The following is a 51,556-nucleotide window of genomic DNA, read 5'->3' on the forward strand; positions in this document are numbered from 1 at the left end:
TAGTAGTAGTAGTAGTATCTGAAGAAGTGTGCATGCACACGAAAGCTCATACCAAGAACTGACTTAGTTGGTCTTTAAGGTGCTACTGGAAGGAATTTTTTTTGTTTTTAATAATAGTAGTAGTTATTATTACAGGTATAGCCCACCCTTCCCACGAGGCACTAAGCCCCGCTGACCCCGGAGCGGCCTGCCTCGCAGGACCGACCGACTGCCTTGAGTTGCGAGCGCGGCTTTCCCCCTTAGCGGGAGCCCCGCCCCCAGAGGCGCTGGGCGACGGAGGCCTCCCATTCCCGACATGCACCGCCCGTTCCATAGGGATCGCCATCCCGTCCGCTGTGGGCCGACCCCCTCGCCGCCCAGCCAGTGGACTCCAGGCCTGCCCGTCACGCTCTTGCCCCGCCCCTGCCGCTCCTCGCCTATAAGTGTCTCCCGCAGCCGCACGAACCTCAGCCGCTGCCGCCGTCGCCGCCACCGCCGGGCTTCGGTTTCCTGTGTTTGCAGAGCGCGGGGTGGGCGCGAGAAAGCGGGTGGCAGCAGCAGCAGCACCGACGACGACGACCCGCCCTCTCCTTCCAGCTTTTGGTAAGAGGTCGGGGCCCGGGGCCTAAGTCTTAACGGTGCGCGCGCGTATATGTAGCAATGTATAGAGGCGTTATGCGCCCCCCTCCCCTTAAATCTGGGTTGCCAGTTGTGGGGGGCGAGGGGGCGAATGGAGGGGGCGAGTCAGCGAGACCACAAGGGTCGTCGCTTTGCTTTGCCGGAGGTCGAGGTGGTCTCTCCTCTTGCCCGAAGCCCGCCAGCCGCTTCGCCTTTTGCGGTGGCTGCAACAACCTTGTGGTTTTCCTGTTGTGCACCGCCCTGAGATCTACGCATCAAAGGGCGGAGCACAAATTTAATCCAGAATAATAATAATGACAACATGCACAGCAGGAGTTTCTACCAATGCGGGTCACGTGCGCACACCCCCAGCCCACACACATCAATGCATCATCCCCAGGTTGTTGGGGGTTATATTGGATTTCTGTAGGTATGCACAACCTGATCCTACTCAGGCGCTCTGGAACCCATTTGTTTCCGTGGATTGAGGCTCTCGTGCATATACTCCTCCCCCCAAAAAAACCCCCCCACACAAATCACTTGCATTACAGTTTTGTACTCGTAAGTCCAACTGAGCAACAAGTTTTTGGTAATGTTTTGCTCAGAGGAACCCCACTGAAATTAGTTAACTCCCGATTATAATAATAATTTATTATTTATACTCCGCCCATCTGGCTGGGTTTCCCTAGCCACACTGGTCGGCTTCCAACAGAATATTAAAATGCAATAGGCTGTTAAACATTAAAAGTCCAGTTGCACCAGGAAGTGATCTGACCATGGCTAGAGTGCGGTGCTTGATAACTCCAAGGTCGTGGGTTCAGTTCCCCATAGAGGCTGCCTGCATCTTCCTGCAATGCTGGATTAGATGACCCTCGAGGTTCCTTCCAACTCTACAATTCTCATAGCTGTCAACCTTCCCTTTTTTGCAGGAAATTCCCTTATTCCAGCGCCATTTCCCACTGCTATCCTGGATTGTTGGATATCTACGCTGATCCCTTATTTTTGAGGCCTCTGATCCCTTATTTTCAAATCTGAAAGTTGACAGCTATTACAATTCTAGGATTCTAAGTTAGGTCCATTAATCTCATTTGGTGAGTTCTGAGTGAAACTTAGCAGAATAGCACCCTGGAGGAACTCTGATTACACCCCTCTGTGTGCTTTGGGGTGAGGCAGTTGGTTGTATATCTTTTCCAACCAGCCATGCTATTTGCATTTTAAGATGTGGGAGGACTTTAGGTAATGCCTTTTCCTGGAACTCAGTCATGTTTCTCTGCTATTGTAACCCTAGTCATGTTGAGTCCTGAGTGGGGGAGGAGTTGGTTTGGTATTCAGCTTCGTACCTTTTGCAATAGGTGATAAGAGAGTTTACAGAGATAAATTTAAAATTCCACAAGTGTAAATATTTAGCTGTAGGCTTGCTTTTGAAAGTTGTTTGCAAACAGGAACCAATAATAGGCAGTGAAGAACTTGTAATGTATACCGTATTTTCCCTTGTATAAGACCCCTATTTTGGGGGACTCCAAATTAAGGAAATGGGGGGAGATTGCCCAGAGTTGTTAAGCTTTTTTGGGGGGGTTCAGGGGCGCCGACTTATAAAAAATATTGGGGGGGGGGCCATACCGGGGTCCTGCCCCGGGAAGTTTTCTAAATTTTAGATGAAAATTAGTGAGTTTTAAAGTTTTTTAAAAGTATTTTAGAGTCATATGATCAACATTAGAACCCCGAAAACTCGACTCTCTATAACTCCACACTCCGGGAAACTCGACAAGCCTGAAACACTTTTTGGCTTTGAAAAAAGAAACAAAACATAAACACGCACGGTATTTTCGTAAAAAGCTAATTTAATTTACAGTAACAATTATGCTTATAGACTATTACAGAGCAGTGAATATATAGCTCTGAAAAGACTGAAATGATATTTAAATAAATCCTAAACTATCATTAAAAGAATAAAACATAAAATATTGCTGTCGCACAGTAATAGCACTTTGATTAATAAGTGAAATAGCTAATTTAAGCTTACTTTGAATAAGGCTGAGGGTTCATTAAATAAAAATAATATCTCAAAGTTAATGCTTTAATACAGTTAATAAAGTTAATACAGTATGCCTAATACTGTATGTAAATACTGTAATACTGTATGTAAATAACGGGCTTTAATTGGGTCTTACACCCTAAAAATATTTAAGTATTTGAAAATAACAATTACAGTACTATAGTAATATAGAAATACAGTACTGAACTAGTACTAATATTTCAAAACTGAAAATTTAACATTCTGTATGTATTTAATTCTCTATTTTATAAAGATTTTTAATATCTGACAGTGAGTTTGGAGTAGCCCAATGCAAAAATCCTGAGGATCCATGTGGATCCATGCTTTGTAACCACGTTTTTGCACCACTGTGACCCTAGGCAACAGTGGGTGCGTGATTTTTTTGGTGCAAGATGTAGCCATGGACATGCTATGTGATCTGATGGTGAATTTGGGGTGACCCAATGCAAAAATCCTGAGGATCCATGTGGATCCGTGCTTTCTAACCACGTTTTTGCACCACTGTGACCCTAGGCAACAGTGGGTGCGTGATTTTTTGGGTGCAAGATGTAGCCATGGACATGTAATGTGATCTGATGGTGAATTTGGGGTGACCCAATGCAAAAATCCTGAGGATCCATGTGGATCCGTGCTTTGTCACCACGTTTTTGCACCATTGTGACCCTAGGCAACGGTGGGTGCGTGATTTTTTTGGTGCAAGATGTAGCCATGAACATGCTATGTGATCTGATGGTGAATTTGGGGTGAGCCAATGCAAAAATCCTGAGGATCCATGTGGATCCGTGCTTTGTCACCACGTTTTTGCACCATTGCAGCTCCAGGCAACAGTGGGTGCGTGATTTTTTTGGTACAGACTGTAGCCATGGACATGTAATGTGATCTGATGGTGAATTTGGGGTGACCCAATGCAAAAATCCTGAGGATCCATGTGGATCCGTGCTTTGTCACCACGTTTTAAATGGGGAGGGAAGGAAAAACACAGAAGGGACAAGAAGCACAAGAGGGGTGTGCGGAGAAGCAGCTGGCTAAGAATGCAGGGAAGGAGTTTAACGGGGTGGGGGGGAGGAAAGGAAGGCAAAAGTCCCGGTCCCCCCAAGCCAGCCCTCTCTCTCTTTCTCCCACCTGCGAGTCCCTAGAGCACGGAGAGGAGGAGGTGGTGGGCTGGAGCCTGCACGCAGTGTGACTAGGAAAGAATTAGAAGGAAGGACTCGATCCTTTCCTTAACCCTCTGCTTGCCAGGAGGGCAGGGGATTCCCTGCTCTTTGTTGAGTTTGAGCAAACGCAGCAACAGAAGCAGGTGGGCAGTAAGACCCTGAGGCAGAATGCAGGAAAGCAGCAGCTTCCGCCTTCCCTCCGCCCGATCTTATTTTTGCCTGATTTTTGCCTATTTTTGCCCCTGCGCTCCGGAGTCAGCTCCAGGGACCACACATTCGCTCAATAACACGCACAGACATTTCCCCTTACTTTTTAGGAGAAAAAATCTGCGTGTTATAGAGCGAAATTTACGGTAATAATTTTCTTAAATTATTGGGGGGGCTGAGCCCCCCCAAACGAATTTTTGAGGGGGCTCGGGCCCCCTCAGGCCTCATGGAGTCGGCGCCTATGGGGGGGTTGCCAAAAAACACCTGACCGCCTGCTGCCAATCGCACACCTCGACCGCCAGATTGCTGCAGCAACAGCCAATCGCAAGCAGCCCTTGCCGCAGGCATCAGTCACCCGCCCAATTGCCACTCAAAATCTCCTGCTTGCAGCTGCTACCAATCGCTCATCCCCCCTATGCTCATCCATGTATTAGAGACCCACAATTTTTAACACTTTGTACTGGTGCAGTTGGTGCGCTTGAACTGTCGATGCCATGGGTCCTAGTGAAACTGCCAGTAGGTTCAGGGAAGTCTAAAGCAGGAACTACCGTATTTTTCGCTCTATAACACGCACCTGACCATAACACGCACATCGTTTTTAGAGGAGGAAAACAAGGGAAAAAACATTCTGAATGAAACAGTGGATGTATCATTTTTGGGCTTCATGCTGTGGCCACAGACATGTGATCTGATGGTGAATTTGGGGTGACCCAATGCAAAAATCCTGAGAATTCCTGTGGATCCTTTTGCACCATTGCAGCCCCAGGCAACAGTGGGTGCGTGATTTTTTGGGTGCAGGCTGTAGCCATGGACATGCTATGCGATCTGATGGTGAATTTGGGGTGACCCAATGCAAAGATCCTGAGAATCCCTGTGGATCCATGCTTTGTAACCACGTTTTTGCACCATTGCAGCCCCAGGCAACAGTGGGTGCGTGATTTTTTTGGTGCAGGCTGTAGCCATGGACATGCTATGTGATCTGATGGTGAATTTGGGGTGACCCAATGCAAAGATCCTGAGAATCCCTGTGGATCCATGCTTTGTAACCACATTTTTGCACCATTGCAGCCCCAGGCAACAGTGGGTGCGTGATTTGGGGGGGGCAGGCTGTAGCCATGGACATGCTATGTGATCTGATGGTGAATTTGGGGTGACCCAATGCAAAGATCATGTGGATCCATGCTTTGTAACCACATTTTAAGTGGGGAGCGAAGGAAAAAGAAAGAAGGGACATGAGAGGGGTGTGCAGAGAAGCAGCTGGCTAAGAATGCAGGAGAGGGATTTAACGGGAGGGAGGAAAGAAAGGCAAAAGTTTCCCCCCACCCAAGCCAGCCATCTCTCTCTCTCTCTCTCTCCCTCCCCCTCCCCCTCCCCCTCCCCCTGCTCTTTGTTCCCTTTCAGCAAACACAGCAAGGAAACAGAGGAGGGTGGGCAGTAAGACCCTGAGGCAGAATGCAGGAAAGCAGCCGCTTCCTCTTTTCAGGTTTCGCTTCTCCGTGCAGCGTGCAGTGCCGCGATTTGATTTTTGCCTGATTTTTTGGCTCCAGGGACCACACATTCGCTCTATAACACGCACAGACATTTCCCCTTCCTTTTTAGGAGAAAAAATCTGCGTGTTATAGAGGGGAAAATACGGTAATTCTGCCTTGTGTTGAGAGAATTCATAAGGAATTACTTTCCCACAAACCAGCCATCCGGTAACCTGTTTTTTTATAAATTTGTCAAAAGCCATCAGTCATGATGACAAAATGGAACTTTTTGTTTACAGGCTGGGTATTTCCCCTTTGTGCAGACATATTATTGGCTGCTGAAGACAAACAACCGAAATAGTTATTAACATTGTGCCTGGTCCCTGCTGGGAAATTTCGCTAGTCATTGAGGGAGACTAGATGGACTTTATTCCAGTTCGGTGAGGCAATTTTGATTTTTGTTAAGCAGTACCGTTCTCCACACTTCGAAAAAACCCCCAAAATTGTATAGGTTTTTTAAACAAATGCAAATACAATAACCATTAAACACTTATCCAGCAGTACAGCTAACAGTGTTTGTTCTATCCATTGTCTCTAGACCAGTGGTTCCCAACCTTTTTGGGGGGCATGCCCCACCTAAGCTTCTCTAAAATCCTGATTCCCCCCCCCCCCCCGTGACATATAATTCTTATTATTCAAAAAGTGAACTCCTATTCACATGTAGAAAGGCCATTAACTTGGTCTAAACAAGCTTCCAAATTGCCCCCCTTAAAAATTAAAATGCCCCCCTGTGGGGCGTGTGCCCCACGTTGGGAACCATGGCTCTAGTCATACACTTACACATTCAACATTCAAACATATTACCTAACGCAACCTCCAGCCATGCTGGAAATCCAGTAACATTTGGAGGATCACAGGTTCCCCATCTTTCTTTTAATTAATGATGTAACAAATTGTCCTGCAACATGCAAGTGGTGCAGAACTTAATATAGACACTATCTCCGAGTCTCCCTCTGCTACTCCTCAGAGGTGTGCGTGAAACTGAGTTGCGGTGAGGTTAGCGCACACCCTGAAACATAAGGCTGGCTTTGGAAGGCTGTGTGTTTGTGACGACATTTGTCAATTACTTGGCTGAACTGGCTCCTCTTGTAAATCGCTTAACCAAGGGTGTAGCATGTAGTGGTGTAAGAAGCATTATTTTGTCCTGCCGTTCAGGAGTTTCAACACGAGTAAAGTGGTATCCTTTTCTAGTATTTGTATAGTTCTGAAGCTGTATGAAGGGGAAGCTTGGTTGAGATGAAAGGTGACAAAGCAATCATCCCCCCCAAACACAGCTTGTTATCTAATGCAAACCTTTCCCTGTGAAGTCTATGGCTTCGCAGACGAGCCCCTGACTGTGTCTACTGTGGGAAACAGGGTGTTGGACTAGATTGGCTTTTGGTCTGATGTGGCAGGGCTGTTTGGTTGTTATGATCAAAAGGGAGTGCCGGTTGTTTGTTGTAGGGTGAACCTTCAGTAACATGCAGTTGCCTCCCATGGTTCAACAGGCCTAGCCAGCCCCTTGTGTGGGCTGAGTGTGTGCCTGAAGAATACAATCCTTCCATGACACCCACAGAGGCTTCTCCAGTGGCAGTGCAGAAAACATTACTGTAATATTTAGAATGAAGGAAACCAACCTTAATATTCTTTTAAAAAATACTTCAAAATTCATTTTGCGATTTATTTATTTTTAACATTGATTCCAAATATTGTTACACTGTGGTGTATTATCATAGAATCCTAGAGTTGGAAGGGACCCAAGGGTCATCTAGTACAACTCCATGCAATGCAGGAATCTCAGCTAAAGCATCCATGACAGATGACCATCCAATCTTTGCTTAAAAACCTCCCAAGGAAGGAGAGTCCCATCACCTCTCGTGGGAGTCTGTTCCACTGTGGAACAGCTCTTACTGTCTGATTGTTTTGTCGAAAGTTTAGTCTGAATATCCTTTCTTGTAACTTGTATATTCTATTACAGTTTAACACCATGCATGGGAGACTGGCCGGGCTACTACATATGTGAAATAAATAAAAATGGCCTATACTATCTTAATAAAATATTTATCAGGAGGCTTCGTCAGAACCAACTGATCTTGGTGTGTGTGGTTTTTTAAAAAAAAGATATATGAAAAAGAAGGGGGGAGGCGAACTTTAGTGAAATTTCTTTTTGGCAATGTTTAACATTCCATATGTTTGATTGAAATTCTGTTGTACTTTATCAAGGAAAGACAATGGAATTCAAACCAAAGGTGATTGGCTTTTGGTGATTTCTATTTAAAATTTGCCAGGTGCTTAGTTTTGCTGCTGTTCTCTGATCAAGTCTGGGATCTGATAATGTCGCTGTTATCACCAGTTGTGCCCACATTACAGGATGGTTAGTTTAGTCTTCGTTTCAAATCTGACCTCATTGCTATCAGATAAGTTGTCCCAGTCTAAGAACTGGGTTACCACCATATTGCACAGAAAGGAGAAAACGAACATTTACTCATGGGTATGGTATAATTAGGTTGAGATGAAAGTGAAAAATGGGGTGTCCCCCCCCCACACACTGATAAGATGAGGGGGGGAAAAGTGCTTTCTTAATTCTCACACATTCCCCAGCCCTGCAGAAAATCACTCCCCACTGCTACAAAAAGGGAGAGTTAGGCTGAGCAAACGTTAGGCTGAGGGTAGACAACCTCCAGATGTTGTTGCACTCCAACTCCCATTAGGCCCAGCCTTTATGGCAATTGATCAGGAATGATAGGCATTGTTGTCCAACAAAACCTTGAGTGCATTAGGTTGGCTGTCCCTGTGTTAGCACTTTCGGACTGCTAAATAGCGTCGACCTCTTCATATTTTGTTATAAGACGGGGGACGGGGGGAGGAAGGAAATGGCTATGCAGGAAGTTTTCCCGCATAAGAACAACTCAAAATGCAAACAGCAGCCTTTGCCTAAATAACAAGATATTTTGGACTACCACCGTACTGCCTTGGGCTCATGGGAGTTGTCATCACAGACCTCTGGAGGTTGGCAAAGGCTGCACCACAGCCTTGTATTGATCTCCTTTGCTGAAATGACCCAGGTGCAAAAGATTTGTAGACAGAAGGAAAATTATTAACTACTTGATAGTGTGTTCACTGCTTCTAACAGTTGTGCACATTCCTATATGCTGGCTGAAAACAAGGACCAAGTCCAAAGAACTGCTCAGCTCTTTTTGCTACTGCAAAATACTTTTTTTTTAAATGGGGCAATTTTTGGCTAGCTTTGGTAATCAAGCCACAAACTCCTGGTTGCCATCTTCTCCTCTTGGTGGTTTGGCAACTGTGGAGATGGCACTTCCCAGTCTTCATAGCCCAGTAGAGGCCAGGAATGGGAAATACAGTGGTGCCCCGCAAGACGGAAAACCCGCTAGACGAAAGGGTTTTCCGTTTTGGAGGTGCTTCGCAAAACGAATTTCCTATGGGCTTGCTTTGCAAGACGAAAATGTCTTGCGAGTTCCTGCGGGTTTTTTCCCCTCCCCCCCCTTTTTCTAAGCCGCTAAACCGCTTATCCGCTAAGCCGCTAATAGCGCTAATCCGCTAAGCCATCAATGGGCTTGCTTCGCAAGACGAAAAAACCGCTAGACGAAGAGACTCGCGGAACGGATTAATTTTGTCTTGTGAGGCACCACTGTAAAGGGGACAGAGGGATATGACTGTTATTCAGTTGTTTCTGCTCCCTCCAAAAAGAAGTGGGAGCTTAGGAACACTTCAAGAAGTCTACTTCTACTTCTTATTCCAAATGAGGTGGGGGACGACATCATGTGGTTAATGTCCTTGGATTTCTTATCACCTTTCTTCGTTCAGATTGTGTAATCCTTAAAAAGGAGGTAAAAGATCTTACGTAAACTTTAGCCAAATTGACCTTTTCTTCCTGTTGTGATTCTTTTCTGATGATTCAGGCATAACGTGACTTGGCTGAGGTAATTTATTATAAGCATTAATTGTGTATCCAGGCCAACCAGCTTAAACAGATAACACTTCTTAACAGTTCTAGCTGTGTTGTGTGGCTTCTTCCCCCACCCCCATGGGTGTAGCTGGGGGGGAAGTTGCTGCCCCTAAATCAATAAAAAACTGAGGTTCTGCCCCCCTAACAAAAGCCTGCCCCTCCTAACATAAATTCTGGCTACGCCCATGTCCCCCCCCATACATTTGCACACATGCGAGTGCCCACACAGAGTTTAACACGTCCTAGTATCTGTACTTTCATATCATGAGCAGTAGCAAGTTATTGGGAGAACTGTTGTTTGGTAATGGCCTCATATGTGCTACACTTTTAAAGCAGTATCATACCACTTCAAACTCTCATGGCTTCCACCAAAGAATCCAGGGAATGATAGTTTAAGGGTGCTGAGAGTTGTGAGGGGAACAGGGGGTTGCCTAACAACTCTCAGCACCCTTTACAAGCTACAGTTCCCAGGATTCTTTGGGGGGAAGTGATTAATGTTTAAAGTGGTATCATACTGCAGCTCAAACTTGTGCAGAAGAGGGCAGGCAAGATGATCAAGGGTCTGGAAACCAAGGCTTATGAAGAACAAGGTTGAAAGTGTTGGGTTTGTTTAGCTTGGATAAGAGGAGATATGATATCCATCTTCAAATATCTCAAGGGCTGTCACATGGAAGATGGAGCAAGCTTGTTTTCTCCTCCGGAGGGTAGGACTCGAACCAGTGGATTCAGGTTACAAGAAAGGAGATTCTGGCTAAATATCAGGAAACACTTTCTGACAGGAAGAGCTGTTCAGCAGCGGAACAGTCTCCCTCTGGAGGTTGTGGACTCTGCTTCCTTGGAGGTTTTTAAGCAGAGCTTGGATGGTCATCTGCCATGGATGCTTTCTTTGAGATTTCTGCATTGCAGGGGGTTGGACTAGATGACCCTTGGGCTCCCTTCAACTCTTCAATTCTATGATTCTTAAATCTATAGTACACATGGGGCCTAAACTATGGACTAGGAAGTTCCTGGTTTTAATTACTCACCTACTGTGAACACAATAGGTGGCCTTAAGGAAGCGACTCTCTCTGTCCTCCATCCACAAAATGGGGCACAACACTGGTTTTACTCCACAGGGTTGTTGTAAGGATTACAGTATAACTAGAAGCTACATGTGAAGTGCTTTAAGGCACTATATAAATGTTTAAGTATTACAATAATTTTTTATAATTATAATAATAATAAAAAATAATAAATTATTTATACCCCACCCTTCTGGCTGGGTTTCCCCAGCCACTATTGAACTATTATTGTAAAGTAATGGAACTGATGCTATTTATCTGTTGGATCTAATTGGCTCCAGATAGACTCTAAGTGTCTTTAAATATTAAAAAGAGAAACCTGTGCCAAAAGTACTATTAATGGTCTGCCTAAATATAAATAAGTGACTGTACTGAACTGAAGTAAACTTCAGGGCAGGCTTCCTTGTAGCATAACAGGGTGTGTGTGCCTGGTGAGTTTGCCCGCCGTCGTCTTTTGTCTTCGTCAGAATGATAAGCCATTGAGTCCCAGAGACTCCTCAGGCCTCTCCACACACCAGAAAAGACCCTCTTTCCCCTTTGTACCACCAACTGCTCACAAAGGGAAGGAGGAAGCAATGCTAACTAGGCAGTGCCTGGCTATATTCTTATCCTAGCTGCACGCTGTGGTGATGGGCAAGGATTCCTAGGTCCTACTAGGCCACTGGGTGGCCACCTTGTCCATTGGGCTACGTGAACATGCTCACTAAGCTCAGATTAAGGAGCTAAGAGTTTCCTGCCAGGCTGCACATCATCCTAGAGGCCCATGCTCCTGTCTCCTTCCATGCTCACCACAGACCATTGTCTTTGCCCATCCTAAAGGTAAAGGGACCCCTGACCATTAGGTCCAGTCGTGGCTGACTCTGGGGTTGCGGCGCTCATCTTGCTTTACTGGCCGAGGGAGCCAGCGTACAGCTTCCGGGTCATGTGGCCAGCATGACTAAGCCGCTTCTGGCGAACCAGAGCAGCGCACAGAAACGCCGTTTACCTTCCCGCCGGAGCAGTACCTATTTACTTGCACTTTGACGTGCTTTCGAACTGCTAGGTTGGCAGGAGCTGGGAACGAGCAACCCGTCGCGAGGGTTCGGACCGCCGACCTTCTGATCGGCAAGTCCTAGGCTCTGTGGTTTAACCCACAGCACCACCCGCGTCACTTTTGCCCATCCTACACAGGCTTTATTCAGATGCAAGTCCCAGTGAGTCGCTCTCTCAATGAGCGTGAGTATGATTGCATCTTTGGGAAGACACACCCTTCCTCCTCTAGCTTGGAGCTGCCCTACTTCTATAACAGTGTTTGTATAACTAAATTGTGATAATTATGTTGTCCACTGTCAATTATTCCAACAAGGGATAAAGACAATTGAAGAGGAATTGGGCAATGTGGTGTTCTTACCCTGGGGGTTCCTCACTCGGTTGCACCAGACTAATTTTCATGGAAGACAGCTTGCCTGCTGCTATTGATCTTCCTGTTCAATGTGAAGAAGCTGTGAGTGGGTGTCTCGATGCATTCCAGGGCACGTTCTGTTTCTAGGATGGGGGTGGCTAGACACACTCACACAGGAGGACTGGATAGCAGCTAACCACAGACATGAGCATCCCAGAATCCCTTGCAACAATTAAGGGTTTCCTTGTTAGGCAAATCAACGATGGCACTGGTTACCTAAAAGATCTGAAAGAAGTACTGCCACTGGATGACAGAACCAGCAGCACAGGGAGAGTGTGAAGAAGAGGGTGTACGTAGATTCACAGGCCATTTCATTTAGAACGGGTGAGCCTGCTGGGGGAGGCCTTGCAGCTCAGAATCGGGAAAACTGGATGATGGCATCTAGACCTACATGGGAATCGTGAATCCACACTCTTGAATTTTCTGTTCCTTATGGAGCTTATGCTCCCAGAGCATTTAATTTATTTCTAAAATCATTTATAGGGCATATTTTGGGATGTAACTCAAACAAGTCAGCTTTAAAAATACAGGAAAAACCTTGCGGAATCAGCTACTTCAGAAACATAGGCCAGTTACAGGAAATAAAAGTGACAAAATATCCTGAATGAATAGAAAAGCTATTCGCCTTTAAAATGGCTCTCTAACACTGTAAGACTTATTTATAAGAAGACAGACTGAAATAAATGATTTTTAAAAAATTAAAAGCTTGCAGCGGCCAAACATACGTACCACAATGCAGAGGGAGTGCTACAATTTGGGGCCATCACAGAAAAGTACCCCCCCCCCCGCGCAGTGCCACCATGAAGCATCTACTTAATATCATTATCTTGCTGCAATCACTAATGGTGGTATCTAATGCTAGTCCTATTTAGAAATCAATAAGGATGACTAAGACCCTTATCTGCATTGTACATTTAATGCATTCACTTTGAACATAACTTCCCCCAAATCATCTTGGGAACTGCAGTTAAGGGCGCTGAGAATTGTCACGAGACCCCTATTTCCCTTGCAGAGCTGCAATTCCCAGGGAAGAGGGACTGACTGTTAAACCACTCTGGGACTGTAGCTCTGTGAAGGAAATAGGAGTTTGCCTAACATCTCTCAGCACTCTTAACTACACTTCCTAGGATTCTTTGAGGGTAAGCCCTGACGGTTTAAAAGTAGTAATGATACTGCTTTAAATTTATATTGCAAATGGTGCCTAATTTCATTTCAGTGGGCCTACTTTGAGTAGAACTTAGATGAATGTCCCCCTAATCTTGTGACACGTGATCCTTATTGCACTACCTTCCTAGATTGGCAGCATCAGATTCACTTTTATTTGCCACAATGTGGTGAACAATATGTGAGAACAAGTCTTGTTCGGATTCCCTGCCATATCTTGGATTTGTGTGTCCTCATTTCCCCTGCCTTGAAAAGGAAGTTGCAGATTTGCTTCCTCTGCTAGACATTGTCTTGAGGGATGTGTTGGCAGGCGCAGAGCCATGATCTGTACCAGTGTTGTTGCGTTGGTTGCTAAAAGATCTGCAGTGCCATTTCTCTTCTGCTTTTTCTTAATTCTGAGGCAGACAGAACCATCCATTTCCTCCATCAGGTCAAAGGTCAAAGAAATGCAATTACACCAAATTCTAGGAAGTCTGTCTCCTGCTGGTTTTAACTGCTGGCAAGAGTGGTTTTACAACCCAGTGCATGTTTACTTGGAAATTCTTGGGTGGGTCTTAATTGTGAGCAAGCCTTCTTTAAACTGTGTTACCTTACCACACTAGCCCCAGTAAGAACTCAAACTGCCTCTGTTTTTACCTACACCAGAAAGAACATCCAGTGTCCCACTTCCTCTGGACTTTGAACTATAGTCTCTTAAAACTGGCTCTGCACAATAAAATTTAAAGGACATCCACGGATTGTGGCTCTTCTCCCTCACTCCTCCCCCAGTCTGACATTTTATTTGTGTCCCATAGTTCCTGTACTTCGTGAAGAAGGAAGAAAGAGCATGGCTTTGAAGATAGCGGTAGTGCTCAGCTTTGTCCTAGGAATCAGCACCTTTCCCCTGGAGGACCCTGAGGATGGAGGCAAGCATTGGGTTGTCATTGTCGCTGGTTCCAATTCCTGGTATAACTACAGACACCAGGTAAGAGTTGGCTGGACAAAGGGAGTTGTTGCATTGAACAGAGTTGAGTTCTCTATCCTGGCTCTTGCATGCATGAACACCAGTTGGTTTCTCTTACATAGCACACAGGTGGTGAACCTCTGGCCTGCCGGCTTTCGCACTTGGACCACCAGGTCATTTTGGCCAAACCACGCCTACTTCCCTTACACCTGATGTCATAGATGATGTCAGATGTGAGGTGTGTAAAGATGTACCTGGGCCATAGGGGGTTTGCAGGTGCTTCTGATCGGTGGCACCTAGAAAGTCCTGCTAGCACCAGACTTTGCTAACACAATCAGCTAATTGTGTATGTAAGCAAAAATGGGTCACCTGATGTTACTGTGAGATTGTGTGGTTGACAGGTGGGTGGCTCTGCCCGTCTGTGACACCTGGCCCATGAAGGGTGTGGGAGATCAGGGATCCAGTCCATTGGCCAGATACAATTCCCTACCTTTGCTGGAGCCCTCCAAAAATATTTTGACTTCAGCCTCCATCATCCCTGACTATTGGCCACGTTGGCTGGGGCTGATGGGAGTTGGAGTCCCAGCAAGAAAAGGGGAAGCTGCAGGTTCCCCATCTCTAGGCAGAAGTAGGGTCACTAGAGTCTACTGGGGAAGAGTGGTCTGGTGATTTTGAAGATTGTGTCTAGGTCATATTTACACTTGCAAGTCAGCACATAACGATGGCGCAATCCTCAAGTGTGGACATTCATCACATGAGCTGAGTATAAGAGTGACTGGGATTAAGTCACCGGGCGGTTTACTTGCCATCTTGTTAAACTAGCTGATTAATCTGCTAAATATTGCAGTCCGAAAAGCTTACCCTAGCATTCTGGGGACTCTTTCTATTGAAGTGGTGTTGGTAGGCGGCTGTGGTTCTCTGTGCCATCGTAATCCTGCAAGCCTGAAAGGTCTGCACGGACATTTAGGTCTAGCACACTTCTTCCCTCCCCATCTATAGTGCAGAAGTAGGCTGGCACAAACAGAGCTACGTGGGAAAGCTTGTGCAATCCCTACTCAGCTCTCTAACCTCAATTGGAAGCAGGTCAGGGAGAGGCAGTTGTGGTTAGAGGTAGAGGATCGAACAACACTGTGTGGGAGGAGGAGGAAGTCTAAATTCTTTAGGCAAGGACTATGAACTGAAATTCAGACACGTGAGGAAAGCTTGTCACAGACTTCTTATAATAGTAGCCTGTGTCTCTGATGTAGGTTCTTGCACAATTAAGTAACTTTGATTTGTTCCAGGTTTGAATTTCCCAGGGTAGGGTTTCTTAACTTGTGGTCCCTATGCTCCTAGGCAGTCTTACGGTTGAGCTTCAGTGCAGAAGTGTGCAAGTCTTCATTAAGACGAAAGCTGCAGATTTGGATGGCAGCGTTTGTAGGAAAGGATGCAAAAACAGATCATAAAAGAGACCCTCAGCCCAACTGTGGTCTCTTGCCTTTCATGGCCCAGCTCCTTTTTGTAGAAATTCAGGCTGGGATTCTATATCCACTTACCTGACTTGGCCATATGTCATTGAATTAGACTTGTAGTTAGAGCAGACCCCCTGACATCAACGTGACTTAAATTTGTTAAGTCTCATTGGTTTCTGTAGGTCTACTCTAACCATGGCTAAATCTGAATCCAGTCTTGCCTTGCCTGGGGGGGTGGGTTGTGTGTGGAGGAATCTCTGCTAGTTTAAACAGGTTGTTGGTAAACATTGTGGTGGGTTTTTGCAAAAGACTTCAATGTTTACTTAACGCTTGAAGTATTTTGAAAGTGATTTCTTAAAGTGGTATTATGAAACTTAAAACATCTGTGTTTGGCTGTCTTGGAGAAAGGGGTAAGGAAATAAAAAGGCCTTTGCAGGCGCTAGATGGCGTCCTGCAGTGAGAACGTGCTGAAGTCATGAGAGTTGTTCTCTTGGCATATATGCAAGCCTACATGACGCAGGACTTGTTTCTGCATAGCAGGGGTGAGGGGCCTGGTGTGCCTCAGAGGTTGGACTACAACTCCCATCAGCCCTTGCTCACATTGCAGGTGATTAAGTCCAACAGCATTTGGGGAAGGGGCACAATTTGCCACCCTTTCTGTACAGATTGCTTATCTATTTTTTTCAATATCTTCCTGTTCAAGTAGTGTAAAAGCATCACTGTTCATAGTTTTTCCCCTTCCCCCCATTCCTATTTGGATTTACCGCAATGCAGTGATTTTTGTGAGAATATCAAGTTATCAAATGGACAGGGCCTTTGATTGTGGCATGCTGAGTTTCTCTAACCAGCTTTTATTTTATAGCTGCTTGGCTTTTCTCCACCCCAGGTTTTCCCAACAGCAAACATTACATATTCTGTAGTCACAGAATATCTCTGTCCACATTAAGGTGGGGGGGACCCTCTTAGAGTTTCCCCCTATTTTTGCATATCTTGTGGTTCCCTTGAGTGTGCCAACACCTGCCTCTGTTTTTCCGTTGCCTCATTTTAACTACAAGTGACTCCCCACTTACATGAGTGTTACATTCCTGGGTACTACGCGTATATGTGAAATCACATATAGTGGGGGAACACCATCTTTAAAAGCCTGCAAACACCCTCTAAACCACTTGCTGCTTCTTGGGTTTCTCAGCACCCAAGGAAGATGATGATGCCTTGCGTTTAGGTGCCATCTCAAAATAATCCTCTTTCAAAAATTCATGGGATTGCAGTTGCAAAGGCTTCTGGGATTGCTAGCATTTTCCCTGTTCTTTTCTCTCCATTTTTGCCCTTTCTGTGCCTTTTCACTGTTTAAATTTTTGATTTATTTCCTGACGCCGCACATATATAAGCGGTTACGCAAAAGTTGAATGTGCGACAGGTTGGCTTGGTTTATAAACCTATTGGCGTTGTGATGAAAGAGGGCTTTGGGGTGGATTGTCCCAGGTTTAACTGGAGATTTCTTTGCATGAAAAGAGATACTTTCACTGGAGGCCAGTGACAAGTGCTACAACTTTTCTGTTTCCCATAACACATTTAAAAATCACCCAGTAAATAAAACTGCCCTGTGTCTTTTCAGGCTGATGCCTGCCATGCTTATCAAATTGTGCACCGGAATGGCATTCCAGATGAACAAATCGTTGTGATGATGTATGACGACATTGCCTTCAATGAGCAGTAAGTATCAGAATTTTGGCAGGAAAGTGAACTTTCTGTGCAGGGCTGTTGCTGCGTATCGGAAGTGGGAGACCTGTGGCCTGTAGTTCATTTGTTGCTGAAGTATAACTCCCGGCGTGCATGGCCTGAAGGCCCAAGGAGTTGGTGGGAGTTGTAGTTCGACAACATCTGCAAGGCTACAGGTTCCCTACCCCTGCTGTATATGAATCTAGTGTTTTGTCACAAGACCTAACAAAAGCATCTCACAGAATGGCAGACTTCACTCATGGTTAGAAGGGGGCCAGCTGCTACACTTCTCAAGTGTTTAGTCTCCTGTTTTCCACAGAAAGAGGGATATCCTTGATCCTGGATTGATGGTATGAAGCACAGTTTGGTGGCAAGGAATGCCTTCCATCAGCTTCAGCTGGTGGACCCAGCTGCGTCTCTGTCTCGACATGAATAGCCCATTACTGCATGTTGTAGAGGTTTTCTCTTTTTTTAACTTTGAAAAGAAATGACTTCACTTTTTGCCACTTTTAATATTTCCTGTCCACTTCCTCACTTCAGGAATCCAACCAAAGGCATCATCATCAACAGGCCCAATGGTACAGATGTGTACAAAGGAACACCAAAAGACTATGTAAAAGAGGTAGGAACTAGATTTATTCACTTGGTAACCTAGGAACATTGCTAGCTTTGAATATCAAGTTTCCTGAAGAAATAGGATTTTATTAACCCACCTGAAGAGTGGGCCACTTGAGTTCGGATGCTTTTGTCCAGAACCTAGCGACTTTGCTTCAATTTAAATGTAAACCACATATTTCAAGTGAAGCAAGACTAGTTAATTGTAAGCACGCTGTCGGTCCACTAGCACAAAATCCACTGCATGCAAACCCCCTCCTGCATGGCAGATCACCCCCTCCTTGAATTGCAGCCTGAAGTCTTGGAAGTCTTCCAGGCAATTGGTTCTTTGTTCTGCAGCTGATGGGCATAGAGATCAATTCATAATTCACCATTGGCTTTCCAAGTCTGTTGGGGATACTCGGTTATCTCAACCTCACTTGTATTAAGTTTAGCTATCTGTATATCCTTAATTTCCCACCCCCATCAATTTACTCAGAATGCTTTTGAAGCATCCTAGTAGCATGTATAGTAGGTTTAGGGGGTAAGATGGACATCTTCCTGACTTGTTGCAGGACCTTAGCCAGACCTAGCAGAGTATACACAGAGTTCACGGGCAGGCAGGATGGACGAAGCAGGAACCAGTAACTTGTACTTATAGGTGTTTATTATATACAGTCGACTATTTACAGGAACAGAACAGAACACAGATCTTTAACTAGCTTTCTCCTCCGACTCGCAACTCTCAAACCTCCTAACTCCTCTCTCTGACTAACACATAAATCATTATTCCCGTGAGAGCTTGACCAATCATGGAGCTGTCTCCATGCCTCTGTATCACCAGGCAGATTTTACTCCTTCACATTGCCTTGGCTGTCGGCCAACTCTGTGTGAAGCTGCACGTATTCAAAATCCCAACACTCTCCGTCCGTCTCCCCACATGAACTGAGAGCCAGGTTTCTGTGGATGTGTGTTGCTGGCAAGCTTTTTTTTTTTATACAGTGGTGCCTCGCAAGACGAAATTAATCCGTTCCGCAATTCTCTTCGTCTAGCGGTTTTTTCGTCTTGCGAAGCAAGCCCGTTGACAGCTTAGCGGATTAGCGCTATTAGCGGTCTAGCGGCTTTTAGCGATCAGCTGAGAAGCGGCTTATCCGCGGAACAGCTGATAAGCGGCTTAGCGCTTAGGGAAAGGGCGGAAAAAAGCGGGGGGGAAACCGCGGGAACTCGCAAGATTTTTTCGTCTTGCGAAGCAACCCCATAGAGAAATTCGTTTAGCGAAGCGCCTCCAAAACGGAAAACCCTTTCGTCTAGTGGGTTTTCCGTCTTGCGAGGCATTCGTCTTGCGGGGCACCACTGTATACGCAGGGTTCCCCAGAGCACTCTTTGAAAGCCATAGTTCTGCTGGATAGGAGCCAACACACAGAAGTCAACTTTTTATTTTTTTATTTTAAAAGGAATGTTGCTGGCTGCATTTCAGCTTCAAATCTCTTTCCAACCTGTAGGATGTTACACCAGCAAACTTCCTTGCTGTGCTCAGAGGTGATGCTGAAGCAGTGAAGAATAAAGGATCGGGAAAAGTACTACGAAGGTAATCGGAAAGACATGAGAAGGGAATGCCGTCATTTCTTCATCAATATAGTTTTAACACCAAGTTGGAATTTAAGTAAAAGATTGGAAATTAAGAAGGTTTTCTCTCTCTGCAGTGGCCCTCGGGATCACATATTTGTCTATTTCACTGATCATGGCGCCCCGGGACTTCTGGCTTTTCCATCTGATGATGTACGTAATAATTTTTTCCCTGTCTTAAGTAGCACTGATTTAGTTCGCAAGCCTAGAAACACTTGTTTTCTCAAGCTACAGTTTGGCTGCATTGTATCAGTATATTGTATCAGACTTCTCTCTCACTCATTGAAGGCTAGAAAAGGAGCTGTTTTGGGACTTTGGGTAATATATAACAGCCATGAGAATGCATTGACAGGACACTCAGTGAGTGTTTTCAGTAGAGCAGGGGCTGAATTCTTGGCCTTCCCTGCCTCCTTCGGTTAATATGGGAATGGTGACAATACAAGCCCACCTTGCAAGGTTATTGTAAAGATCACTGATAACTTACTTGGAGTGCTTCATATGCCTGATGGTATGCTAGATGTGTTTCTTATTACTTTAGTGGACAGCAGTGGGATATGATCAGGTACCTCCTTGTTTTACAGCTTCACGTAGAAGAATTGAACAAGACCATTTCATATATGTATCATCACAAAAAATACCAGAAGGTAAAATGACTATTTTCCACATTTATTTATTTATTTATTTATTTATTTATTTATTTATTTAATTTTAAGAGTAGCAGCCATTATAATTGCATAGGACTCAGCTTTGTGAACTCTTCCGCTCTAAATGCTAATTGTTACTGGAAAGGATGTTGTAGTAGAGTCCTAAACTCAATAACACAGAAGTACAGTGGTGCCTCGCAAGACAAAATTAATTCGTTCCGCAAGTTTTTTCTTCTTGCGAGTTTTTCGTCTTGTGAAGCACGGTTTCCCATAGGAATGCATTGAAAATTAATGCGTTCCTAGGGAGACCGCCTTCAGACCAGGTCCAGGGACAGTCTGTCCCCGGACCTCTTCTGAAGGCTGGCGGTGGGAGAAGGACTTTTCTCCCCACCGCCAGCCTTCAGAACAGCCTTCTGAAGGCTGGCGGGAAGAAAAGCCCTTCTCCCACCGCCAGCCTTCAGAAGAGTTCCTGCAGGGCTGCCTAGGTTGCGGATAGCAGCCTGCTGCCCTGCGCGAGGGGCGCTCTGAAGCAGAACGCCCCTCGCGCGGGGCAGACATCTGCAGCTTGGGGAGCCCTGCAGGACTTCCCCGCAGGGCTCTCCAAGCTGCGGATAGGGGCAGCAGGCTGCTATCCGCAGCTTGGAGAGCCCTGCGGGGAACTCTTCTGAAGGCTGGCGGTGGAGAAGGGCTTTTCTTCCCACCGCCAGCCTTCAGAACAGCCTTCTGAATGTTGGCGGTGGGGAGGAAAACCTTCCTCCCACCGCAAGTCTTCAAGACAGGTCCGGGAACAGAGGAGAAGCGCTGTGCGCCTTCCCCTCTGTTCCCGGACCTGTCCTGAAGGCTTGCGGTGGGAGGAGGGCTTTCCTCCCCACCGCCAACATTCAGAATGCTGTTCTGAATGTTGGCGGTGGGGAGGGAAAACCCTCCTCCCACCGCAAGCCCCGGGAACAGAGGAGAAGTGCTGTGCGCCTTCTCCTCTGTTCCCGGACCTCCCACCGCAAGCCTTCAGGACAGGTCTGGGAACAGAGGAGAAGGCGCACTGCGCTTCCCCGCTGTCCCGGGAGATTTCCCTATGGGCTTTCGTCTTGCGAAGCAAGCCCATAGGGAAATTCGTCTTGCGAAGCCACTAAAAATTGGAAAACCCTTTCGTCTTTTGGGTTTTTCGTTTAGCGAGGCATTCGTCTTGCAGGGCACCACTGTATGTGGAAAGGTGGCATGATTAATCTTTCCCCCTCTCCTTTTTTTAAAAAATAAAAACCTATTGGACTTTTTCACCTTTTTCTTGCATATTGAGAGAATCTTTCCTTGGCATACCTGGAGTAATACAGTTCTGAAACTGGAATGGGAAGTGTCCTCTTTCTCTTTCTCAGTTCAAATTTTCTGAGCTTACAGAGCTGGAAAGAGAAGTATCAGTCAACGTGGGTTAACCCGAAAGTTTGCAGGTTCTCAAAAACACCTTAAGGTGGGAAAACACCCTAAAGGAAATAACCTATGTGAACCAGGAAGTGGCCTCTCCAGAAAAGGAAATAGTTCTTTCTACAGGCTTTGATTTCCATGTATCTTTCCCTCTTCCCACTACTTCATTCTGTTCCTCCTTCCACCCAGTTGTGAGACTGGGCAGGTCAGCAGAGAGACCCTGACCTGGGATGGAATGGTACAACCCCACCCAACATTTTGTGGCGCATCCTACCTTCAGAGTATCTAGTTTGTGTATAATGTTCAGCCGGTTTCTATGCATTCTGCTCTGGAGGGTAATGTGAAAATAAACACTTGTTTTTTTAAGGCAGTATTATTTTAATTCTGCTTGATTAACTGGAAGTAAGCTCTGTTGAACTTGGTAGGTGCGTCTTCTGAGTGAATATGAGAATATGAGTATAAGCTCCAACAAATTCTGGTAAATGTGGAGTTGAAGAAGGTGGCGCCTTTTTTTATACCTGTTATGAGCACAGCTATTCATAACGGCAAGAAAGGATGCTAGAGAAACCCAGGGTTGAACGTAGGACAATTCAGTGAAAGTGGGTTTCTGCAAGTCTTACAAGTAGGGCCAGTTTGCATGTGATGCTAATTTCTGAATAGCGTTATGTGGATAAGGTTAGTGAGTGCTTGCTAGAAGACTGGAAGCTTCTAAGTTAGATTAACTACTGCTTAGTGTTGCATTCAACTAACTATGGTTAACTGTTGCAACAAGCTGTGTTTGATGAAGCTGGCTGGTTTCAGATAGTAGTTGAGATTTAATTACCTTGGTATGGTTTGCACACACAATAAGCCAGTTTCCCTCCCCCTCTAGTCTAGAGGCATGGTGGGTAGTAATAATCTACAAATCAAATATTAAAGAGTATCTTCGCTATTTGATGGAGATGGAGCGTGGGTCAGTGAGCTTATGGGTAAGGGAAAGGATACTTGGGAGAAAAAGCAGGTACCAGATCTTTACCCAAACATCTAGAAGTGTGCCTCACTATTTCTTAACATAAATTGCAGATGGTGTTTTACATTGAAGCATGTGAATCTGGATCAATGATGAAAAATCTACCTCATGATATCAATGGTAAGTGAACAGTCAGCGTTCTGGACTGAGACCAATCATCTGATTGTACTCAAAACGTCTTCATTGGGAGGTATTGAAAACATGAAAGCATTATTGCACTTTGGGTTAAATATGGTTTTTAAGTCTTATCTACACCAGGGGTGGGAAATTGGATCTCCTCCCACCCTCTTGTTTGCCAAATACAGCATGCGGCTAGAACCGTCTAGCTGTCAGTTGTCTGTCATCACAGTCATGTCAGGTGACCCCTTTTTAGCCTGCAGGGTTTGAAATCAAGACTATACCGTTAACTGAACAGCCTGCAAAGCACCTGTCAAGGTGCTCTGCTGATCCTTTAGTCTTGCAGTTGTGAGGTCTTCTGGAGTGCTTTGCAAGGGGCTTCACGAGATCAGCTGACAGTCAGCAGATCACAGGGCTTTGCAGTTGATTGCTGGGGCCTGGAAAGCCTTTCAGCGGAGTCAGGTCCTTGCCTGCCCCACACCTGACTTCCTATGAATGACATTGGGTGTAGCACAGGTTAGGCTTGGCTTGACTGCAGTGGCTCTGCCATCTGGGAAGCTTGGAGGGGTCTGGAAGTTCACTGCACCGATCTACACCAACCTTGGGTGGTCAGATGAGACTCCAGTGGGGATTATGGAGGTTGTAGCAGAACAACATGGAGGCCTTGAGGATGGGAGTTTAAATATTGAGAGCTTTTACTTTTCCTCTATCCAGTCGCTGCTTTGCTCGCCAACCCTTCCAGCTGACACATAATTGGCATCCCTCTGAAGGGCTGCATAGTTCCATGTGTGGAGCTATATGTGTGGAAGTTTTCCCATTCATTCTTTGTCGCTTTTAGGGGAAGGCTTTTGAATGTGCGCAGAGCTCTGGATTGGAGCAAATGTGTCTAAAAACAGCTTAAAACCAAAGTTCTTAATTTCAGCTGGGTTTAGATAAGGCCACTCAGACAAGCGCATACGGCAGCCGTGTGTCAGCTGTGGGGAAGCAAGTAAATAGTGCCCCCTCCACTTGCCTTGCAGTTTATGCCACGACTGCTGCTAATCCTAGCGAATCGTCTTACGCGTGTTATTTTGATGACAAGAGGCAAACCTACCTTGGTGACTGGTACAGTGTCAATTGGATGGAAGATTCCGATGTGGTGAGTCCCCAAGATCCAGTAACTTGCTTTTTCTTTCATCTGACATTATGGCTCTTGTTTTGTTTTGTTTTTTAAATGCTTTATTTAGTGCAGTTTTGTTTACCACCAAGAGCCACACTGGGCCCTTTTAGAGTAGGAGAACTAAAACCAATGTATTCTCGGGAGTGTGTTCTCTAAGCTGAGTTGATACATGTATAGTACAGGCTTTCCATTGTGCACCCCAGTATTACCAGCCACATCTAAGTAGGAAGGTGGCTTGCTGCTTAATAGTAGCGACCTCCTGTTTCAAGCAGGGAACTGACTCACAAGAGGTGCATCTCTAGATCCACATGCTTGCATCCTGCACAGACGATTTAGCAGTGTCTAAAGGCCTGGGCGTTGTAGATGTCACCTAGAAGTGATGACGTTATCTTGAGTCTACAAGCCACAAGCTTTCGACACCTGTGCAAGCTTAAATTTGCTGCCTCAGCCTCTGGGGGCAACACCACCCATGATGTTGGTGGTGCTTGTGGCGATCACACAGGGTTCCCGGACATTTCACCCGTCTATTGATCCCTGTGCCACCACTTTATTTCTTGCTACCACCAGCCAGGCCCTACCTGGTACAATACTGAGTCCAGTCAGGGTTAAATTGGAACATAAACTTCTGTTTATTTATTGCAGTTTAACAAGCGTGTGGTTTCATAAACGGTATCGGTCAATTACAATATGGGGTGCCTATCCAGACCTATAACTTCCGCTACCTGCTCTCACTCACTAAACCACCTCTCAGATATTTACTTGTCTTCCTGGCTCCTAACTGTTCCTGACTCAGCTTATTTCGCTACACTAACTCAACCTACCCACAGACTCTATCCTAATTCACTCCCACTCCAACCAACCACCCAGCTCCCAACGAACTCCTCCCTTCGCCCCTCCCAGAGCTGGTTTTATAGTCCCACTGACTCCACCCCCCTGGGTTCTGATTGGGTAACTTGTTTAACTATTTCACCTCCAGCACTCTCATATGTTAACATCACAGTGCTCTCCTGGGAATCTTCAGAGGTGCCAGGGTTTAATGATGGCTCCTTTGCATTTCTCAATATCCCAACACCAATAGATGATAAACAGACAAATTCAAGAGTCACTTGCTCTAAGTTAAGAAGTCTTTCCCCTCTCCCCCGAGTTGGTACCCTCTGCTCTTCAGATAGCAGGTGTGCTGGGGAAAGGGCTAAGATGGCCTGACAGGCATGTCCAAAGTCCATTTTGGGGGCCTAATCCGGCCCACTGGTCAGTTTAAGCTCAACAACTTCACTCCTAAAAAAAAGGTCATAAACTTTGGTCGGCCCCCACAGCCCTTCACTTCATCAAATCTGGCCTCTCTTTGAAAAAAGTTTGGACACCACTGGCCTAAGATAACTATTGGTGGGAGGATTTATGCAAAGGACAGCAGTCCAACAAATACAAGATTCAACAAGAGGTTGTATGCATTGTCATTGTGGACTGTTGTGTTTCTAGCTAACTGCAGGGCAGATAAAGGCTGCAAATGTCTGAAAAGGGCACAGATATCTTGTATTTATTAAAACTATTACTATTATTAGAACTATTTCCATAAACCAAACAGATAAAAACATTGGCAGGGTTATTATAATAATCCGCAGTTTCGTAACAGTATATATTTAAAGAAGAGGAATAAATGAACAAATTAAGTTAATTTGGATATGTAGAAAATGTTAAAAATAAATTTAAGGAGTGGGGGAAGGAAGTCAGGTTTTCAAATGTAAAAATGATTGTAAAATCAGTGAAATGTATAAATTTGAAAAAAGAACTATTTCCACAAACCTGTCATGAAAGCATCACAAACTGTTGAACAAAAATACAATCAAATGGCATTCAAACTTGCAGACTGAATAAATCTATAGTACTATTTGTTCCATAGTTCTCGATGCCCAGTCAGTCACTGCAGACTTCCTAACTGACTAAGAATGACTGAATCACGATGGGTGTTTTGCCCAAGAACTAATGATTCAAGATGGGAGGTCTGTTGAAGTACCGTTTCAAGTTTTCTGGTTGCACAATCACATTAGGAACTTGGTCAGCAATTGCTTCGTTGTCATCTCTCTTATTTTAGCTCCCCTCTTTCCCAAAAGGGAAGTAAAACCTTTTCAATTGCGTTGGTATGTAAATAGCTGAATCATGTGCAACTTTTCTTTCTTTTTCTCTCTATGCCTTTTTGGGGGGGGGGGCGGGTCTGCAGGAGGATTTGAAGAAAGAAACTCTGCACAAGCAGTTTCTGTTGGTAAAGAAGCATACAAACACCAGCCATGTGATGCAGTATGGAAACTTGGTGAGTGTTTGGTCTCAAATGGGCAATTGCAGACAGTGTGTTTTGCACCAATGTTTACTTTGTATTTCTTACCCTTGTGTGGTTTTGTCTGTAATACTACAACCACCCCTGTGAGGTAGGTTAGGCTGAGAGACAGCATCCAGCCTCAGGTCGCTCGGTGAGTTTCATTGCCAAGTAGGTCTCCCAGCTTCCAGTCAAGCACTCTTAACAATACAGTGGATGCTTGGGTTGCGAACATGATCCGTGCAGGACGCACATTTGCAACCTGCAGCGGCACGACTGCGCGGGTTGCGATTAGGCACTTCTGCACATGTGCAACCGCCGAAACCCGGAAGTAACCTGTTCCGGTACTTCCGGGTTTCGCCGGTCCGTAACCTGAAAAAACACAACCTGAAGCGCCTGTAACCCAAGGTATGACTGTACGCCAAATCATAGCTATTTTGAACCGGACCTTCCAGTCTGCATCCTAAATCTTGAAACTGGAAAAAGCGGAAACAAATGGGGGAACAGAACCTTTATTTCTTACTTTCCTTACCCTACTCCCAAGAGTTGGGGGCAGGTAGTTGCGTACATGGTTCCTTCCTTCCTTCCCTCCATTCCCCCCCCCCCCCCGTTAACATAACAGCCTGGTGAAGTAGGTAAAGTGATTGCCCAAGGTCTCCTGGTGTACTTCACAACTGAGCAAGGATTTAAACCCAGGATTTCCTAATCCAGCACTCTGTACTGTTCCATCCTACAGCAACCCTACTTTAGAGGGCTTGTGTTGTGCAATTTGTTCCTTACACTTGTCCTCTGTTCATCCTCTCAAGGAGCTCAGTAGTTTGCTAAAGGCCCCAGGCGCAATTCCTACTCGGGAAGCTTAAAGGCCCAACCCTGCCCTGCTTCAGCAGTCAACCTGTGTCTTAATGCTGCAAGACCAACCATCCAGGGCATGGCTGCTTCCTCTTTCCCCCTTGTCCCTCCAGTTTTGCAACATGCTCTCCTTCCAGAGCTGAGACGACTCCTGGTTTCCCCAGCCCTCCGTGTTTTCAGCCAATTTCAAATTGCAGAAGGGTCCTATATCCCTGTGGTAAAGCACATACGTTTTGCATGCAATAGGTCCCAGATTCAGTCCCTGGCATCTCCCTGGGTAACACATGCCCTGGGACCCTGTAGAGCTTCTGCCAGTCAGAGTAGGCAGACAATAGTGGGCTAGATGACAAAGCAGTTTAACCTGGTATAAGGTAGCTTCTCAGGGTCTCATCCAACTTAAGCCCCAAAGAATCCTGGGAAATGTAGTTTAAGGCTCCTGAGAGCTGGTAGGAAACCTTCATTCCTCTCACAGCTACAGTTTAACAGTCAAATCCCTCTTTCCAGAGAACTCTTGGGAATTGTAGTGTCATGAGGCAAATAGGTCTACTCTTGAGTATTATTACCGTTTGTTACGGTTATATCCCACCTTTATCTTCCAAGGATCTCACATGATTTTCCTCCTCACAACAACCCTGTGAGGTAGGTTAGGCTAAGAGACTAGGCCCGAGGTCACCCAGTGAGCTTCATGACAGAATAGGGATTCAAACCTGAGTCTCCCAGATCCTAGTCCAACACTTCTTAACCATTGCGCCACTCTGGCTCCCAGTGTATCGCCAAGTATGGATACTTTGGATACAGTTTGTACATTCAGGCCTCTGTAAATCACTTGCTTATAAAATCACTGGTGCTCTTGAAGCGCAGCTTAATTCCTCCACGGCCTCTCCACTCGAGGTGTTTTATTGGGTGCGTTAACAGTGCCTAGAGACAGATGCCAGAGGACCTAGCTCAGATCCTTGCTTTCAGTCTGCCAGGTAGCCTTAGGAAACTTGCCCATCTTGTCTCAGGGGCTGCTGGAAGAACAAACCAATTGACAGAGAGGACCAGTCCCCTCCAGATTTTCAGGCAATTGCAAGCTTTTGAAAGCCGTGCTGCTTCCCAAAAATGCGTCCGTCCCATTAAAGTGGAGGGTGTCTTTTACTTCTCCCCCCCCCCTTGCAGTCCATCGCTCACATGAAAGTGGCGCAGTTCCAGGGCACAAGAAGCGCCTCCAGCGCCCCCATTTCGTTGCCCCCCGTGAGTCACTACGACCTCATCCCCAGCCCTGACGTCCCCCTTGCGATCATGAAACGCAAACTGATGGCTACAAATGATGCGGCTGAGGCCAAGGCGATTCTAGGAGAGATGAAGAGACACCTGGAGGTAAGAGCCGAGAGGGGTGCAATATTAACGACAGTGTGGCAGGGTCGGAAGTAGGAGCTCACTGCACCCGTGCAAATGCTGCTCATTCGTGTCGTACTTCATTTGATAGAATAATGTTCTGAATCACCAACCCAAAGGAGGGAGGGCTCTGTGCAGTGGTTGGTGCAGGGATACAAAAAAAAAAAGGATGTCGAAAGCATTCGAGTGACCTGTTCTAGTGCTTTATGAAAGAAAGGTGTAGACTTGCAGCAAATCAGCCTGTCAGGTCTCGCGGCCTTTGCAGACATGGGACGGACACCGCAACAAGGAGATGGCTTCTCCATGCCCAAGCAAACATTCATATGTTCTTTATACACAAAGCAGCATACGTCACTTGGGCCAGGGCTTCCCATCACTCCACCTGACCAGATAAGGGCGTAGGTGGCAAATACCCAAATCTTCCAGATATTTTCCTTTGCTGGGCTCAGAGACCAGCACCCCAAGCACGCAGATAACATCAAAGCAAGCTAATCGGCCTATGTAAAAAATATAAACTTATACTAGCTGGTTGTTACAACTACTGCCAGTTAATTGTGGAGTTATCTTGACTACCAAGATGGCATTTGCAGAGCTTCTGAAATACTTTACCTTTGGTCCTACACAAACAGGCAGGATATGCCCCTGAGCACTACACTCAGCGCTGATCTGCTTGAGTGCTCCTGCTTTGCACGTGCAAGGGTTGGAAAAAAATGCTGCTTCCTTAAAATACCTCTTCTGCAAATTTTGGTGGTGAACTTTTGTGCGAGGACAAATTCAGCGTTGCCTACTGGCAGCAGTTTTTGAGAGTTGGTCAGCATGTTGCAGTACAAAATACTTGTTGTCTATGTTGTCCCTGATACTGTCTCATGGTCTGAGAAGCACCTCAACAGGCTGCCAACTAGCTTGGTGGTTTTCTGTTTTCAAACTGGAACTTCCCAAGCTTCCTTTTTCAGTATGTTTTGCGTGCACAATCCTCAGAAAAGGCGCTTTCACAGCAGACTGCAGGAACCATCTATTCCAGCATGAACAGAAGGAAGAGACGTGTTTCCCGCCACATGAGTGGTGGGGATGTGCTGTTACTCCCCCAGAGGTCACCTGAGCACAGCAACATGCAAAACTCAGCCTAGGATGCTTTCGGTTCTTGTATTAAGAATGTCTCAGCCAAGACTTCTGTGATAACTTCCAGCTCTGAGTTATGTGACCAGAAATGAGATGTTCAAAAGGCAAATGGACATGGTGGTTGTGGCTAGCAGACTTCTTTGGTTTGACCCTTCCCTTCCCCTCCCCCCAAAAAGCTGTGTAAGAACAGGAGGCTTCTGTTAGAGCCACAGTTGCCTAGAGGGCACTAAGGAGCTGTGTTCTAGATAACAAAAGCGTTACTCTTGTCTCTTCCTCCACAGGCTAAAGAGCAAATCCAGAATGCCATGCGCAAGATTATATCCTTCATAACGCTTTCCAGTGAGCACACAGAGCAGCTCCTATCGGAGAGGATGAGCCTCACGAATTACGACTGTTACGAGGCCTCAGTGCGTCACTTCAAGAGCCATTGCTTCAACTGGCATGCCTCCCCTGTGGTAAGTCTCTTCAGACTTGGAGCCAAGGCTCAGGCACTGCAACCTCGAGGAAGGCGCATGTATCGGTCCTTCCCAAAATACGCAGAACACCCTGTCACGGAATTCTACTCAATATTGATCCAGAGTAGATTCCAATGTATAGTTAGCAGAGTAAAAAACAAACACGTTGCAGGATCCGATCCCCCCCCCCAAATAGTTCAGAGGATATTTCATCCAGCAGAGCTTTACTGCTACTGAAGGCAAATGAGCATAATGGTCACAAATCCAATATATTCAAGATTGGCACTGTCCATAAGAAATCCAGTTGCAGCAGACTTAACTGAAACTTACAATAAGACTAAACCTTAACACTATATACAGAACACAAAACCAGAAGGGGGGGGGATAGAGAGAGAGAGAAACTCAGGCTCTTTCTGGCCGTACTTTTATAGTCAGCATGATCTTGACAGAAAGAGATGAGGGAACCAGTTTAAGCCAGCTGTACTCAGCTTCTCTGAAGGTATAACCCAAACATCATGAACCTTCTGCTTGTTTCACACAGAAGCTTTTGGAACCCTCTTGAGTTAATTAGAATAGGAAAGATATCTACACATCAGATCAATACTTTCTGTACTAAGAAATGCAAACTGACACTCTTGGCCTAATCTATCCCTGGTCACCACCTCTGTCTGCACTGGAAAGAGAAGCCGCAGTTTAAAAAAATGTTTGTACAGGCAACTCCCCACTTGTGCACAGATGCGTGGCCTTGGGAACCCAGAAGTGGGGAGCAGCCTGGAGGGCCCTCCTGGCTCGTGAGGAGATCTTCCCCAAAGCCTGAAAAGAGGACGCCCTCTTTGGGCTCTGGGGAGGGTCTCTTCATGGCCATAAGGGCTCCCCACTTATGGAGGGGGGGCGGAGGAACGCAACCACTGTGTAAGTAAGTGGGGAGTCGCCTGTACCATATTTTGGTTGGCTCAAGGTGTGCATATTTTCCATTTTGCTAAAGTATAGTGACACTAAGTGCAAGGTGATGAGTAGACTGGGCTAACTGCTGCATCTCTCTGGGAGGAGTTTGCACCAAGATACCTTGGTTGTCTTGAGAGGGATATTTTATCTGATCATTTGCTTTACTTCTGTGAGTGATCAGTTCGTGCCTCTGGCAGGAGTGGTCTGACCTCCCCTGACAGCAAACTGGGTGGGAATGAAGGGGAGGGGGAGAGAAGTCATGCCCCATGCCATCTCTTGCTCTGGTTTCACCCCCACAGACTTCAGCTTCACCCCTAGCCATTAATCCCCTCTCCCCACTGAAAAGGGACTACAGCCCTCAGATGAACGGCTGCCTGCCTTAGGATTATGCGTTGAGTGGGGAAAAGGTGTAATTTTCCTGCTTGTTTCTGTTTTTCAGTATGAATATGCTCTGAGACAACTGTATGCTTTGGTCAACGTCTGTGAAACAGGATATCCCATTGACAGGTAAAATCTGTGTACCAATGATCTAGAGGTGTGATGTGCATTTTCTAGAAGGAGAACGTCAATTGTATATTTGGGCTAGTTCTTACTACCTTCTATAAGTAATTTGAAGATAGATAGATAGATAGATAGATAGATAGATAGATGATAGATAGAATATCTATCAACACAGGGAGAGAGAATTATTATATGAAATGTGCTTTTAGCATTTACGTGCCAGTAAACCATAGATAGATGTGTGTATCTTTGATTAATCTTACTGTACTATATTTGCGCCTGCCCCTTGTTGTGCTAGTGATGGAGTGTGCATCTGCAGCCAAGTTTAAGCAAGGTGAGAGAATCATAGAATTGTAGCGTTGGAAGAGGATCGTCTCGCCCAACCCCCTGCAATGCAGGAATATGCAGCTGTCCCAGGCAGGGATCAAACCTGCAACCTTGGCATTATCAGCACCATGTTCCAACCAACTGAGCTATCCTGCTGCCCAAGCAAAAGGGAAGAGGAAGGGGCCATTGCTGCTGCTTCCACCGCTGGCACCCAGGGGTGGGGGAGCAGAACAAAGGCAAGAAATGTCCAAGCCGCCCAAAGTGGCTGGGAAAACCAAGCCAGATGGGCGGGATAGAAGTAATAAATTATAATATTATTATTATAAGCGGGCCAGTGAAGCAAGCAGCCCGCCATCAAAGGGCAAGGAGGAAGAGGAATGAAAGGGAGAAATGTTCACATTGCTGCTGCCACCAAGAGAAGAGAGCCCGTGCTTCTAAATTGCAGCTCTCTTGGCAGTGGGACGAGGGCAGGGGAGTCTTTCTGCTCTTTGTCCTCCCACCCCCTGGTGGCAGCCAAAAGAAGTGAGTGAGCAGACAGGCAGAGCAAGCGACTCAAGCAGGTGGGTGGCAAAAGGGTGAAATCAGGTTGCTGCTGCTTATTGAAGATGGAAGTGGGAGGTGCAGGGAGGTCCGTCCCACACCCTGCCCTTCACTCCTTTCCCTCTCTGCAAGTGATCTGAAAAGCTGGGGAAAGCAGCACAACCTCCTCTCACCAGCTGCCACTGTGAAGTGTAAGGAGCTGTGGCAGGTAGGCAGGGCTGGCTGGCGGGCAATGCAAGCAGGGGATGCAGCCCACAGTACAGTGTTCCCAAACTTGGGTCTCCAGCATTTTGGACTGCAGTTCCCATCATCCCTGGTCCTCCTAGCTGGGGATCATGGGAGTTGCAGTCCAACAACAGCTGGAGACCCAAGTCTGCAAAACCCTTCCCTAGTACGCAAAACAAATCAGCGCGTGAGAAAACCCTTGTTTTTACCCTTGTCGTTTCTCTTGCAGAATACTATCAGCCATGGATCAAGCCTGCAATGAATTTTAACCGAAAAGCAATTCAGTCGAGAAATTCAGCAACGAGCAGTTAATAATGTGGTAGTCGTCAAACCCAGGAACTAACATAAAGCAAAGGCAGTCAAGTGCGTCCTCTGTCAATAAAAAGAAAAAAGCCATGGAGGGATAGCCACCAGGTTCTGCACTTTAAAGCCTTTGGGGAGGGTGAGTCAGGATCCCTTCCAAGGGTGTGTCTCACTCCAGAAGCTGCTCCTGAAGTCTTCTGGAACGGACAACTTTCATCAGCGCCTTCAGAATCGCATTATTGAATTCCACTCTGAGACTGTTTTGGCAATTACAACAAAGGGATTGCTTTGAATTGTACTGGTTTTCTTTTTTTTAATCGTTTGCTCAGGTTTTGGTGGCCTCCTTTTTTGAGAATTAACTAAGGAATTCCACACAGAAAAATGGCCTGTAGTGGATATGGCATTTCTGTTTGTTTTTATAATTGGAAATTAATGCTTTAAGGACCCAAGGGTTGACTGCAAGCTTCTAGATTGCACATCTCAAGAAGAATAAAAGGCCAGCTGTAAATTGGGGTTGTGGCGGGGGTGTGTGTGTGTGAGTTAATTGCATAATTTGATTTAAAGCGCTTGGGTTTTGTTTGAAGATAAAACCATGGTCGCAAAAGCCCCCCCACACTGAAGGAGACGAATGTCTGTTCTGTTTTCTGATTCTTATGTAATTGTATGTTTACACAACTTGGTGGGAGATTGTGCAGAGTTGACCTGTGAAGGATAATAAAACATGTTGAGCTGCTTATGCCTCACTCTAAACTCGGGTTTGTCCCCAGTCTTTTAATTGGATGGTTTGTTAAGCAGCAACTTGCCCCCAGGTGTGTTTGTGGTTTCACTTTAGCCTCTTTGATGCTTCCCCAGTGGAACTACATTATTGCCATTTGCTGAGGCACTCTAGTAAGAAGAGGAGGAGGAGTTTGGATTTGATATCCCGCCTTTCACTCCCTTTAAGGAGTCTCAGAGCGGCTAACATTCTCCTTCCCCTTCCTCCCCCACAACAAACACTCTGTAAGGTGAGTGGGGCTGAGAGACTTCAAAGAAGTGTGACTGGCCCAAGGTCACCCAGCAGCTGCATGTGGAGGAGCGGGGAAGCGAACCTGGTTCACCAGATTACGAGACTACCGCTCTTAACCACTACACCACACTGGCTCTCTATAGTACTATAATGCAGCGAAAGTAGGATTTATTTTCTCCTTTTTTTGCCAAGCACCTGGAACATTGGTGATGTAAGAGAGAAAGAGGCACAGGGAAAGCTCTTTCAAATAACCACATTGGATCCCATTGTAAAAGCCCACATAGAGTAGATGTCCCTTTGCTTAGTCCAATGGTCTGCATTCACCCCTGGACAGCAGGGTTGCAAGACAGTGGTGGCTGTGGCCAAAAGTTGGGTGGCTTTATCCCCACACTTGCACACAGCCCCTTCTTCAGCTGGTTGGTGCGGGTGAGCTGAGGAGGTGTTTTCCCCCATCCCATAATCAATCGGATGATCAAGAAGAGAACATCTTGCATTTTTTACCAGGGTGCTTTGCTCTGCTCTCCTCAGCATGGCACCAACTTAATTTCACCCTGTTGCCGCTGCCAAAATCAGTGGGGTCTTGGGGGGAGGGGTGGCGAAAAGGCTCCATCGAGTCCCCAAACTGGGAGTTAGCAACCACTGAAAGTAGCTATTCCCCCGCCTTGCTGCCTTTTCCTAGCTCACCGTTCCTTTGTGTATTTCAAAAACACCAACTCTCAATGTGACCTTTTGCAAGTGCTTACGGAGCTGCTTGTAGCCCCAATGTTCTATGCTAGGAAGCTGCAGGTAAAATGTTGCCGTTGCCTTCTGAAAACATTGAATACTGATCCATTCATTATTCACTGAGACCTAGACTGTTGCGCACGCTCCCATGTACTCTGCATCCTGAGCGCTTTCACCACTGATTCAGAAAGTGGTGTATGTCCAATATTATTCACAGTCCATATCCATCCTGTCTTCTCCTAGGAAATACTTCGTTTTGATCCATTCCTCTGCCCCAAGCCAGCTTTTGATTTGATTTGAGAAAAAGAATGACTTAGCTGTGTTTTACGCTCTTGTACACGGACGGCCCAAATGCTGAACTCCAGCCAGTTGCAGATTAATTGTATTGTGGCAGGAGTTGTAGTTCAGTGGTAGAGCACCTTTTTTAAAAAAAATAATATTTATTGCTTTTAAACCTTACAAACAAGAAGAAAAAGAAAAGGAGAAAAAACAAGAAAAAACAATACAATACAATATATAAACAATACACCACACAACATTAACGCATTAAACTAAACAAAACAAAAACAATTTAAAAACATACATCATACCATTTCAATGCCTTATCTTTCATTCCCTTGTTTCATTGACTTCCTCTCACCTCCCTTTTTGTATTCCACTTCTAATAATTGTTTCAGCAATTCCTTTCCATCTTTCACTATTTTCTGTCATATAAACTTAACTTATTTTAACCTTTTTTTCCATTAATACTATAATACTTATTTATGCTTAACTTCTTATAACACTTCTACTAAAGCCATATAATTTCATTCCAACATTTTTCTAGCACTCATTAATTTTACCGTATTTCTATAAATAAACTTTAAACTTTTTCCAATCTTCTTCCACCATCTCTTCTCCCTGGTTTCGGATTCTGCCAGTCATTTCTGTCAATTCCATATAGTCCATCAACCTGGTGATCTTCTGTCCGAGGCTCTTAACTCTTTTCCAGGTCCCTTCTGCAAGTCTTCTTCGTATTTATACATACACTTTACTTTGTCTTCTGCTGATCTTGTTCTTAATTTCCTTTCTTTGATGCTGAAGAGTAGGTCTCAGGGAAGCTCCAACCTAGCAATGTTTTTATTCCTTCTCGACATGTCATCCACATCTCCGTGGTTAAAACTAAAATCCAACAGATATTTCAGGACATGTTTCAAAATCCCTCCAAATCTGAAGGTCCCCACAACTCCAATTTCCTTCTGACCCAGGTCCAGATCCCAAAGGTCAGTAAATCCCTGCATGAGATGATCTATCCAACTTTCCTTCTCCAGTCCAAGCAGGGTTCCAATCTGACTTTCTCTGAATTCAATCATAGAGGGCAACAACTTGTAGTCATCAAATTGCCTCTGTAAGGCTCTCCACTTGTATTACTTTAGGTTCAACAACCACAACTTTCTCCCTCGCTTTCTCCACCATTTGGCATGTCAGAGTAGATTCCTGTATCGGTTCCTGAATAGTTTCTGTGTAGATGTTCACTTTTTGTCCCAAATTAGTCACTTTTTGTCCCAAAATATCAATTTTAATATTCATCACATCCGTCTTCTTGTGGAGCTGTTCCAATGACTCACTTATCTTGCATAGTGCAATCACTAAGGCTTCTTCTGTCAACATTCTCAAGCAATCCAAGGTCAATCTCACGGTTTTCTCTTGCAGCTGGAGATTCCACCAGCCCAACTCTTGTAACAATTTCAAAGGCTCCCTCTAGAGGGAAACAATTTCTGTTTGTATCAATCCTTTTAAGCACAGTTCAAGCAATAAAATTAGTTTGAATTTTCAGCTACTTTTACTCCTTTTTAAATGCAGAAGGAGACAATGGAAACAATGTATTTCTCTTATTTAACTAACTGTCACAGTCAATGAACTTTCCCAAAAACGTCAATCTTACTAGCAGTCCGTTTCCAGGTTCAGAGCGGTGGTGATCCAACTTTCTTCACTCTCTCCTGCAGGCTTACGCAATCCAAAATTTTCCCCCTCTTCTCCTGCCTCCAAGGGGGGTTTAATGATTTTAGCCGATGGAAGTTTAATCCTTTACATAGGACTTTCCAAGACTTTAGCTTGCAAATTCTTTGCTTCAATCTATTTACAAAAGGGGAAGGCGGACTTCCTGTTTGAAACCTCCCCGTTTTGGTGCCAAATTAAGACGTTTAAAAATCCAATTTTCCGTTCTACTCACGGGTAGTTGTTTAGAATCAAATTGTCCACAGGAAAAAGTCAGCGCTCTCCGGCAACAGCAATGCGGCATCACTCCGTGAAAGAAGCAGTCAATTCGAAGCACCGTGCCGCTCACCCCACATCGCTCCGGATCCCCGAAACTGGGTCGCCCCGCGAGTAGGGGAGGCGCAAAAGGTGCCAGCCGAATCCCACGTTCACAGGCTTCTGCCTGCCTGCGATTTTTAATGGGTCTCCGCCTTCGCCGTGGTGGCCAGACCCTGAATTCCACGGAGCAAGTTCCTCCCTATCAGAGGAATTCCGCCATTGCCGGAGGCGCTAACCCGGAAGTCCCCAGTGGTAGAGCACCTTGCCTTGCAGCCAGAAGGTCCCAGGTTGACCGGGCATAAGCTCCTGTCTGGAGAGCTGCTGCCTGCCAGTGCCTGCAATACATTGTCTGCTAAGACCTGAGGCAGGTTTCTATGTTCCTAATGCCAGGCCTTAAAAAATTGCAGTAGTGACATGTTTACTATTGAGATATTGGTGTATGGGTGTCTGAGTAGAAATATACTGAGTAGAAATATACTGCATTCTCCGGAGTGACTAGGACATTTCTTCTTGGGCAACAAGTCTCTTGGAGTCTTGCAGCTGCTGCCAGTTGTAATCCTGGCACAGAGTAGTAGACCTTTTTTTTTTTTTTTTTTTTTTGAGAGAGAGAGAGAGAGAGAGAGAGAGAGAGAGAGAGAGAGAGAGATCTGCTGATTAAACCAACAGCACAGATCTATTCTTTATAGGAATGTTTCCAAGACAAGATGTAGGGGTGCCTTCAGACCGTTTCTATTTTGTGGGTGGGATTTCAAAGAATCATAGAACTGTAGAGTTGGAGGGGACTTGGGGGGGGGTCACCTAGTCCAACCCTCTGCAATGCAGGAGTCTTGACTGGCAAGTTCAATGTTGCACAGTGAAAGTGGGTTTGGCGCTCTTGCACAACTAATCCGCTTCACTGAGAAGTCATTTTTATTTTGTAATCAGTAAAGGGATTGATGCAATATCTTATAACTTCTCCATAAACAAAGAACAGTGCATGCTCAGTAAGTAGCAGGTGTCAAGTAATACCCAACCCCTGAGGATTGAAAGTTTGAGGAATTTATATTACATCCAACCTAATCCTATGTCTAGGTAAAAGTAAAGGTAAAGGGACCCCTGACTATTAGGTCCAGTCGTGACCGACTCTGGGGTTGCGGTGCTCATCTCGCTTTATTGGTCGAGGGAGCCGGCGTACAGCTTCCAGGTCATGTGGCCAGCAGGACTAAGCCACTTCTGGCAAACCAGAGCAGCGCACGGAAACGCCGTTTACCTTCGTGCCGGAGCGGTACCTATTTATCTATGAGCAACAGGAGCTCACCCTGTCATGGGGATTCTAACCGCCAACCTTCTGATTGGCAAGTCCTAGGGTCTGTGGTTTAACCCACAGCACCACCCGCGTCCCTAATCCTATGTCTACCTAGAAGTAAATCCCACTGTGTTTGACCCTGCTCCCAAATTACTATGCATAGAATTTTAAAATTAAACCATTTTATATTTTAGAATGTCTGTGTCTGTATGGGTTTGTCATGGCCTTCAGCTAGCACAATTAATTTACTGAATTTGAGTTTGAACTCTGCCAAAATTGTAAGGTCCCTTAAACCAGTTTGCTTTTCACCCCACTTGGATAACATTTTTATTTGTTGCTGCTAACCACAGAATGCTTCTGCAAGTCTTCCATTGTCCACACTTCAACCATATCATGTTCTGGTATGATTTTGTTCCAACACAAACATCGAATGTTCTGTGAAATGCATGTTTTACAGCTGTTGTTGTTGTTTTTTTAACCACACAATGCTCACTGTTAGGCCCCAGGATGCTGATTAAATGCTACTTATGTGAAAACCCACACTATTGAAATCACCACCAAGGCTGCATGTACAGTGGTACCTCGGGTTACATACGCTTCAGGTTACATACGCTTCAGGTTACAGACTCCGCTAACCCAGAAATATTACCTTGGGTTAAGAACTTTGCTTCAGGATGAGAACAGAAATAATGCTCCGGCGGCGCAGCGGCAGGAGGAGGCCCCATTAGCTAAAGTGGTGCTTCAGGTTAAGAACTTGAAGATATATGGTTTATTCACCATTTACACCTTCAGTCTGTATGGAGGGAGGGAGTTCAGATTTTATGGTCATTTCTAGAAGGGCCTGTCCCCCACAGCAATGCAGCCCCAGAGTGCACGGCATCTCTCCCAGCCAGCCTGCCCAAGATGGATCCTAGTTTTTCTTCTCCCTTCCTCTTCCCAGCAACCCTTGCTCAAAAACTCTCTTTTTCTGTCACCTCAGTCACACACCCCATCACTTTGACAACGTCTGTCTCCCCGCCCCGACCAAAGGATTCCTCTCAGATAGCCCATCAACTCCTTTCTCATGTCAACAGATTTGCTAGACCAGCCACCAGGGATTCCTTGTCTGGGACAGTTCTGCAGCTTGTTGTTGTTTAGTCATTTAGTCGTGTCCAACTCTTCGTGACCCCATGGGCCAGAGCACACCAGGCACTTCTGTCTTCCACTGCCTCCAGCAGTTTGGTCAAACTCATGCTGGTAGCTTCGAGAACACTGTCCAACCATCTCGTCCTCTGTCGTCCCCTTCTCCTTGTGCCCTCCATCTTTCCCAACATAATAATAATAATAATAATAATAATAATAATAATAATAATATATCTTTATTGTCATTGTCCCCCCTTGGGGACAACGAAATTACAACATCAGCGTCTTTTCCAGAGAGTCTTCTCTTCTCATGAGGTGGCCAAAGTATTAGAGCCTCAGCTTCAGGATCTGTCCTTCCAGTGAGCACTCAACGCTGATTTCCTTCAGAATGGATAGGTTTGATCTTCTTGCAGTCCATGGGACTCTCAAGAGTCTCCTCCAGCACCATAATTCAAAAGCATCAATTCTTCGGTGATCAGCCTTCTTTATGGTCCAGCTCTCACTTCCATACATCACTACTGGGAAAACCATAGCTTTAACTATACGGACCTTTGTTGGCAAGGTGATGTCTCTGCTTTTTAAGATGCTGTCTAGGTTTGTCATTGCTTTTCTCCCAAGAAGCAGGCGTCTTTTAATTTCGTGGCTGCTGTCACCATCTGCAGTGATCATGGAGCCCAAGGAAGTAAAATCTCTCACTGCCTCCATTTCTTCCCCTTCTATTTGCCAGGAGATGATGGGCCCAGTGGCCATGATCTTAGTTTTTTTTTACTTTCATCCATACCCAATTGATCAAAATCCTACCATTTATTAATTTCTAGGGGGGGACCCCAAATCTATAACTTCTTTCATGAATTCATTATTATTCCTCTAGGGTCTTGACGTCTGTTAGAAAGGGAGTAAAATATATTAGCCACAGCAGGACAGACAACATGACACCTTTACAATATCTGTGCTACTGACTCTCAAATCTTGGGGTTGTTGGAATACTTACAAAGCAAAATTAATCCATTTGAGTTGCGTGGCTTGAATTGGGTCTTCTCTACCCAAAATGTTTAAGCAATGTGGTCTAAAGTCTTCTCTGTAGCCCCTCCAGGGGCCCTGGAGCGTAAGCTTCATTAGTTTCATAGCAGAACTGCCCCTGGGCAGTGCCAGGGAAGTGTTGGAGGGCCGAGCTGTGTGGGCACCACAAGGCCTGGCTTGCACACTCTACAGGGCCAGCCCAAGACCCTTTGCTGCCTAATTATAGGTAGGTAGCCATGTTGGTCTGCCGTGGTTAAAACAAAATTTAAAAATTCCTTCCAGTAGCACCTTAAGGTAAAGGGACCCCTGACCATTAGGTCCAGTCGTGACTGACTCTGGGGTTGCGGCGCTCATCTCGCTTTATTGGCTGAGGGAGCCGGCGTACAGCTTCTGGGTCATGTGGGCAGCATGACTAAGCCGCTTCTGGCGAACCAAAGCAGCGCACAGAAACGCCATTTACCTTCCCGCCGGAGTGTACTTATTTATCTACTTGCACTTTGACGTGCTTTCGAGCTGCTAGGTTGGCAGGAGCTGGGACTGAGCAACGGGAGCTCACCCTGTTGTGGGGATTCGAACCGCCGACCTTCTGATTAGCAAGTCCTAGGCTCTGTGGTTTAACCCACAGCGCCACCTGCAACCAACTAAGTTTGTTATTGGTATGAGCTTTCATACCAATTGGTATGAGCACACGAAAGCTCATACCAATAACAAACTTAGTTGGTCTGTAAGGTGCTACTGGAAGGAATTTTTTTACTTTGCTCCCTAAGGCAGGCTACAAGCTGGGCTTCCTCAGTTTGCCCTTACAGAAGCTGAGAAGCACTTGAATGGGGCTTCAGCACTGGCGATGAGACAGCGTTCTCCACTGCACCCAAGCTAGCTTAGGGGATGGAGGGTATGCTAAATGGTGCAAATAGCACTGCCAAATCCGCTGGCTGCTCAAGGTGATTGATGAAGCACCATTCCATCCCAGTGAAATAATTCAATGTGCTGCTACCTTCAAATTTTTGTATACATAAAGATGGCATGTCCAGTGCACTTTAACTTACCAGTCTCTGAATGTTTACCTAGCTAAGTATTGGTCATTGGCCTTGCTGGCTGGTGTTGATGGGAGGTACAGTTAAACGATATCTGGAGGGTCAGAGGTTTGCCACTCCTACCATGGAGTTTAGCTCCTTTTGGGTGGTTGAGAGCACATTTAGGGTGTCCTTCAGTGTAATCTCATTCCTCTTTTATCACACTTGCTGTACAGCATCTTTTCTTAGGAACATGAAGGGAAGGGTCATCTAGGCTCAGTCCCATAATCTTCTGCTTCACAGCCATCACGAGGATATTGCATCACCTATTAGCGTGTATAGGAGAATGAGAAAAACAAGGGAAAGCAGATACCAAACAAAATGAGTGGACAGCCAGATCCTGTTTTTGAGAAAGCAAACATTTTATTTTCTGAAGAAGGATTGCAGCAGCAGTTCCCCCCGGCCTGACCCCACAAAAAACAGAAAGTCAGGTTTCTTGATTTGCATGCAGACTGGTTGCACTCAGATTGAAAAAATATCTTTTTACAAAATGCACATGAATTAAGACCCAGTTTGCAGTATGGTTTCCTGTCTTTGAGGAAATTTTTCTTCTTTTAATATATATAACCCACTCAGCCATGGGCTGTATGGGGCATTAGGGGAGGGGTAGTACTTCTGGTGTAGGGGTGCAGGTGGCGCTGTGGTATAAACCACTGGGCCTCTTGGGCTTGCTGATCAGAAGGTCGGCGGTTCAAATCCCTGTGGTGGAGTGAGCTCCCGCTGCTCTGTCCCAGGTCCTGCCAACCTAGCAGTTCGAAAGCACACCAGTGCAAGTAGATAAATAGGTACCGCTGTGGTGGGAAGGTAAACAGCATTTCTGTGCACTCTGGTTTCTGTCCATTGTGTCAGAAGTGGTCTAGTCATGCTGGCCACATTACCTGGAAAGTTGTCTGTGGACAAACGCCACCTCCCTCTGCCTGAAGCAAGATGGGCTCCACAACTGAGCACCTCACCCCATAGTCACCTTTGACTGGACTTAACCATCCAGGAGGCCTTTACCTTTTACCTAGTACTTCTGGTGGGGTATACATCGTGCTCCTCAGCTCTCACCAGTGGCTCCTAGAAGCTGTCAGCATGTGACAGTGGCCACACCCTGGGAAATGGCTTTGACTGGCCAGCTAGCCAAGTGAGGGTAGCCAGTGGGTCTCAAACCCTTGGTGAGTTAAGAACTTCCCCCGCAGGTGAAGGCAGGCTCTGGAGGAGTGGATGGAAGAGACCAATATTGAGTTCAATGGTCAAGAAGGCATTCTGTCTGTGCTGTAGAGGGAAGTGACTGGCAGGTGAGGCTTGTCAACCTGGGAATATAGCCCATCTACGACGAGGTAAATTCTGATCCTAAGCCTATGCCATCTTGTAGGATATTTTTTGGGGAAGAAAAGGCTAAGGAGTAAACCCTACTTAAATCTGGAGTGGGGTCCTTAAGACACATTGTACGTCTCCTCGTCTCCTTCTGGCAACTCCTACAGCCAAGCTAGTGCCAAACATCTGCTCTGATATCCTTTGGAGCACATCAGTGAGACTGAGGGGGGGGGAGGGTCTTGCTGTCTGAGCATCCCAGGACCTTCATACACACTGCCCAGGCTTGCGCCCCAGTTTAGTGCTACAAACACACAGATTTGACTTCACCCAAGGGAGGCACACTCCATTGACTCTTGAGGCAGATGCCGACAACAACAGCCGTGGGCTCAGGTAATGCCTGCACGCCGAGGACACACTGCAACGTTTTGTTGTGGGACCCACTTGTAATTTTGTAGGGCAGCAATCCTTAATGGATGGGGGAGGGAGGCTCAAAGGCGATGAAATTACCCGATCCAAAGCCTTAGTAGGGTTGCATGAGCGCAGGGCAGAAGAGGGAGGGTTGCTTTCTTCCTTTGTATGCATGTGTCTGCTTCAGGTTTGTTTGTTTTTTAAAGATTTTCCTGGAAAGGTAGAGAACTGGACTTTAGACTGGGAAAATGAGAAACTGAGAAAAACCAAAACTGACAGATTTGCTCATTCTTAGGTCCTGCTTACCCAGTGAGTAAGTGAACACATGACCTTATGTCTCTCTCACATGCATTTCTCAGTTATTTATTTATTTGCATGCAAAAACAATAGTTTTGCCAGGAAACAGATGTTTGTCCCCATTGTGCAACGGTCCCAGAGGGCAGATTTCTCAGATGTAGAGTAGATTTTACTCACAAGTCATGTGAATCTCCTGAGTCACTCAGGTCATCCCTCCTTTCACATGATCATAGTGGTCATTAGCACAAAACTGCTGCCCTTGCTTTTGTAAAAACTGTGATAGAAAGGTGTGGTTGTCTGGGGTAGTATGATAAGGAGATAGCATAGTCTCCAAGAGATCAGAGGTGAAATACTCACAAGGCCACTATCCACACATCAAGGATCATGGTCTGAGCACCCCCCCTACTGTCCCTCATGTTGCACATTGTGCAAGAATCTTCTCTGGCTTGCGTACAGTGTGTTATCTAGTCTGCAAAAGCCTGACATGCACTGATTTTTAAGTCAGTAGGATCTGCATTGTTTTAGCTTACTATGCTAGAAATTTCTATCTACCAAGCATCCTGGTGTTCCCTGTTTATGGAATGCTCAGGTTTTAATTTAATATTTTTTAAATCTATGTTGGAATTGTTTTGATTGCTGCTTTCATTCAATTGCTGTTCACCCACTACTGTGTTTATCTTCTGATCTATTGTTTTTTACAGTGGGTTTTGGGTAAGCCAAACTAGACATTGTTTTTACCCTGAAGACCAGGGAATCAGTTCATTCAAGCCATCCATCCATCCGTTAATCTACTCTGCAGAAGAGAGGCATCTGCTCAATACTCAGAACTTCTAGGGTCTCAGTGGAGGGAGCTAGAAATACAAATAATGGCAGCCCTATCAGCTTGCACACTGAGATCATCATGGAGCATCACTGCTTGTCCCCGTAGTTGGTGAGGCCCATTTGGCATCAGCATGAAACTGGACTTTCATATTATTGGCCTGCTGCTCTTCCAATAGGTGCCTTCTGTGTTAATTTTCAAACAGTTTGCTGAAAACGTTTATTTGCTTGCAGGCAATTAAGGAAAACAGTTTCCATAAGAGCCAGCTGTGTGTGTGTGTGTGTGTGTGTGTGTGTGTGTGTGTGGTTTTTAGTGTATTATAATCATCCTTAACTACTTTTATTGCTTTTATGGAATTGCAATTACACAAATATTTTGATAATTAAGATACAGTGGTACCTCGGGTTACATACGCTTCAGGTTACAGACTCCGCTAACCCAGAAATAGTGCTTCAGGTTAAGAACTTTGCTTCAGGATGAGAACAGAAATCGTGCTCTGGCGGTGCAGCAGCAGCAGCAGCAGGAGGCCCCATTAGCTAAAGTGGTGCTTCAGGTTAAGAACAGTTTCATGTTAAGTACGGACCTCCAGAACAAATTAAGTTCTTAACCTGAGGTACCACTGTACTAAAGGCTGTGTTCAACTAGCTCGTTTTGTTAGTGGAAATCAGTGCAAGGAGTCCCACTAGTGCAAGAAAACTTTCCACCTCTAACCCCCACCCCCCATGTGCCCCCTCACCTCCCCCCAATCTGCTTTAGCAGGGGGGTTTGTACTGTTGGGAAAGCAGAACTTATTGCACCTTAAGGTTTTGTTGAATACACCCAACACATTTTGGCACAGGATGACTTCTGAACAGAAGTCACTAGTACAGGGTCCCCATGCTTCTAAAAATGAATCCCCAGGAAGGATTTCTTTCAAAATGTACTGAGCCTGGAATAAATTTCATTTCAGGTTTCTCTTTCTCGTTCTCTCTCTTTCCCTGCCATTGGTGCTTTCTTGTTTTTTGTGTTTTTGTGGGACTGATAGTAACTTACTATGATACTCAGTTTTCTGTTAGTGTTGGGTATGCCATCTCCTGCCCTAAGAGCATAAGAAAAGCCTGACTGCTGGATCAGGCCAAAGGCTCATCTAGTCCAGCATCCTGTTCTCACAGTGGTCAACCAGATGCCTATGGAAGCTGGAAAAAAGGATCAGAGTGAAACAGAACTTTTTCCACTAGGGCTCCAGAACAACTAGTATTCAGAGGCTGCCTTCTACTCATAACCACCATGGCTAGTATCAGGGATAGCCTTAGACCCTTCCCTTTTCATCTAACCCTTTCTCTTATCACTTCCAGATGACCTGCTTATTGTTGAAGCATCTTGAATTGTTTGCACCAAGTCTGCGGCAAGGTTAGTTGTCATTAGTTACATATCAAGCGTTCATTCTGATTTGTTTGCAGGGAGGTTATTTCTTGCTGTATCATATTTTTAGACTTTTAACAAACCAGAGTGTCGGTATTCTAATCCGATAATTAGAATACACTTTTTGCTTTGTTTTTCAGCCTGCTGATTAATGCCTCTTCTTATGACAGTAGTCAATTTGCATTCTGGGTGAGAATTAATTTGCAGATAGACCACCCAAGTAGTAATTGCTTCCAATCTCAAAAGTAATTAAAAGAAGGGAAGTTTTGCTGACATGGTGCCCTGAAGGCTAACCTTTCCGAGCACAATTCAAAGTATTGGTGCTAACCTTTGAAGCCATAAACGGCCTTGGCCCAGTATACCTGAAGGAGCGTCTCCACCCCCGTCATTCAGCCTGGACACTGAGGTCCAGCACCAAGGGCCTTCTGGCAGTTCCCTCACTGCGACAAATGAGGTTACAGGGAACCAGGCTGAGGGTCTTCTTGGTAGTGCCGCCTGCCTTGTGGAACGCCCTTCCATCAGATGTCAAGGAAATAAACAACTATCTGACCATGGTTGGTATCATGTGACAACTACCGGATGAACTGACAGAATTAAGGGCTGAGATGTACAGAATGGTAAATGAGAATGCATCAGAGAGACATCAGATTCAAGAATGCATAGGAACTGTGGAAGATGATGTGGCCTGAACATGAGAAAATACAGGCAAAATGGGAAACAGCAGATGATGAAATGGAGTGGATATCCACATAAGCTTTCTGGAGGACTGAAACAGACAAATTGATGTGGTTGTGATGTTGGAAGAAGAAGAAGAAGAAGAGTTTGGATTTGATATCCCGCCTTTCACTCCCTTTAAGGAGTCTCAAAGCAGCTAACATTCTCCTTTCCCTTCCTCCCCCACAACAAACACTCTGTGAGGTGAGTGGGGCTGAGAGACTTCAAAGAAGTGTGACTAGCCCAAGGTCACCCAGCAGCTGCATGTGGAGGAGCGGAGACGCGAACCCGGTTCCCCAGGATTATGAGACTACCGCTCTTAACCACTACACCACACTGGAAGAGATGAATAGAATTATAAACAGAGACATTAAGAAGCCATCTGAGATGGCAGAGAGAGGGAGATGAATAGAATTACGGTATGTTGGAAGAGATTAATAGAATTATAATCAGAGACGTTAAGAAACCATCTGAGATGGCAGAGAGAGAGAGAATGAGAGAAAAAGGGCCTTGTGTACAAGCTGACATGAACACAGAAGAAAAAGCCTCTAAGCTTTTGGAGATTGGTTTGAAAAAAGAATGGGGGAAATGGAAAAAGGACTTCTCCCTTAAAACAAAAAACCTAGGATGGAGAATCACAGCCAACAGGAAATGGGACTGGAAAATTTGGAATTGGGTATGAATTAATGAAGACATACTTAGATGCCCTCTTTCCTGACAGTTTATATACCACTTAATCATTGAAGTCATATGATGTTACTGTTAGGATATTTCCGTTCCACCTTAAAAGAGAGCAGGCTTTGTGAGTCACAGAGTCTGCGTATTTCCTGTTCACAGGATGTTTCTGTTGTGTCTATGCTTTCGTTTCTCTCTGTGCCTGAGCAGACCGAAGCAGGCAGTCATGTTTTTTCTTTGTTCTGACCAACGCTGAATAAACTTCTAAATAATGCTCTCCTGCGTGCATCTTTCGCTGTGCATTATTTGCTGATAGAGCGTGCATCTGCTCTGGAATGTCACAAGCTATTTTCTGGAGCTTGTGTCGCTAATTGCTGATACTGCGTTTCTACGGGAGGTCGATGGACGTCCGGAGACGGCTTGGGAGCCATGATGGACTTTGTCTCCCTGGCAGTATCCCAACAGTTGCATCAAGCAATTCCTATTAGCCACATCCCTGTGCATTTCCCACAAAAAGTTGAAGCACATTTGTTTGTTCAGTGGAAGCAGATTTGTTGCACAAAAGCACCAGGTCAACTAATTGCACAACCTGAATTCACTAGTATTCCCTACCACAAAACAGTGACAGTCTTAACGTGATCGTACTCTTTGCCACTGCTAGTGCAATACTAGCGAAATGGAGCAGACAGGACAGAAGGGTCAAGAAGGAAGTGGTCCTTCTTCAGACAGCACCTCGAGTCTTTGAAAAGGGGTTTTATGGGGTAGAAGAGTCAGATTCAACTGAATATTTGTGCTAGCAGAAGCTTGTGCAATGAGACTCCTGCCGGCATCCTCTGCAGATCTGCTCTGGAGAGTCAGGAGAACTCACAGAACAAGACATGGAGGAGAGCGGAGATTGTTCCAACAGCACAAGGATTGCTTGCCAGGTGGAACAATCTCCGTAGTGCAATGCTGAATTCCACCCTCAGTCCGTCAATGGCTGCTAGTCTTCATGGCTATATGCAGTCTCTGGGTTTCACAGGCAGGATGCCCTGTTTCTCAAAGACATATAATTGAAATAGGATGCTGAACTAGATGGGCCACTTACCAAAGGTGTCATGGACTTTGAAGAAGCACAAACTCTGCGCGAAAAGGAGAAACAAGCTAAGGGGAAGGGACATTTGGCAAACCCTCACCATGATCAACTCCCACCCAGAAACCCATGTCCCCCCTGTGGAAGGACGTGTGGATCCAGAATCGGCCTCCACAGTCACCTACGGACACACCGTTAAGACTGTGTTCATGGCAGACAATCTTACTTAGCTACGAGTGATCGTCAAAGAAGATGCCCTAAGTTCTGCAGGGACTCATTTTTTTTTCCAGGGAGAAAAGGATTGCAGTGACATTTAAGGAAAACCGAAGCCTTTTGTATGGGATTTTAATGCCAAGGTCAAACATTTTGGAACAGGAGCAGTTTTTCTTGGAGGAACGTTAGCAATGACAACTTTTTTAAACAGCATGGCTTTATATTATAAAATCACACAGCAATACAGCATCGTTAGAAGATTAAACAGGCAACACAGTTAGAGGATTCATTTCCAGGCCCTGAGTACAAAAGGTAGGGTGATAGCTGAAAGGCCACTCAGTGACCTTTGACTTTCTTTATTTGACTTTCTGTTGAAGAGGACCCAAGCAAAATTACTGCAGCGAGCACTTGTGCCCTCCAAAGTCTTTGATTATGAACCAGACATTGCTCAAAATACATACAGTGACACAGGGAAATAAATACACATAAACAGGCATTACTGCAACAGTTTTGATAAACTGCTTCTGTATATCTAAGGTGGAGATGAAATATTTCTATACGAAAGAAAAGAACACATTGTTGGAAGATGTGCCTTTTATAAAGTGACAGAAAAGGCCCTTTCTCCTCAAGATATCATCAGATCAGTCCAGCATAGTAGCTAACTTCCTAAAGAACTGGTTGATTTCAAGCTCTTTAACAGCTCATGTCTCAACAGACAGGGAGCAGTCAGTGAGTCGGACATAACCGTGTGCTTTAGAAAATTATGGAGCAGCTTCCCAGGGTGAATGGGTGGCCAATCTGTTTCTAATGCTTTTAGACAGCTTAACTCTAACCTAGAGTTCTAGGGATAGGTTACGCCCCCAGCACACTTTTCACTGCAGAATTGTCACAGAGGTAGACCAGCAACATAGTTCTTCTAGGGCATTGTTTCCTGCTGTGCAGGAAACAATGTCTGCACATCTAACTAAAGTCACTGATGCAAAATATGACCCAGCAGTCGGCAGTCCCCTTACAACTTCTCTGCTCAGAAAAACTGTGTAACACATATAATAGATCATGGAAGTTGCTACAGCTAAAATGAACAGAGGGGTTGGGAGTAACAATTAATTAGCCACATGTACAAGGCCAATATTATTCACTCAGGGGGTGTATTTTTTAATATTGGAAGACTGTATGCATTGTGTGATTATAAGGTTATGCTGCAAACATCATCTGTACTGAGCTGTACAACTTACATCCAGGCTGCCTAGGTTTGTTTTTGTGGCCGCTGTACAGACTTCTAAAAGACCCCCACATTTTATCCACACAGGGTGACCAACAGCAGAAGAATATGCACCATTTATCTCAGCAGTAGCATCTCAAAAGCTGCATATGGTGTTACACAGATCCCACCCCCCAAGCCCCAGCCCTCCAATTTTAACTCCGAACTTTTTGCTTTCATTGTTACAGAACACAGAATTCCCATAACTGGCTGTTGCTTCTCAAGTCTCTCTTTGTCACCACTTTCTCTGTGCACCTTTCTTTTCCTATACAGTGGTGCCCCGCAAGACGAATGCCTCGCTAAACGAAAAACCCGCAAGACGAAAGGGTTTTCCGATTTTTAGCGGCTTCGCAAGACGAATTTCCCTATGGGCTTGCTTCGCAAGACGAAAGCCCATAGGGAAATCTCCGGGGACAGCGGGGAAGCGCAGCGCGCCTTCTCCTCTGTTCCTGGACCTGTCCTGAAGGCTTGCGGTGGGAGGTCTGGGAACAGAGGAGAAGGCGCGCAGCGCTTCTCCTCTGTTCCTGGGGCTTGCGGTGGGAGGAGGGTTTTTCCTCCCCACCGCCAACATTCAGAACAGCATTCTGAATGTTGGCGGTGGGGAGGAAAGCCCTCCTCCCACCGCAAGCCTTCAGGACAGGTCCGGGAACAGAGGGGAAGGCGGCAGCGCTTCTCCTCTGTTCCCGGACCTGTCTTGAAGACTTGCGGTTGGAGGAAGGTTTTCCTCCCCACCGCCAACATTCAGAAGGCTGTTCTGAAGGCTGGCGGTGGGAAGAAAAGCCCTTCTCCCCCGCCAGCCTTCAGAAGAGTTCCCCGCAGGGCTCTCCAAGCTGCGGATAGCAGCCTGCTGCCCCTATCCACAGCTTGGAGAGCCCTGCAGGGAAGTCCTGCAGGGCTCCCCAAGCTGTGAATGTCTGCCCCGCGCGAGTGGCGCTCTGAAGTAGAGAGCCCCTCGTGCGGGGCAGCAGCCTGCTATCCGCAGCTTGGAGAGCCCTGCGGGGAAGTCCTGCAGGGCTCCCCAAGCTGCGAATGTCTGCCCCGCGCTTCAGAGCGCCCCTCACGCCGGGCAGCAGGCTGCTATCCGCAGCCTAGGCAGCCCTGCAGGAACTCTTCTGAAGGCTGGCGGCGGGAGAAGGGCTTTTCTTCCCACCGCCAGCCTTCAGAAGGCTGTTCTGAAGGCTGGCGGTGGGGAGAAAAGTCCTTCTCCCCCCGCCAGCCCTCAGACTGTCCCCGGACCTGGTCTGAAGGCGGTCTCCCTAGGAACGCATTAATTGATTTTCAATGCATTCCTATGGGAAACCGTGCTTCGCAAGAAGAAAAACTCGCAAGAAGAAAAAACTTGCGGAACGAATTAATTTCGTCTTGTGAGGCACCACTGTACTTCTTACTCCCTCCCTCCGTGTAAAACTGCCTGCCCTTAAACTGTTAGGTGGGATGTTCGTGGAAGGTAAAGAGAAGTGACTTTGATGTGGATTCAAGACGAAAACATTTCCATCACACTGTGTGATCTGATTCTCGATTCTGATTTGTGTCCTCGGTGGAATAAAAAAACCCCCAAAAACCTCAGCGTTTCTACACATGTGTCAGATCTGTGTCTTTTGCTTGTGAAAAAGCCACATGGAATCAGTGTACCACATGCTGCTCTGTCACCAACAGCCAATGATGCAAGGCAAAGCTGGAGCAATGGACATAATCATTTCACATGTTTCTTTTCCAACTAAATTGGTTGTGCGGAAACTTTGGTCCTCCAGATGTTTTTGAACTATAATTCCTATCATCTCTGGCCATTGGCCATGCTTGCTAAGGCTGATGGGAAGTGTAGTTTAGCAAGCTCTGAAGGGTCAAATTCTCCCTATTCCTGAACTAAATGTTACAAGGAAGAGTAGGAAAGAAATACCCGGGGGCGGGGGAGCACTCTTTTAAAAATGTCTATTTAGACTTAATTTTATGTAGGCACATAACTTTTATATCCAGGGTCTGCCCTATCACTGGGGAGGGTTAGGTGGGAAATGTTGGAGTCTTGTCAAAAGTGGTTCACATGTCACGTTAAACCATAGCTCAAATTATGATCTGTTTAATGCAAAGAT

General features: G+C 45.7%; 1 protein-coding gene across 1 annotated transcript; it reads left to right on the forward strand.

The window, feature by feature from the left end:
• Nucleotides 1–419: 419 nt before the first annotated feature.
• On the forward strand, nt 420–33,538 carry LGMN (legumain). Its single transcript, XM_081863863.1, has 14 exons — nt 420–582; nt 13,953–14,122; nt 17,168–17,265; nt 17,812–17,893; nt 19,368–19,453; nt 19,569–19,644; nt 20,073–20,135; nt 22,614–22,680; nt 23,697–23,815; nt 26,052–26,141; nt 28,152–28,352; nt 29,771–29,944; nt 31,329–31,396; nt 32,712–33,538. Exons 2-14 carry the CDS (start codon nt 13,985–13,987, stop codon nt 32,749–32,751), a joined length of 1,302 nt encoding a protein of 433 aa, XP_081719989.1. The 5' UTR covers nt 420–582; nt 13,953–13,984; the 3' UTR covers nt 32,752–33,538.
• The last annotated feature ends 18,018 nt before the right edge of the window (nt 33,539–51,556 follow it).

Source organism: Podarcis erhardii (assembly GCF_964252035.2).
Source record: "Podarcis erhardii genome assembly, chromosome: 1".
Classification (NCBI taxonomy): domain Eukaryota; kingdom Metazoa; phylum Chordata; class Lepidosauria; order Squamata; family Lacertidae; genus Podarcis; species Podarcis erhardii.

Coding starts and splice junctions, on each gene's coding strand:
- LGMN (XM_081863863.1), top strand. CDS start 13,985: ATGGCTTTGAAGATAGCGGTAGTGCTCAGCTTTGTCCTAGGAATCAGC. Junction 19,645..20,072: donor TGGCTTTTCCATCTGATGAT/GTACGTAATAAT, acceptor CTTGTTTTACAG/CTTCACGTAGAAGAATTGAA. Junction 29,945..31,328: donor ACTGGCATGCCTCCCCTGTG/GTAAGTCTCTTC, acceptor TCTGTTTTTCAG/TATGAATATGCTCTGAGACA.